The sequence below is a fragment of the Amborella trichopoda genome, chromosome 3 (genome assembly GCF_054954075.1).
Source record: "Amborella trichopoda isolate Santa Cruz 75 chromosome 3, AtrichopodaSantaCruz75HAP2 v2.0, whole genome shotgun sequence".
Classification (NCBI taxonomy): Eukaryota; Viridiplantae; Streptophyta; class Magnoliopsida; order Amborellales; family Amborellaceae; genus Amborella; species Amborella trichopoda.
Genome location: NC_142338.1, coordinates 38,812,756 through 38,873,703, shown reverse-complemented (window position 1 = coordinate 38,873,703; position 60,948 = coordinate 38,812,756). Strand labels below are relative to the sequence as shown.

Here is a 60,948-nt window from a genome sequence, read left to right as displayed (position 1 = left end):
AGGGAGGATTGAAAGGGTAGTTTACCCGTTAACATATTAATTTTTTGAGAGGGGGTAAAAGCGAAGAAAAATAGTAATTGAGTTAAGGGTGTGATATAAAAAATATATGTGTGTTAGATGTCTACAAAATACATTTGACGAGGTATCCATAAATTTCCCTATAAACTTTATCTATATTTAATAGAAGGAAAGAATTTATATAAGGTTGCAACGTTAAAATGTAGAATTAAAGATGCACCTAAAAAATTTATTGAGAAAGGTTGTTTTAATATTGAAAAATCTTCTAATTGATCATCTCAACATTGAGATGTATATATATATAATATAGTGTAATGACACTATGAGACCCTCCCACACCCATGTGAGTAGGACACCAAAAGATCATCATTAAATTTTGATTAATATCTCTAAAAAGGTTATCACTTGGGCGTGGGACTTGGGTGAATGGGTTGATTGATAACTTTTCTAGAGTTCTGTGTCAAAATTTAATGGTGAACCTTTGGGGTCCTACCCACATGGGTGTTGGGAGGGTCTTATAATATTATTACTCATATATATATATATATATATATATATATATATATATATATATAAACACTACGCAATGCCTATAGGTGAAAATGAATAGTGATTTCACCTACCTCCATCATCATCAAAAGTTTATTGCACGGTTACAATTGTCCAGTAGTGTTTCATTTTTTTTTTTACAAATCAATATAATCTAAAATTTGGAGAGTGTATCCATCAAAAATAGAAGAATCTTAAAAAAATATAAAAAAAATATTTTACATGAAAAAATTGACCAAAATACCCTCGAAAAGTTTTGGGGGTATTTTGGTCAATTTTGTTTTTCACGGATAATTGTTTTTATATTTTTATTAGATGTGCCTCAGTAGGATGTACATACCCTCTAAATTTCAAGTCATTTATATTTGTAGAAAAAAAAAATGAAAAATAAAACACTACTAGACAATCGTGACCACGCGATGAAATTTAGATGGTGATGAGAGTAGGCGAAATCACTATTAATTTTCTCCTATAGGCGTTGGGAAGACTTTTCCATATATATATATATATATATATATATATATATATATATATATATATATATATATAGGGAAAATATGAGATTAGCCCATTAGCTCATATGAACATATGAGCCAAATGTCCCAGATTGAATTTGGACCGATCTGACGATCACAAATATCCAGTAGTGTTTGAATTTTAGTTTTTTTTCTAGAAATCCAAATCACTTGAAATTTTAGGCCCTAAAAATATTGCATCTTAGGACACATTATCTCGACCGTCCATTTTCAATATTTTCATGTGTTTATAGATCTACTTAATTTAAAATTTTATAATTAAATATGAAAATAGATTTTGAGATAATTCTAAGAATTTTTTACACCAAAATTACATGTTATGATAAAATTTGTATGTGGCCTTAATTAGATTGGTTAAGGTTGCAAGTAGAAGGAGAGCCATTTGTATAGAGCCGAGGCTCTAAACAATCAAATTAGACCTCATTCAAATGGTATCGAGAAATATCGTTTCAATATTGAAAATATCCAAGATAGCTTTAAAATATATTTTCATCTTTAATTATAAAATTTAAATATTCAAAAGTAGTGTACATCTATATACACTTGGAAATCTTGAAAATTGATGGTCCAAAAATAGGTTATAAGATGCACTAGTTTTAAATTTTGAAGTACATTTTTTTCTATGTCTATGCACCTTAATGTCGAGATAATCAATTTGATGATATGTGAGCATCAAAACAACATCCTCTAGAAAACTTTTTGATGTGGGATCTAATTTGATTGTTTAAAGCCTCGGCTCTAAATAAACTTTTCCCTTAATTGAAATAGGAACGCAAACGAGAGAGAATAGGTGTATTCTAACCATTCTTCCTCTGGATGATAATGCCATATGGTGGTCTAGTTTAGTGGGAGAAAGCGCGCGCTCCTTCCATGGAGATCACTCTGCACTCATGTCCCTCTACCAGAGAAGTGCTTCCCTTGTCGACACCATTCACTCTTAGCAAAAACCCATTTCACACTTTTACTCCTCATTCTCGTTTCCATTTCGAAAGGCTTCAATTTAACAGGAAGCTCTTCACCTTGGAAACCAGAGATAAACATTATGCAAGACACAAAGCCATGGAAACTTCATCTGAGGATTCTTCGTTATTATCATTGAATAATAAACCTAACAGAAACCTGGCTTTGCTGGATGAATATGAGCTTGAAGAATTTGAAACCGAAGTGAATGCGACACACCAAAGTGGTGCGTATTTTCTACCGAGGTTCTTGTATTTGATTTATGGCTATATATGAGAGATGGGTTTTAATCTAATTGAATTACGGGATAACTGGAAGAGACCCATGGAAATGAGCCATGAAATTTGGATATGACTTCATTACTTATAAATGTTGGATGAGTTATGGGTTTGAGTTTTAGCGTGTAAATCTCACTTACAGTAATTAAGAAATTTTAGTTTTCAGATGGATTATTGGTATTAATTGACCAGAATTTTGACTGATTGATTTGTTGAAATATATCCGAGAAACTAACTTCATCTATATTGTGGTGCTTCTATAAAATATGGTTTTATTGTATGAAGTGGAATTTGGTAGATTTTTCTTTCCTTAAAGTGAGTCATGGTTTTGTTTTGGATTCATAGGTTGTAGACTACAAGAAATTAGGCTGCGTGGTTATTTAAAAATAGCAAGGAAACTATCTGGTTCTTATCTGAAATATCACTAGCACATTGTTTATTAATTAATTAATTAGTTAGTTAATTAACCAATTTGTTTCTATCGATGATAGTTTCTTGTAGATTAGCATTTTCCTTGAAATTTGTGTATAGTTTATGAATTTCTACATTAAAATATATGAATATAGCCTTTAATATGCACGAACGGATACTTGAAAATTTTAATTTAAAATGATCATTCTCAGGTAATTTCTATTAGCTAACACATGACGTGTTTTTCTCTTTCTGATCTGAATTTATCCTTATGTCTTCAATATGATTATTTTCCTTTTCAATTGGGGCTTAATCAACCAGTGTTCAGTTCAATTGAAGGTTGTTTTTGTTCCCTTATTTGTTGGACTTCTCTTATGCAATTCTTATATCCACTTGTTGAACTCATACAAAAGCTCTAGCAAATCTTGTTGTAGCATTTTCTAGCAATCCCGGGAAACCTCCATAGAAAGCCATAGATGCCTGAAGCAGTGTTCCCAGTCAATACCGACTGAAGTGAATTGTAATTAAATTGGACTGGGCTGGTGGTCATGTGAGTGGTGGTAGTGTCTTTGAGACATTGCTTAATGCTTTCACAGGTTAAGTGCTTTCTTTTATTTTGATGTATAATACAACTTAAGAAGACAAAAGTTCACATTGATGATAAGGGATGCTGCCTATGGTGGCATACACTCCCTCGGCCCCATGATTGGTTTATCAAATTAGTAATAATATCAAGAAGATGCACTAGAGATGATTCTGCATTGATTGTATTCCTGAGAAAATCCATAGGGAAGTTTATGGTGGAAGAACCCCCTTAAGTATCAATTGGCAATATTCTTTTTTATGATAAAGATTTTGGAATGCATTTGGTGATGTAGCAAGTTGTTCGAACTGGTCAAGAGGCAAATGAATCGCCGCCACAAAGAACGGGGTAAAAAAAAGAAAAAAGAAAAGAAAAGTTTGGAACATCTCATGAGTTCTTCTTATAGAAAATTTAGACATCTAACCAGGGGGGCTAAGTGTGGAGAAAATAAAGTAAAACAACCATTTCCAAATGGTTTTATGATTCTTAATAATTTAGAATGTGGCTGTTGAAACTTATCACATGCCTTTGGAGCGCAAACTTACAAATATTGTGACTAGAGCGAAAGCTCCATCAGCTTATGTTGGTGGCCTCTTTTCTGATAGAGGAAACTAATATGCTCCAATAATTGATTAGCTTAATACAAAAACATTGGAGGAGAGTGGCCTATGATGTTGAATGGATGGAAAGACACCATTAGTAGAATTCTATTACATATTTATTGACATAACTGAGATTAATTTGTCCAGGCAATCTTGTGAGCATAGCAATAATCCAGAAAGCAATAATGATCTAAAGCTCATTTGCAATCTTAATTTGACATAAATGTTGGAAAGTTAAAAGAGTTTCCGGGCTTTGAAGTACCTCGAGGCTAGAGGATAGAAAAGAATACAAATTTGTTAGTCCAAATTTGCAAATATGCCAGTACAAAATTGCAAATATGCGATGCTTCTCGGGAGTGGTGTTTTGGCTTCAAAACTTTGTGCATCCTGAAGAGATGCTGGCCTGTCAACTGCCATTGATATTGATTGTAATACTTCCAAGTTCAAGCATGGCCTTGAAAGTATGTTCTACATCTGATATTGATGGATTGTCTGTGCAGTACCAGTTGTGGACAGATATTGCAAATTTGGAATTCCCATCTATAGACTGTGTATCTGGACTTCTTGAGGTGCATCAAGTTAATTAGAGAATGTCATTTCTGTTTTTAAGACAGTAATATATTAGACTATTGTAATGGTGAGATAGATGTGCCATCCCTTTGACGGATAGTTGACTACAGTTTGCTATATTTTGCATTAAAAATACAGAAAAAGAACTGAGCATCAGTTCTCCCCCATGGCCAACTGGTTTGGACCTCTCATTCGCATGGCTTAGGTTGAGGGTTTAAATCAGATTAGAACAGAAATTATCGAATTAGCATATCTTCTATCAACTAACTGTGCTAGTTCCCTTAGGGCTTAGTTAAAACAGAATTTAATGGCTTTCCTCATACAGACTGCCACACCCAACTGCAAGACATTGCATGACTCCCAAACAACAACAAAAAAAAAAAACCCACACAAATGGAACCCACAACAACAAAAAAGACAAACCCACACAAATGGAACCCACAACAACAACAAAGACAAGCCCACACAAATGGAACCCACCCCTCCAAACAGTAGCAAAATTTATTTTCCGATGGGGATTCTCGTGGAAGCCTGGTCTTGCAAGGTTGGTGGGGTTGTACGCAACTATAGAGGCCCTATTCTGCCCACTTTTCCAGGTCCTATAGGATGTGTGATACCAATGAGGCCAAAGCTCTTGCGCTCCTCATATGAATCAAATTATATGAACCTGCCCTGTATTTTTCTAAATTTAACCCCATTAACCCTGCTCCAAGTCCCTTGGCAGTTGCACAAGAATTTTATGGAGTGTATTAAGAATCACCTCCAAGTCGAGCATCTCCTTCTATCACCAATGGACAGAGTCAAATGGATTGGCATACTTCCTGGCTAGAGGAGCACCAAGGTCAAATCTAGTTATCTCCCCCACTTGATTTTTTATTTTTTGTGCTTAGCATCCTTGACTACTTCGGTGCTGAGACATGTAGCTTTTGAGTATTCTGAAATACAAGCATAGAAGATATGAGGAAACATAGAGAGGAGCGACTCTCTGTTTTTTTTTTAATAAGTTAACCACAAGCAACTCTTTGTTGACATGCTTATTGCATTAATTATGTATATTTTTTTGGTACTTGACATTATTTGGTGACAATGGCATATGAATGATGTTGATTATACATGAAAGTTCTAATGATCTAGAGGCTTATGTCTATAACAATAATGAATGTAGGAGTGGAGGCTATTTGGCGAGTCTGTTTAATATAGTTATTCATTTGGTGCATGTAGACATCTGTAGTATCCAACTTGTTCCAAATTTCCAATGGCTATAAAATAGTAGTAGTGATTATTACTCCGATATTGTAGGGGTACTGAAGTTGTGAGAGCCCCTTCTTCCATGCTTTCCAAGGCCCTTAAAGGTGGCAATGAGTAAAGAAATGCACCACAGTTGCTCAGTTCATGGGAACATGTCCACATTGGAGTGGACCAGGAGTTTCCAACTTCGAGTGCTTTTCGTGAGGTAATCAACAAGTACGTGGTGGCCTATCAGTTTGAATATCATCTGTGACCCCTTTGGATTCTTAGGTATCCATTTTCAAGGTTTGCATATTCAGGATGTGATTAAGAAGATCACATTTGGCGCTCTTTTGATCCCTTGTATCATGGATATCCTAATCCACAGAAGGACTCATATCCAACATATGCCAATCGAAAGAACAAAAGCTGTCCATGGAAATCATCGATTGGCGTGCTGAGGGGACCATCAACCACTTCTCTCTCCTCTTTTATTACTCTCCCCATGCTCTCTCTCCTCCATTTAGAGAGAGATAAAGGGCAAGATTAGAGAGAAATGATTTAGAGAGAGTACATAGAGAGAGAAAGAGCATGATTAGAGTGGAGGGGATTTAGAGAGACAAAAGGTCATGGTTGAACAGAGTGGCGGTAGAGAGAAAGGAATTAGCAAGGGAAAAGGGCACTATTAGAGAAGAGATAAAGAAAGGGCATGGTTAGAAAGAGAAAGTGCATGGTTAGAGCGAGAGATAGGGCATAGTTGAGAGAGGGTTAGATAGAAAATGGGCACATTTAGATAGAGTGGAGTTAAGTGAGCAAAAGGGCACAATTACGTTGAGAAAGAAGTTAAAGAGAAAATACATGGTTATAGAGATAGTTGGAGAGAATAGGGCATGGTTAGAAAGAGGAGGTAGGGAGAGAAAGGAGTTAGAGAGAGAAAGGGTGCATTTAGACATGGTGGAATTAGAGCACTTAGGGAGAGAAATGGCATGGTTAGAGAGAAATGGATGTAGAGAGAGAAAGGAGTTGCTAGATAGGGGAGTTAGAGAAAGAAAGGGCACAGTTGGAGAGAGAAGAGTTTGAGGGATAGAGGACACATTTGGAGAGAGGAGTTAGAGAGAGAAAGGGCACCCTTATAGAGAGAAATGAGTTAGAAAAAGAGAATGGGCATAGTTGTAGCGAGGAGTTAGAACAAGAGAAAGCGTATGGTTAGAGAGTGGAGTTAGAGGAGAAAGTAGCAGTTAGAGAGAGGGGTTAGAGGGATGGGGCGTGATTAGAGAGATTAGTTATAGAGATAAAGTTCAGGTTAGAAAGAATCACAGAGAGCGCATGGTTAAAGAGGAGAAATAGAGAGAGAAAGGGTACACTTAGAGAGAGAAATTAAAGAATGAAAGAGCATAGCTAGAGAGAAAAGACTTGGAGAAAGACAAAAGTCATTGTAAGAGAGGGGTTAGAGATAGAAATGGCACAATTATAGAGAGAAAGGGCATGGTTAGAGAGAAACATGTCACAAATAGAGAAAGAGAGGAGTTAGGGTGAAAAGAAAAAGTAATAAACTTTTATAACTTGAAGATAGTATGAGATTGGCAAATTCAGGATTAAAAAAACATGAGTCAACATTGGATTTGCAAAACTTGGATTCCATCCAGATGCTCTTCAAACAACGTTTACCAAAATCTTCCAATGCCCATTTGATATGCTCTTGATGCATCCTAGATGAAATAAATGGAGGCAACCATTATTAAAGCCGTACATGCATGCATGAAAAACGATATGAACAACTGACGAAATTTCTAATTGCTCAGTTTATGCTGCAACGTGGCTTCCAGGATTCATATTTAACGACTGATATGGGTATCCGTATAGCTGGCTACATAACTTTTGGAATCCATGTAACTGGGTCATCACTACCTCCTCATGTTATGCCTTTGGTACAACTCTAACACATATTTCAGAATATATCCTTTTTATTTCTATGTGTTTATCATAACAAGGTGGTTGTTAAGCTTGTCCTTGACAAGGCCCATACCAATTTCCTCTGAAGCTCTTTTTGGGACATTTATGCTACTTCCAACATCACATAATTATTCCCACTTCATGTCATGATCTTGAAGATATTTTTCCTCACCAACACATGAAGCAACTATCTTTAATGGGCAGCTCTAACTCTGTCATTTTGGTTGCATCCAATGAGTTATTTTTTTAGTAAGCAATATTTGAAGTGGTCGGTCATCACGTACTTGCTGAGAGCTTCACAAAAAACATTCAAAATTGGTAAATCTTGGCTGACTCTAATGAGTAAATGCTCCCATGAGGCAAACAACCATGACATATTTCATTGCGCACTGCTTCCTTCTAGGGCATTGGAAGATGAGGAAGAAGGTCAGAGCAACAATCAGTAACATTACTTGTATAGCCATTGGAACTTCTACAGGTGTGTATATAGTTGTGGACAGATGTGACCCACATTTGTCCTTTATGTACGCATTTGTACTATTCTCATGTTATATTTATATACAGCTGATATAAGGACATTAGTGTATCATGCAAAACATCTTAAGGCAATTTTTGTAAATGCTATGAATATAAAATACATGGAATGGTGTTGGAATGGTAGTTGTTCCATTCCTTTTCTTTTTATGTCTTGTTTCTCTTCTTGAACAATTATCTCATTCATTCACCACTGCTGTCTTCTTGTTATAATTCCGCTTGATATCATTTTTATTTTTAATTCTTGAAAGTATTGCTTTGAATTGCCATTATGGATGTGCTTTTCTAACTTGGATTTATAATCCTTTATTTGTTGCTCGCCTGACGTGCAAATACAGGTTATGTAGCTGTTTTGGGCAAGCCAAATGTTGGAAAGAGTACACTTGCAAACCAGATGATTGGTCAGAAGCTTTCAATTGTTACAGATAAACCTCAGACTACAAGGCATCGTATTCTGGGCATCTGTTCTGGCCCTGAATATCAGGTGTATTTGCCTACTTCTTTCATTGCTGTTGTATTGGTGTTCTCTAAGTACTACTAGCAAATAATGACATGATATAAATCAACTAAAATTATTTAGAACAATAGAGATTTTCCTTTTCTTTGATTTTAGACAATGGCATGGTATTTTGATTTCATGAGTTTTTGAGGAGATTGTATTTGTTGGGTTGCAAACTATTTACCCCAAACAAAATCTGATTCATGATTCAGTTCATGTTCCCTCCATTTAGAAAATGTTTTCACTGTCAATCCTTCATAGAATCAACAACTGACTCTTGACTCTTCTATTTATTCATCAAAGTGGATGGGAGTTTTGCAGATGATATTGTATGATACACCTGGTGTTATCGAAAAGAAAATGCACAAGCTGGACACAATGATGATGAAAAATGTTCGCAGTGCTGCCATTAATGCAGATTGTGTTCTCGTCGTTGTAGATGCATGTAAAACACCTTCAAAGGTAATGGTTCTTCTTTTCGAATGTCCATCCTAATCAAGTTAATGTTCCAGGAATGCAGAAAAACCTGATTTTATAAATAGGAGGTTCATATCCCAGATTGACGAAGTTATGGAAGAAGGTGTAGGAAACATCAAGGGGAAGGTGCCCACTTTGCTGGTGTTGAATAAGAAGGATTTGATTAAACCTGGGGAAATAGCAAAGAGACTAGAGGTACATTTTCGTCTAAAATGGCATCTCCTCTTTGGGTTTGCAGCGTATTATATGATCAAGAATTAAAGTACAAATCTTCTGATTATGTGATTATGATGACTTACTCCTTTTGGGGTTCTATCCCATACTAGCTGTTTGAGTCTCTCTCTCTCTCTCTCTCTCTCTCTCTCGCACACATTCCCACTTACACACACACACACACAGAGTTGTGGATGTGATTCTAGAAATTCAAATCGAAAAGGAAAAGAGTTCTTTTGTTTGAAGTGTTTGACATTTCCTTGCAGTGGTACGAGAAGTGTGTCGATGTTGATGATGTTATACCTGTGAGTGCTAAATATGGTCATGGCATCAATGACGTGAAGGATTGGATCTTGTCAAAACTTCCTGTTGGGCCTGCTTACTATCCCAAGGTATGATGAAAGATTTTACCTTATAGACACTCACTCACACACCCACCTACACACACACGTGTGTACGTGTGTGTGTGTATTTTGTGTTATACCTTACAATTTTGGTTTATGTTCATGGTTATTCCATACTGCCTTGATTCCTCTAAAGAAAAAGGGCCGTACCCGGTGCTGGTCCTGCCTACACAGGGTCCCTGGAGGGGTGAGATGGAAACGGTCCTAACCTTTGGCTTTTTATGCACAAAGTGGCCGCTCTCAGGACTCCAACCCGCCCTCTTGCGCTGGCTACCCTAACCTTTTACCGTCACACCAAGTGACGGCCCCTGATTCCTCTAATTTTTGTTATTTGATACCATCTATATTGTAGGTAATATCACAATAAAGCTTCTATGGGTAATCTCTTTTTTCTTGACAGTTTATATTATTGTTAGTATTAATTACAGATTTCCCACAAGGGCTGAGGATGGCATCCCACAAGTCGGGTTCTCTAAAAAATCAGCCACAAGGTAAAAAAGGTCAAAAGATGTTGAAGGCCTCCCACAAAGAAGTGGGTCACAACATCAAAAGATTGTCACAGGTATAGAACTGGAGATATAGATTCAAAAGGATATGCCTGCAAAAAACCGAGAAGATAAAAGAAGTTTCAAGACATGTGGATGCGGAATAGAAAGAATGGGAGTAGAGATAAAGGAACAAGGAGGATGAAGAGCGAGGAAGGGGAGGAAGTGAGAGATAATGAGAAGAGCGGAGATTTACTGGACGGATGACAAGAGAGTTATAGAGAAAGAGTGAAGAAACGAAGAGTTGAGTAAAATTCAAGTATAATCGGATAAAGGAGAGAGAGAGAGAGAGAGAGAGAGAGAGAGAGAGAGAGAGAGAGCATAGGTCTAGAGGGATGGGGGGAATGAGAGAGAGAAGGTTTAAAAAGGAAAGCAAAAAAACAAGGGGCTCCTTCAAGCGGCATTAGATGCAACACCCTCAGCAGCCTCTATTCTGGCCAGAGCATTTGCCGCCCTATTGGCATCCCTCCAAGTATAACTGAAGGCAACTTGAACATGCTGGCATAAATGAAAAACATGGTCAAAACTATAACCACGTCTCCAAGGATATTGAGATTTCCAATGATGTTCTTAGAATCACCGTCCACTATGATGAGGTTTTGGCCCCAGTTTTGATCAAACCTCTCTAGGCCTTCTTTCTAGCACAGTTTTTTCTGGGGTACAGGTTCTGGACAGCTTTAGCTGTTTTATAATGAGTCCCAAGTTTCCTACACACTAAGCTCAAATTACCCATAGTATTGCATGTGTTCCATGAGCATACCTTTATATAGAAATTTATACAGTCCTTTCTGAAGAAATGCAAAGAGGTTGTGAGGATGACCGTAGATGAGGAAAGATCCAATGTGGAGATTATTGATGCACAATGTGTTTTGAAGTGGGAGAGTGCAATTAAAGATATTAGTTGTGTATAGCAAGTTTTGCCTTTGGAAAGTCCCTCTTTTTTTATTGGTGTTTTGTCATTTGGTTTTAACTAATTTACAATATCTACACTTGTGTTGTATGGGATTCTTTACAAAACTTCATCCAAACAGGTGTCAGTTAAACATGTTGGATGAATGAGTAAGTTTTTCTCTACATTCTGCAAATAGCTTTGGTTATGATCCTGGCAATCCTGTTTTAACTTTCAAAGATACCTTGTTCCCCGTTCCTTTTTTTTGGGAGTACTTTTGCATGAGTCCTTGCTTTATATATCCCTTACATCAGATTGAATACTATTGAACTATTGTGCTTTAGTTCATTGACCCTTGGTAGAAATATGAAGCCTATTGTTTCCGCATGTGGTTTCAGGACATAGCAAGTGAGCACCCAGAGAGATTTTTTATAGCAGAAATTATTCGGGAGAAAATTTTCATTCAATACCGTTATGAAGTTCCTTATGCATGTCAGGTAAGTAGTTATAATTTTGGAATGAAGTTCTTTCATCTTTTCCTTAATTTGGATTTTTCTTTTTGCCCTTTTTTCTTGTGGTTGTCGTTTTTATGGAGCAGAATTTTCTTGCAAAAAACAATTCACCTATAGTTACATTTTCTACTTGCAGGTCAATGTGGTGAATTACATCACTAGACCGACCTCAAAAGATTATATTGAGGCTGAGATTGTGGTTGAGAAAAATTCTCAAAAGATGATTCTCATTGGGAAAGTATATTTCTGGTTTCCCTACTTATTATTTGAAATAGAGTTTGGTCTGTTGCTTTCGAAGGCATCATTTTGTGGCACAGAGACTTGTATTGTCTCAGCCACTATGAAAATACTGTTTATTTTTCTTTACTAGTTATTGATATTACACACCAGCTTACTGCCATTACAAAATAGAAGGAAGTTTAGCAATTGGCTGTCTGAGGGGAATTTTTATCCAGTAGAGGAAGTAATTGCTGCGAACTTATCATATTGCTTATTCACATGATTTGTACAGGATGGGAAGTCTCTTAAGGTACTAGCAACGGCATCACGACTTGATATTGAAGATTTCTTGCAAAAGCAAGTCTTTCTTGAGGTACCAAGAATCCTCTTTCTTTGGTTTTGTTTGGTGTCTTCATATACATAGATCTTTAAATTTGGGATTCATTTCTTTTATTTTCTTTTGAAAATGTTTATTACTAAACATCTGAAGTTGCCTGGCAAATGTTCTAGAAATCATTGCAACATGTGTGTAACTTCCAAAATACAACTCTTAGTTGCAATTCGAAAAAAAAAGAAATAAATAATTCACTTTGGAAAGGAAAACTACTGATTTTTCTTCCTTTGATAGTCAAGAATGCTACTGATCTTGTCAGAAAAACCATTACATTACATGAGACTAGGGAAGAGAATTGAGTAGGGACATGCTAAATCAACTGGGAAAGCATCTTGCTCTTTTGAGTTGAAAACTTCGAACATCCATTAAACAAATCAACATGTGAATGACGTTTTGAAGGAAGACAGTGGTTATTGAATGCAATTAGTGTGTAAAGCAAGCACCTCTTTTTCCTCTCTCTCTCTCTCTCCTCCATTCTTTATTTGCTTTCCAGCTCAACCTTTCTTTATTTTCATACAATTATTAATTGCTTTCTTCATTTTCATTCCATTTTCTCATAAAACATTATATTTCATTCATTAGTTGCTTGCACTAGACACATGCTGCTATCATTCATGGAGCATAAATTTTTACACCTGTGCTTGATTTTGGGGCTTCGAGTTAGATTTCGAAGCTTTCAAGTATCCACAAAGGCTCTTTCTACGGCTTTTCCTTTTAGGCTTCTAAACTTAGTTTAAACTATAGGCGCGTTGTAGAGACAAATGTTAGGTCCAATTACGGTTTTTTGTTATTTATTAACTTAAATGCGTATAAATAGATGATTATGTGCCCGTCATAGAGGAGATGGAAATTTTATGGAAATGTAATGAAACTTTTGAGTTCTAGAGTTATGGAGCTTGATAAATTGTTGTTGCTTTGTCCGTCTTTTTAGATTTTTTTGCCGCCTTCAATTCTCAGTGAATCTAATGGATTCAGAGCAGACTCAATTGTGTCGGATCAAAGATCCGATAACTACAGGAGTTCCTCGAGTCCCAAGTGCACATTTGATAGCAGGCTTGACTCAAAGGTTGGATCAACTTATGGATCTGGTGACCCATCAAGCTATAAACCTTGGAGGCATATTCGGTAAGTATGAGCTGCATGAGAATCGTGCCAACTACCTTAAATTTCAAGGATATTTTCCTTTAACTTCCCAAGAGAATCCATTGGCGGTTGTCTTTTTGGTTGTAATGTTGAACCACACTTATTGACTTGATGGGTGAAACTATATCATATATATGATGAGAATCCAATTGAAGTGGGTGATGAAGAAGGGTTGCTAAAAGAAGTATATGACGGGAATCTATTTTTTTATTATGTGAGGGAATTTAAAGACTTTAAACATTGAAAGATAATTGGAGATGATTTTGAAGTTCAACAAGCAATCAGACCCTTTTCTAGAAGAATTTTTGAATCGATTGCAACTATTGCCGATGAATGATCTTGTTCAACCACATAAATATACAAGACATTATTATATAGAGATCCAGTGAAGTAGATCCAAAGCCAATTGTAGGTTTGCAACACCGACTACCAAATGTTAAGTCAAAATTGCAAAGATGAACAAAACAACTAGAATATCAATCTTCTTAAGGAGGAATCTTAGAAGGAACCCAAGGTTGAGTCCTTTTTGAGAAGGGGTGAATAATGTGGCTATCATTCGAGGAGCGTAACATTTTCCTCCTATGTCCAATTTTGGTGCTTCAAGTTGCGTTTTAATTATCTTTCAGTTATCTATGAAGGCTATTTCTAGGGTTTTTCATAATTTCGTTGTATTAGGCTTAAAAACTTAGTTTTATGGACATGAGTATAATGATGAATTTTGGGCCTATTTACGGTCTTTTGTTATTTATTAATGGTTAGGGGTATTGTAGGATTTAAATTTTGAGACTTCTCTGTTCCAGAACTACAGAACTCGATTAGTTGTAGTTGCACTCCCCCTTTTTGAGATTTTGTTTGCTCCATTCATTTTGCGCGGCATCATAGAGCCGAGTGGACTTGGGCAAAGCCCGAGGCTGACGTGTGACAATATTAACACTAATCAGCATATTTCTGTTAAAAATTTGTCGATGAAATGGGGCACAAAATAAAGACTTCACAAATACTTTGAAGGAGTAACAAATGGCTAACAATATTCTAGTTCCCCGGCACGAAAACTTCGATATTGTGATAGGTTCCCCTTATTGATCAAAACCAGGGTGCATCTAAGTTCTATAGGCAAATTTGTTTTCAAAATACAAGTTGAAGATTGAACATTGTCTTGCTTGTACAATTGCATAAGTACAACAAGATTTGGAGTAAGCGGAGTTGCTTTCTAGAGTGAGAAAGTTCACACAAGAAGATAGTCTGAAAATGAGATATAACTTTGTGCAAAACTGTATATCAAAAGAAAAGTTCGAGTCCCATATATAGAGAGAGAAAGTGCCCCTTCACCTCACCCAATGTTAAGAGTTCATTGTACTTGAAAGATGAAGAGTGGTGACTCTTTGTTTCTCGACTTTAATAGTCATAATACTTCCCATCAATTACATCATACATGCAATTGGATACCCAACAGTCACACTAGTTTACGGTGGCTTTTCAGGTTCCTACAGGTGGTGAACCATTGCATCCAAAATCACAGCCAAATTGTTCATCTCTTTGGGAGAAGTTTTTATTTGCGATTTGACACTTATTCATGACACCAAACAGCACATAGTGTTTTGGTGGGAGATCCAACCATTAGAATTCACAAACTGCCTTACTTTGGATCAGGCCATTGCCCTTCTCCTGTCCATGTGCCTTGTGGTGCAAAAATATTGAGCCGTGAGCCTGACCAGCAGACATGTATGGGCTAAGGGCTCTTACGCGCCGATGCAAGTATCCGAAGTGCAAAGTGTGCCTTAAGTACCCTTGCGCCCGCGCTCGTGCACATTGCATGCTTTACGTTCTCCTCATAGGCTTTCTCTCCCCTTGATTTTAGAGCACAATAGGAGAGGTATTATCATATCTATGCTTGATTTTCTCTTCTCCCATCTTCGATGTGGGACAAGAAACCCACTATTTCTCTATCTGCAATAAGACAAACTAAGCTTCTCCAAACACTACCACTTTGAAGTAATACCTAGTATTCTTCCAATGCAAAAATAAAGCAATGTCCTCCACTTATTTCAAAATAATATGAACAAATGAAGGCAATTATAAATTATGTGCATGCTATAAAGGTATCTTTTGATTTGAATCTTCACTTAGTGTATGTACTACAAAGTCCCTCAAGTAGCTTTGAACTAAGGTCAGCATTATTATCAAACCCTTTTACCAACTATTTGGAGTTGGCTACACGAATCCTAGTCCGCTATTATGCTATATCAAGGGCTATACCCTCAGTGACGCTATAAGTTCCCATATCTTTTCTCACTACTTCCTACTATGTCCTTTTGGACGTACCCCTTACCTTTTTTGAGCCTCCCACTTGAACCAACTTGTACCTCTTATTAGATGTCATATTGGGTTTGTGCTGCACATGGCCTGTCCACCCAAGTCTACTTTCTCTCATCTTATCTCCTATTGGAGCTACAACTAAGTTCTCCCGAATATATTCATTTTGAACTAAGGATCTTATCCCAAAAACTACTAGCACGACACATAAATGACGTACATCTCTTGTATCTTTTTATTGTCAGCACGTTGCTAGTGTTGAGCTTATTAGATTTGCTTGTCTTGTGCTTATTTCTAATAAGTGCCCTGGAGACGAGTGCAATCTCATAAGAAATAGCCACACTTCCACACTTGTACAGGTGAATCTTGTAGGGTTCTCATGAACCTCTAGCTTGCGGAACCGGGAATCCCAAAGACTGGGATCCCGCCCAAGATCGTGTACATGATTGGCTAAATGCGAAGTAGATGAATACAAATATAAATCGAGTGTAAAAAAAAAAGCAAACATAAAAGGCACACCACCACAACACATGATTTACGTGGTTTACCCCATAGGCCTACATCCACGGTCTCAACATATAGAATCCACTGTCACAATGAAGATTACAGTTTTGGGTTACAAGAGATATATCTCTCTCTAGACATCGGTAAAAAGCACTCTCCGATCTTCCCTTCTAAACCGCTCTCCCGATCGAGCAACACCGTCGATCAATATCTTCTTTCCCACCGCGATATCGCTATCGGAAAGATAACTTTGAGAGCAATTGAGAGATTTTCTCTCTAGAAGTGAAACTTTAACCAACCCAAAACTCATGGGAATATCGCCTCACTTGGAGGCCATGTCTCTCTCTCTCTTGGAGACCCATCTCCATATTGGATATCCATTCCCATAACTCCCAAAGGGGAGACCCTCAAAATGATGGGTATTATGTCTTCTTTCACTCTCTTATAAAGATCACTGTTTTACTTCTCAAGAAAGTCCATTTTCTATTTACCATAATACTCTTAACATTTAGAAGAAAATATGTATGGTGATTTGGCTATCACCAAACTCAACAATCTCCACCGTGATAACAAAATCACCAAATTCATCTTGCCGACCTTCATTGAATAGATTTCTTGATTTCTTCTCACTTGTCTCCATTGTGAAATTTCACAAACATTTTGCCTCCATATTTCTCTCCCTCAAACTATGTACCAATCTAGCTTCACTATTCATCTTTTTCTTCATGTAATTCTTAGCCCCGTACACACCTTATGCTCTGATACCAATTGTAAGGTTCTCATGAACCCCTAGCTTGCAGAACCGAGAATCTCAAATACCGAGATTCCACCCAAGATCGTGTACATTATTGACTAAATGCGAAGTAGATGAATACAATTATAAATCGAGTGCAAGAAATAAAGCAAACATAAAAGGCACACCACAACAACACATGATTTACGTCGTTCACCCCATAGGGCTACATCCACGGTCTCGACATGTAAAAATCCACTATCATAATGAAGATATAGTTTTAGGTTACAAGAGATATACCTCTCTCTAAACATCGGTAAACCCCTCACCGATCTTCCCTTCTAAACCGCTCTCCCGATTGAGCAACACCGTTGATCAATATCTTCTTTCCACTGCGATACCGCTACCGGAAAGATAACTTTGAGAGCAACTGAGAGACTTTTCTATCTAGAAGTGAAACTTCAACCAACCCAAAAGTCATGGGAATACCGCCTCTCTCTTGGAGGCCATGTTTCTCTCTCTCTTGGAGAGCCATTCCCATATCCATATTGGAGATCCATTCCCATAATCTCCAAAGGGGTGACCCTCAAAACGATGGGTATTATGTCTTCCTTCACTTTCTTATAAAGATATCACTCTCTTGCTTCCCAAGAAAGTCCATTTTCTATTTATCATAATACCCTTAACATTTAGAAGAAAATATGGGTATGGTGATTTGGCTAATACTGCTGTATATGAAACACCCCCTACTGGTTTTAGTTATAAATATCATTAAGACTATAACTCAAATTCTTCCCATATAGGTTATCACTAAACTTATCATCTGTGTGGATTGTTTTGCATCTAGCGACCAACTAACCACACCAATGGCTTGTTATTACCATATTGAATATAAAACTTTTGATGTAACAAAGGCCTAGATGGGGTTCTTGTTCTTGATGGTTAAGTAATGGACTCTAACCCCATTCTCCTTTACATCTTATCAATATCTTCCCTTGAAAAGTACTTTTTGAAAGGATCGACGAAGTTTTCTCTTGACTCTACATATTCTTGACATATTACTCCATCTTTAATTAACATTTGTATGGACTCGTGGTTGTGCACATTATGTTCAGATCTATCATTGTATATTACATGCTCAAGCAACTGTAGAACGATTATCACAATTAATTGTGATTGCCGGTATAGGTTGTGCCAAATTGCAATGTCATGAAGAAAGTTTCTTTTCCACTCTGCTTCTTCATAAGTAGAATCCAGTGCTATAAACTCCTATTGCAGGGTTGAGTGGGAAATGCACATTGGCTGTTTTGAAGCCCATGATACTGCTCCACTTGCTAAGGTGAAAACCCATCCGATCTTTAGTAGTGAATCTTGAGGTTCTATGCTTCAACTCATATCACTTACCCTTCTAACACTGAGTTTACCAATAAAGTGTAGGACAGTTTATGGTACCTTTGAGATATCTCAATATTCGTGAGATTGCTTCTCAATGCTCTTTATTTGGGCAACTTGTATATTTACAAAGTGTTTCTCCAAAATGTGCGCAGATGAATATAGCAGATTATGACTCCAATACAAGAGAAATAACTAGAGGAAACACATATCTCAGAGAACAAATTCGCCTACTATATTTCTCATAATGGAAGTGCAACGGGTTTTTACATGATATTGGGTTCGTGAGGAACCCCGGAGACTTTCAATCTCCGTTACAGTTTACTCCAAATCTTTACACGGAGTCAAACACCTTTGATTCGAGCCTCAAGGCATATATAAACTCAAGAAAAGAAAAATATACAGAAAAAATAAGAAAATATCGACACCAAGGGGCACATATACCCGTATACCTGACTATACGTAGGGATGCCGCCTCTCTCTCTCTGCTCTTTTCTGAATCTGGGCCTTGAGTGAGTCTGGTAGTCGAGTATTTAGTCTCTCTTTTGTCCTACACATTGCAGAGAAAATCACACTATTAGGGGTGCCGCCTCTCTAGGTGTGCTGCAAAAAATTTTTAAGTTTGGGACATCACTCTCTCTACTGTTTTTTTTATTTCTGCGGGTGAGGTTACAGGAACCCGTTCGCCCCTTTTCTAATGCATAAGAAAGTATTTTTATAGAGAAAAAGTTGGTGGTTCCCGGAGGATAACTTCGAAACCATTCATGCTTATCCAAAAATCCTAGATTCAAACCCCTTCTCGCACATAATGGTTAGAAGAGAGAAGGCTCAATCATTTAAATTCAATGTCTCCCTCAAAGTGCTCGATGTGGATATGCTTTGACCCTATTCGTAACTGTTTTTGAATTTGAAATGAAAACAAACTCGTTTCGAATAACTGTAGCTGTGAGAAACTCCAGAAAAACGGTTATGTTGTGCCTCTTTTGGTTAACCTTGTGACCCAGCCTCGACATGTATCACTCCGACAAATGCTTCGTTCACCTGAGAAACTGCTTGACCATGAAATTTGGTATGCTGATAGAGGGCTTAGAGATGAATCTAATGGTCCAGGTCTCTCCTTATTTGGGTTAATATTGAGAGAGATATGACTTGTTGAAGTCGGGTTTTTCTGCTGCAAATCCGAGCAGCAAATCCGTACACTGCGAGTCTAAAACAAATATTTAGCCATAAAATTTTGATGTGTTGTAGGCTTCATCGTAGAGATCATCTTCACCAAATTTAGTGGACAAATTCCAAGTAGTTTAGGAGATACACAGGATTCGTCAGTTAAAAATTGACGCAGTAAATGTCCTCTATTGCGGCTCCAATCGCTTTCACATATAGTTTATGAATCGCGTAACAAGGTCTCGATTCTACGGTTCTCAGGATGAAACACGAATTTGGAAGATAAAGATCATGTTTCCCAGTTTCATGGAATGCGTTCTAGATTATTATTTGAATCTCGAAAAAAAAATCTTGGTTCTTAGAGGGTTGGAATCTAGATTCCATACCACAGAATCTGCGACTCATAGTTGCACAACAATGCGATTCAACATGTGTGAGACGTTGATTCCAATTTTTTTAGGAATCGCGATTCCATGTTGTTTGGTAGCGAGTACCACATCATCAAAAGGCATAGTTCTTAGATGCACTATACAATGTTTCACTCAACATCAAATACGTTTAAAAACTGTATGTTGCGGAAGGAGCTTCAGGACCCGATTCTATGTTACCGGAGGAGTTCTAGGAACCCTTTCCTATCATGTAATAATTTTGTACAAGGTTAAATACCCTTGATTTGGGTTTCAAGACTGTGATGCTGTGAGAGCCAAAATGCTTTAATAAACTTTTGACATGAATCCATGAACAATAATCTCAGTCAAGTTACCCAACAGATTTATCAATCTATAAATGATAAAGCAGGTGACAATCCCATGTCAAGGTAAGACTTTTGGTTCGCAGCCCCACGTCAAGGTAAGACTTTTGGGTGGCAGCCCCACGTCAAGGTAAGATGTTTGTATATGATGCTTGCAATAACCATATGCTTGTTATTGATCATTCGGTACAAGTAAAGGATTATGTGGGCATATTTGGTTGGTGATCAATAATATGCTTATTAGTGATAATCTACGGTACTAAGTAAAATGCTTATCATTCGTTGTCTCATTGTATATTTGGTGGGGCTTGAACTTAAACCCCTAAAATAGGAGGGGCGGGGGGGAAGGAAATGACTCAAATGGTGATCGAAATTCATGGCCACTTGCTGCCTTTGGATTTCGAGGAAAATGCAACATCTTGGTCTTTTAAGCAAGCTGTGGTGTCATCTATGGTATCTTGGTGAAGCTATGGTATCAACTATGTCTACCCTCAATCATCTATGAAAACTTTAAGTCTTTTCTCGCAAATTACTTCTATCCTATGCTCGAGGGGATGGGTGAACGATTCCTGAATTCTGGGAATCTCGATTCCCAATCGATGGGGACAATGATTCCAGTGATGTAGGAATTACGATTCGATTCCTATTTCATCAGATCACGATTCTGGAAGTCATTGAATTGTGTGGGGTCATGTGCGATTCCTGAAAGGTAAGAGACATGATTCTAACATGGTGGGATACTGGTTCCTACAAATAAGAATCACAATTCCTATTTTATTGGATTGCAATTCTGATTATTGGGAATCAATCCTCTGATTGTTTTCATTGTACGAACGGCGAGTTCGAGATTAGGAACCATCTGACACATGCGATTCCACGATTCCGATGCCTGAAGAATCATATGCGTTTCCAACAAATATACTTTCACATGGTTTTGGCTTTCGCATGGCTGATAGGGCTTCGAGTCAGTTTTCTAATGGCTTTGGTCCCATGAGAAAACTACTCCTAGATTGGGGGGCATCTTGATTTTACTGATCGGAGGTCATTCTGGTCGCTGTGTGGTGTTTTAACTGATGATACCCATAGGTCTTTACTATAAGAGGGAATAATATAGGGACTGAACCTCCTTCTATAAGACTAAAACCTTGGGAGGAGGGTTATTGTGCGTCAAATATGATCTTCCCGATGGTTTCAAGTCATTTCTCCGATACTCGGGTTGGTTGTCGGTTGAACATAACTTTACCGGTGGTAGGTAAGGTTATCCTATCAATTTTGATGATTTTTGGACTAGAGGCATATAATGGCCAATTATAGGTATCTGTAAAATTTCACCTTGATTTGATAGGATATGATGAGGTTTTCAATGGTCCAGCCAATAAAGTCCTTGTAACAGACAAAGTCTCCAAAGACTTGAAAATTTGTATCCAAACGTCTCCATATTATGTGGAGATGCATATTATTGCCATGGGAATATTAGTCCATAGTTTGGTCTCATATTAAGATGTCTTGACAATCTCTGAGTGGATTCGGCCGTTATGGAATTTAGTGACTGATCATAGAACTTTCAAGGCATATCAGGCCATGGATGGCAAGTTCTGATTATATTAGACCTCTGATATGATAGTTGAGGTATTTATGCAGATATAAATTGAAATTAAATTTGTTGACCTCTCATAGGGTCCCTTCATCTGTTAAACTTGTATGCACTTGACAACCACCCGATTCATATCTTGAGATTATCCCAAATCATTTGTTTCATATGCTTTATCTTGATTTTGAGTGTCCAAAAAATCACCCCCAACACTATGTTTCCTGCATATGCAATATCAGGCCTAGCACAACTCATTCCATACATCAAGCTACCAATTACCTTTGCATACTCAATTTGAGAAATGAATCTCCATATATTTTTTAACTTTATGTGAGGATCTATTGGTGTTAGGGCTAGCTTACAAACATTATGCACAAACTTATTGAGCATCTTTTCAATGTACTGAGATTGTGTTAAAACCAACACATCTTTTCCCACAATTTTGACGCCAAGTATCACATCAGTCTCACCTAGATCCTTCATTTCAAAGTTAGATATGAGAAACCTTTTTGTTTCCTCAATTATTTCCTAGTCATAGTAAAAAATCAGAATATCATAAACATATAAACCAATTATGACACATTGAGTATATCTCTTTACTATACAAATTTGTCTGCCTCATTTATATTGAAACCGTTTGAGAATATTACATTACTGAATTTCTTATGCCACTGTTTTGGATCCTGTTTCAGTCCATAAAAAGATTTGACCAATTTTCACACTTTCTTTTCTTGGCCTATCATAATGAACCCTTTAAATTGTTCCATGTATTTTATTCATCTAATTTACCATTTAGGAATGGGATTTTCAATTCATTTGGTGAATAATTTGATGCACACTGGAGGTAACAACAAGTAATACTCATATAATACATGTCTTGCTATAGGAGCATATGTGTCAAAATAGCCGATACTTTCTTTTTGTCTAAATCCTCTGCCAACTAATCTTGCTATATAGTTGATAATGGAACACTATCACTAGACAATATTTGCCGCTTGCTAATTAAAAGTAGTGTGCATCTAAGTTCTCAGGCAAATTTGTTCTTGAGAAGTAAGGAGGATTGAACACTATCTTGCTCGTAGGAATGCACAAGTAGAACCAGATTAAAAGTTTGCCTTTATTCTAAGGAGAGTTTACACAAGAAGATAGAGAGTAACGAGATATGCTTGCAAAACTTTGTATCAAACGAGAAGCTGAAGTCTCATATGTAAACAGAGAAAATGCCCGTTCACCTTCATCCAAACTGTTTGATGCACTTGAAAGATGAAGAGTTAATGACCGTTCATTTCTCGACTTTGATAGTCATAAAATAGCCCATCATTTACATCTTACATACAACTGGATACCCAACAGTCACAATGGTTTATGGTGGCTTTTTGGGATCCAAAAGGTGAATGGTTGCACCCAAAATTGCTTCCAAATTGTTCATCCTTGTGGGAGCAGTTCTTATTGGTGATTTGGCAGTTATCAGCACAATCAGACAGCACATAGTGCTTGTTTGGGAGTTTCCACTGCGGTGAATTCCCAAACTACCCTTCTCCAGAATGAGCAACTGCTCTTCTCTTCTCTTGGTGCCTTGCAGTGCAAAAATGTTGTGTGTCATGAGTCCGATCTATACATGCGGATGCGATAAGGTGCCTTTGCAAATGGCGAAGTGCAAAATGCGCCTCAAGGGCCCTGGCCCCATGCGCGTGTGTTGCATGCTTTGCACTTCGTGTAGGCCTTCTTTCTTTCTGTTCTTAGAACACAATGGAAGACGGTACTCTCATATTTAAGCAATTTTCTCTTCTCCATTTCAATGAACAACATAAGCTTTCCAAAACTATGGATTAAAAGAATATTATTTCATAATAACACCCAGTATTTTTCAATACAAAAGTATTATTCTCTACTTTTTTTCTCCATAACTTTCCATATTTTCATGAAATTATTGTATTTGCACTTTTGCTCAAGGATGTTATGTAGTCTTGGTTGCAGAATCTGTGAGAATGATATTTTGGCTTCATTTATGAATTCCACTATCTTTAAGCTTCAGAACTTAGATATCTTCCTCAACCTGCATGCATTTGGGAAGGATGTTTCTGTCTTAACTTAAGATCGCATCATGACCACCTTATGCTTTTCATTTCTTTTCTTTCTATTCTTTTTGGGAAATCTATTTGATTTTTATTATGGCTTATGGGAGTATGCCAAAATAAACTCTGGTGTTGATATTTTCTTTTTGAATAAAGAAAATTCTACTTTGATAATAAATAATTTCAAACCATGGTGTTGTTGGGTAGGTGGAAGTCAAGGTGAAAGTGAACTGGCGGCAAGACGAAGGTCTACTCAAACACTACGGCTATGGAGGCCAAATCCGGGTCATATGACACTGTCTTTCTATTGTATTAAGAAGGAGAAGCACGTAACTCACCCAAAAAAGAAGCACAAGCATGTATGTAGCATAACCCTTAGCCACTAGCGCGTGGTGCTTTATTTTCTCATTAGTTTTTCTAAGCTCATATTGGTCTTGTATCATTTTAACATCGTCTTTCATGTCAATCATTGATTCTCTTATCTCTAAAGCTTCTAGTGATTTTTTTTTTTTGTAGAAAATTCACTAGGCACTATGCCATTACACCAATATAAAACTGTACAGCACTATTTGGTTACTGACAAACCAACAACAAAAGAACCAAACCAAAATCTTTAACAAGCAAAAAAGAAACCACACCCAATTCCTATTTACTATTAAATTTTGCAGTTAAATGCCTTGCTTCACCATCGCCAAACAATCTACTTCTTGGTTAGCCTCTCTATAAATATGGACATAAGGAAGCCTCTAGAAAACTTCCTTACATTGTTATACAGAAAGCCCAATGTCCTGGCACAAGGAAAATGATTAAGTTTTTAAGTTTCTTTGAACTCACCTACACATTGGAGCTACAATTCTGAATGGATGAGGTAATAACATTCTGCACTTTTCGCATAGCCCTCTTTTGTTACTAAAATAAATAAATAATTAAATTCATTAAAAATAGCGCACTTTTTGTTTCTTTTTCAGTTTTTCACTTCTTTCTTGAGATTTGATCCTTGAAGCAATTGGATTTTGGGACTTTGGTCAAATGCTCCTGTTGTGTGTTTTTTCTTGTTTCAGTTGTTTATCCTCACAAGCAATTTCAATCCACTTTCTGATGAGTTTGATGTTGGAATTTGTTGTACAGCAGATCGGTCAAAATTTGGTATTCCTCCCCCTTTAGTCACAACATGCAGATATACGCAAACATACATGTTCTGATATATATATATATATATATATATATGTCCGGTAGTGTTTGAATTTTAGTTTTTTTTCTACAAATCCAAATCACTTGAAATTTTAGACATGTGTTCATAAAAAATAGGCGAATCAAAAAATATAAAAAAAATATTTTACATGAAATAAATTGATCAAAATGCTCTCGAAAAGTTTCGGGGGTTATTTTGGTCATTTTTTTTTTCACGAATAATTTTTTTATATTGTTGTTCGGTGCTCCTTGATGAGAAGAACACACATTTAAAATTTCAAGTTATTTGGATCTGTAGAAAAAAAAAATTAAAATTCAAGCACTACCGGACATCCGTGACCGTCAAATCGATCCAGATTCAATCTGGGTCGTTGGGCTCATATGTTCATATGAGCAAGTGGGTTAATCCCATCTTTTCCCTATATATATATATATATATATATATATATATATATATATATATATATATATATATAATTTTTTTTTTTTTTTTTTTTTTTTTTTTTTATGGTTATTTATTTATTTTGATTGTTCTGAAACCATTATTATAAAAAAATTCTGTACACATTGTATACGGATTTAGCGAGTGCACCAAAAAGTTTTACAGTATCCATGAAAACTAAACTATAACTAAAAAACTGTAAACAATCAAAATTGGTGTCTCCACCTCCTTTAGATAATGTATTTGCTTCCACATGAGTGTCTTCATATATTGGTGGTATTGGACCTCCCTTATGCTCAGATGATAAAAACAAATTCATAGATGATTTGTAATAAATTCCAGGGAATCCCCTCTGCTCTTTTTTTAGACCATATGATAACACCTAATTAGTCTCCCCAATAATCACTTTTCCAAACATTTTCAGGTACCAACTTCATTCCTTGAAGTAGAGATCTTGCCTCTGCGTCATCCTCTGTATATACATCACACGGTCCCGCGTATGTAATAATCAAATGGTCACAAGCCCACCCACACCCACACCCACACCCACCCGCCATCCTGGCTTACCATAGTAACTCCCATCAAAATTAAGTTTTAACACAACCCAACCCGTAGGTGGGAATTTCCAAAAACCAACCATTGTGCCTTTTTTCGTTCTATGGCAAAGCACCTCCCCGAAGTTTGATTATAATTGCTTCTCAAATCAGTCCTGCATTCATTTGTTGTGCTCGCCCCCAATCTGCCACTGAGACAAGAATCTTTGACTTCACACTTTCAACTCCTAGGTGAACTCCTTCAAATGTTCTTTATTTCTCTCTCTCTCTGCAATTACCAAATACTAGCAGCTACCAACAATGTCCACAATGACCTGTCTTTCCCAATGGTACTGCAAACCACAATTTCAACTAGGTGCCCAATGTTTCTTTGCCAAACCCATTGTATATCTCCACCATTTGTGGAGCCCAACACCATGAATTTCTTGCAAACTGTATGAAGAGATGATCAATGTTTTTCTCCTTTTTTACAAGAGGAACACATTTATTAAAATCATGCCTCTCTTTCTCAGCCTGTCCACGGTTGGTAATTTCCCTGAGCTCAATACTCAACCAAAAAAAAAAAAAAAGCATTATCTTGTGGGTTGAGGGGAGGTCCCAGATTTTCGAAATCGACTTATTAATCTTGTTCTATCTTGAATTATTGGAGTGTGTGCTATTCAACCGAAACTTGACCATCTTGAATAACCTCCCAGATGAATTCATCCTTCTCGTGGGGGGAATAGTAGAATCTTTGGGGGAATATTGGAATTGATGTAGCCCTTCCATTTGTCTAAGAAAGGTGATAACCTTAAACTTTCCCTTAACTCGTTTCATGCCTGGGTATAGGGGCTAGGTTGTGTTAGGTAGGCAGCCAATGTAAAATTTTGCTAAAAGTTGACTGGTTGAAGAAGCTGATCAACAATGTGTTGAGAATAAAGAAAATGCTATATGAATGGAGGAAAAATATTGTGGTACCTATTTACAAGAACAAGTGAGATAGACAGAATTGTGCGAACTATCGAGGGATCAAGCTTATAAGTCATGCTATAAAGTTCTAGGATAGAGTAATTGAGCATCGACTAAGGCATGAAACAAATGTATCTGAAAACCAAATTGGTTTTATGCTAGGAAGGTCAACAACTGAGGCTATTTTCCTACTTAGGCAACTGATTGAGAAGTTTAGGGCGAAGGGAGAAGATCTCCACATGGTCTTACTGATCTAGAGCAAGCTTACGATAGAGTTACTCGATATTTGATTTAATGGGTGTTGGAAAATAAAAGAGTCTCCTGACACTACATCGACTTGGTGAGAGATATGTACGATGGAGTGCAAACTAGTGTACGAAGAACTTGTGGAGAGACAAATGAGTTTTCAGTGACAATAAATTTACATCAAGGGTCAGTATTGAGCTTGTACCTCTTTGTCTTAATTATGGATGACTTAACTAGGCACCTATAGGATGAGGTACCCGGGTGCATGTCGTTCGATATAGTTTTGATCGGTGAGATCCGAAACGACGTTAACACAAAGTTGGAACTTTGGAGGGATGCCTTAGAATCCAAATGTTTTAAAATTAGCCAGATTAAGACATAGTATATAGATGCAAGTTTAGTAATAATATGAGTATAGATGAGGAAGTAGTTAAGATTGATGGCCAGGAAATGCAAGAAAGACCTTACTTTCGATAGCTTGGGTCGATAATCCAGGAAAATAGAGAGATTGAGGGAGATGTCGCATACAAAATTAGAGTTGGGTGGGCAAAGTGGAGATGTGTAACTGGAATTTTATGTGATTGCCGTATACCAATGAAGTTGAAGGGCAAGTTCTATGGGACAGTTGTGAGGCTAACTTTGCTTTATGGGGCGGAATGTTGGGTGGACAAAAAACAATATATCCATAGAATGATTGTAGCGGAGATGATGATATTGAGATGGATGAGTAGCAAGATAAGAACGGATGGAATTTGAAATGAATCCATTCGGGAGAATTTAGGTGTGGCACCAATAGGCGATGAGATGAGAGGTAGTAGACTTAGATGGGTTGGCCCTGTGTGGCGCTGATCAAGTACAATACCTGTTAAGAGGTGCGAGTTAGTTCAAGTGAAAGGACTGAAAAAGGCAGAGGTAGGCCCAAAAAGATATGGTTGGAAGTAGTCTGACAAGTTATAGGAACCTATGGTCTCACTAAGAGTATGATCTTTAATAAAACAAAATGATGGTCCAGGATTAGTGTAGCCAACACGAATTAATTGGAAAAAGAATAATGATAATGAAAACCATAATAATGATGATAATGATGTAACATTTCCATCAAAGCAGCGCACTAACCACTAAACATGCCTGACATCCTTTGGTATCTGCATTCAATCAACTAGGTAGTATTTTGTCCTTCCCCACTGACAACTTTCTCGACTTTGGCAAATTGGTGCACCACTTTGCAATAAATCTCAGGGAAGTCCAACTTCAAAGGCCTTTCACCTATCCATTGATGGTGCCACAAAAGAGCGTCATTACCCCTACCCACCAGCGTCCCAACCTATCTTTGTAAGAAAGGTCTACGGTAGCGGTTCCAATCCATAAACATCCGGGGCTACATTTTCCTTGTCTGCCCGTTAACAGGGGGTCATAATTCTTTTTTTTTTTTGGACCAATGTTAATATTTTTTAATACTAAAAAAACATGATTACAATATTGGAGATAACAAGAAAAGATAAAAAACACACCTTTAGCTAACTCATCAGCCATAGAGTTTGCATTACGATAGACATGAGAGCAGATTACCGTAATGAAAGAAGGTAAATCCATGATCCATAGCCATAAAGAAGTTCTCAAGGGACACGTTGCTCCTTATTATACTATTTAACGGCATTAAGAGAATCACCTTCTACCCAGCATGTATGGCCACAATTTATTTCTACAAAAATCTTCAAACCATGATAGAGCGCACTCAATTCAGCAAAGTTGGTTGTAACACACCCTATCGGCCCTGCATATGAGAAGATAATATTATCATCACAGTCACGTAAAACTCCTGCAATACCTGCTAACCCCAGGTTACCAAGAGAGCTACCCTCAAAGTTGAGTTTCAAAATACCCATAGGTGGCGGCATCCAGATACTTTTTGGTTTGCACCGAGTGACTCCCATAAGAAAAAGATTGCTAAGGTTTGCTATTACATCAATCTTAGAAACTCCCAAGCTACTTTTGACATAAATAGCCATTCCTAGATAGAGAGTTTAATAGATTGAATTAAGCTGTCCAAAGACATAAACACCTCTTCAAAAGTCCTTATGTTTCTCTTTTTTTAGATTTCCCAAAGAATAACTCCTTTAGCTATCCTCCACAAGGCTTGACCTATTGCAGGTAAATGAGGTAAGGATAACTGAGTAACAATACTATCCACAGTATGAGGAAGGGCCAAATTGATGTTCACAACCCCAAACAGCCAATACCAAATTTGGACCAAAAAAGGGACAATGTATAAACAGATGTGCTCCAGATTCACTATCAGCTTTGCACATTAAACAAACATTTGGTAGAATTTTGCCCCTTTTAATCAGGTTGTCAATAGTTAGGACCTTATTCACAACAACCAGCCAAATAAAGACTTGCACTTTGTGGGGAATAGGTCATTTCCAAACTTGGGCAATCTGAGGGTAAGGCCATTTCTACCGATCATGAAAAAGAAGATTATAGCAAGATTTATCAGTGAAGATACCAGCGCACTCAATCTCCCATATCATTTCGTCATTTGCATTTGGCGTAATATAAATTTTATCTAGCAAATTCATCATCGCACACCATTGAGCAAGAAGTGTATCATTAAGCCTATTATATGCTTAGGAAATATTCCAGGAGGAAGAGTCACTCCACCTTTCAACCACATCACAAACTTTAGCTTTGGTACTCTGAACGATCCCAAATAGCTTGGGGAAAAGAGACTTTAGAGGATACTCCCTCACCCATTTATGATGCCAAAAGGAAACTTATTCCCTCGGCCTACAAACCATCTGAAATAACCAGCAATCATGGGCTTACAATTTGCAATAGTTCTCCACAATTGAGAGGTAACCCTATCCCTACCTCCTCCAAGCCATAGTTCAGATCTATCCATGCCATATTTTGCGAAAAGGACTGGATACCATAGTTGATCTTTTAAATGAATGCTCCTTGACCACCATTTAAATAACAGAGCTTGATTCATCAGTCTAATGTTTCTAATTCCCAAACCGCCTTCCTTCTTAGGTGTACAAACCCTCTCCCATCTGACGAGGTGATATTTACGAAGGTCACCGTTAGATCCCCATAGAAAATCCCGCATCATTTTTTTAATCTTTTTGGCAATCGATGCTGGCATATGAATAAGCGACATTTGATACACCGGAAAATTAGCCAAGTAAGATCTTAAGAGAGTCACCCTATCGCCCAAAGATAGATACTTATGTTTCCATAAGTCAAGTTTAGTTTGGACTCTCTATCACCCTGTCCCACACAACTATGGATAATCTTGAATCCGAAATTGGTAGCCCAAGATAAATAAGATGAATGAACCCACTTTACAGCCCATCACACATGCCAAGGTAGCAGTCAAAGCCTCACTACAATTGATACCAACCAAAGTTGATTTGTGAAAGTTCACTTTAAAACCAATTGTAACCTCACATATTTCCAAGAAAGTAGCGATATTCTTGACTTGCAAGTGGTCCGCATCGCAAAAAATGAGGGTATCATCGACATATTGCATATGAGAAATCACCATACCAAAGTTCGTAATGGAAAACCCTGAGAAATGTCCCATACTTTCCATACTATTCAACATTAAACTGAAGCATTCTGCATAAATAGTAAATAAGAAAAGAGAGAGGGGGTCCCCTTGACGAAGGCCTCTAGACGCTTTGAAAAAACCAATTGGGTTACCCTTGAATAATACCGAGAAATGAGCCGAAGAAAGACACCCATAAATCCAACTCCTCTATCTTTCGCCAAAACCCATTGCTTTCAAAATCTCTAGCAAAACCCCCCATTCCACTCGGTCGTAAGCTTTCTCAATGTCTAGCCATACTTCGCTTCTACTACTTGTTTCCATTGCTGATTGCCCTGACAAGCTAATCTTCACGACTATTTGATAAAAGCGCCCAATTCATATATGTTAATTTCTAAATTAGCACGCCCCCCATCCTTTTTGATAGACAAACTTTCCCGCAAGTAACTAGCAACTTTTATTTTTCATCATCACAACCCTAAAGGAAATTCCTCATTAGCCGTTTTTGCCTCTTTTGAATCAAGTTCGGCATTTTGATCAAGGACGCATAGTATACAAGGAGGTTTCATAATGTTGATTAGATCGGAGTGATTCTGTCTGATAATGTTGATTAGATCGGAGTGATTCTTCCTTCCAAAGAATCGCACTTGTTTTCCACATATCCAACTTAGTTTAATACCTCTCAATAACTAGCCCCATGCACATCTAAATAGGTGACAATCTGACAAGGGAAGACCAAGTTATTTACAAGGGAGTCCAAAAATCCAACAATCCTTAAATGCAGGCGAACACGCGAGTCACATTTCCTGACACGCAAGGCCTATTAACTTCTTTCTTTCCACATTAAATTCAAGCCCAAGTACAATTAAGAAGAGCCACTAATTGTGTATTTCATTTTCAATTCCATCACACATCACTACGGTACTGCAGATAAGTGATAGTTGGGCCTGTTTTGATAACCTTAAAGCCCGATATAAGAACTCATGTCTTTGAGCTTAACATTTGCATATAGGGCACTGCTATAATAGTGAATAAGAAGGGCAATTAAGGGTCCCCTGCCTGAATCTTATTGAGACTTTAAAATAACCCTTTGATTTGCCATTAACTAGCAGTGGAAACTTAACAGAGGAAAAAAGTTTGTTAATCTACCCCTTCCAATTCTCACCAAAAATCATGTTTAATTAGTGTTTAAAAAAGTGCTAGGCAGTCATGGTGGTCCAGGCCACCCAGCGCTTAGGCGGGTATCCAGAATCTGGGGGGCCCAGTTGAAAGAAAAAAGATAGAAGAGATTGAGGAGAAGTTGAGAAGATAATTTTGATAATCCATAAGACCATAATCCTTATTTTCATACAATGCTAAAACAGTAAAACCATACAAGCATACACTGATAGTCTGATGCACATAAAATTTAGATAGTAGAAATTATAAAGTAGAAATTTAAAATAAGAAAAAGAAAATATACAGAAATTCAAAAAATATACAGTCGAAGACACAATAGTCAACAGTCAACGTCAAGAGCTAAGCATTCAAGTGTATTCAACTCTTCATTATTCAGTCATCATCATTATCTTCAGAAGAAGGATTATGGTAAGCCTCATCATATGCATCAGATTCGATGCCATCATCATCAGAGTCATCTCCATCTTCAACATAACGCTTGTCCTCCTTTGTTTCTTCAGAATCTACCCATTCTTCTCTTCTTCTACCTCCGTCTTACTATGTGCAGATGAGACCTTAGGAGTCTTGGCTGCTCTACTCTTTTCTATCTTTTTGTGCTTCACTGAATTCAATTATTGTATAATCTCCTCCCTAGTAGCCTTAGGAACATTTTTACACGGAGCAACATCCCCTTTAATACCGGCAAGGTGTTTGTTGAACCGGTAAATACCCTCATTAGTATCTTTTCCACAATAATTACATTTAATACAATTGTTGTCATTCGGATTCGGGATATGACCATAATTCCAACCCGGATCACTACTTCTAGAAGAACCTGGATAAGATATTTCCATAAAAAAAAACTCATTTTCATCATTTTCTAGTTCTTCTAAATTCAAAAAATGTTTAATGTCATCTCGAATAGCTTCAAGAACCTTTTTACAAGAAGCAACATTCCTTTTAATACCGGCAAGGTGTTTCTTGAATCAGTTAATAACTTATTTGGTATCTTTTTCATAAAAATTACACCTTATACAAAGTTTATCATTTGCTTTCGGGTTATGACCATACTTCCCACCCGGATCACTTCTAATAGAACAAGAAATACACCTGTTCAAATGACAAGAATTTTGTTCCTGTTTTTGTTTTGCATCACTCATATATTGTTTAATCTCCTATCTAATAGCTTCAGGAATATTTTTATAGGGGACAACATCCCCTTTAATACCGGCAAGATGTTTTTTAAACCGATTTATGCCCCCTTTTGTATCTTTTTCACAATAATTGCATCTTATGTAATTTTTGTCATTTGGATTCAGGTTATAACCATATTTCCAACCCGAATATCCACTTCGACTAAATCTCGAAGAAGACATCTTAAAATAAAATAAGCAATCTAAAAAATAAAGTTTTGCACTTACTTTGATTGCTCGAACTCCAAACTTCCACCTCTGAGATGTTTCTGGTGCTAAAATATTAAAAAAAACCCTCTAATAGGATTAAAAAAATTCAAAACTAAATCTAATATACCTGGATGATGTTTGGATCCATTTTTCGTAACTTTGAAAAATACTTCGGTCCAATAAAAATCGGTTTTTCTCTCTTTAAAATGGGTTATTGTGGGTTTAGGTTTCAAATGAACCTAAACCCTCCCTTAAAAGCTTTTATTTTTCAAAAAAACTTAATCGAAAAAAAAAAAAAGTTATTTCCGCCCTTGAGCGGGTGCTGGGCGCCCGCCTAAGCGGGTGCCGTACTGCCTAGGCGGCCGCCCAAGCTTGGGCTGGCCTGGGCATTGTGCCCAAGCATTCTGGACCGCTTAGGCGCGAAGCGGTCCACGTTTTGAAACAATGTCTAGTCAAACCTGCCATAAGCTTTCTTTAAATCCATTTTGCACATGATACCCGACTTATTTTCACAGTTTCGCTTGAATGCATCTTGGGCAATTAAAATACGATCGTTTATTTGCCAGGCCCTCAAGAATGTGGACTCTGGAGTATAAAGAACTGCCTCAAGTCTAGTTGCCAAGACTTGGTTATAATCTTGTAGAAGATTCCATGCAGGCTTATGGGCCTCTGGTGTCATCTGGTGAGAGCCAATTAAAGGAGACACTAAAAGTCTTCTCCAGCCAATTGTTATTTTGGTGAGAAAGATTTTGGAAGTATTGAAATAGTATCTTAACTGGCCTCCATGTTTCCTTCCTTTCTTTTCTCTACACCCTGAATTCTAATACCTTGAATACATTGGTAAATGGTGATAGGGATGACCGAGTGGTGTATCGAAGTCAATGGAAACCCGCTTTGATATCACTTGTTGGGTTTTCAAGCATTCTCGCACAAATGGGGATGTGCGTAATGGAACCCAGACACAAAATATAACAAAACCGATGTGTGTGCGTGTGTGTATGAGTGAAAATCATACAATAAAAGAAATAAAATAAAAATTTACTAGCACGAGATTTACGTGGTTCATCTTTTCAGGTTAGTGGTTCACATTTTCAGGCTACATCTATGGGAAAAAGAGACAGATCTACTATTAAACTAATGGTTATAATGTTATTTCCAGAAATAAGTTTTATTGGGCTATCTGATTACTTCTAAAGGGTTTTCCCCTCTAAGTTTTCTCTCTAAGGTGATCGGTCAAAAGCTATCTGAAGGCTTTCTCTTTAAAAAAAATGTTCTCTTTCTCTCTATAATATGCTTCTCTCTCTTTTTCTTATCTACAAAAGAAAGATCATTGTATTTTATTATTTCTACAATAGAGAGGTTCTAATCAATAAGAAGATGTTTTGATTAAACCCGCCAAGATAAATAATAATAGAATCTTTAACCATTTTATTCAATCTTATCTTACCCTCATGTGCGGATTATACATTGAGGATATCTCTCACATGAGATTATCTGTTTTAACCAACTATCTCGTATGAATAGTTCAAAAAGTCAACACGTCTATGCTAAATGAATGTCCCCACAGAGCAAGTTCCAAGGAGATCTTCCCACATGTGACGGTTTCTCCTCTCGTACATAACTTTTTACCACACAATCCATTCCATATGAAAGCAGCTCTTCGCCCCAATTGCGATATGCAGCTTTCCATGAAACCAATTCCCAACAAACCCAATTTTAATCATTAAAATCTCCCAAATCTTTAATGGGTCTGCCCCCTAACGCAAATACTGCTTCTCTTTCAAAACCCTTGCCCAGCACTTTCCCAGCCCAACCTGGCATGGTTGGCCTAGCCCTAAAAAACTAAGGCATAGGCTACAAAATGTGGCTTGATGCCTAGTCAGGGCCAGCCAACATGGTTGTGCTGAGCTTGGGCCAAGGCCACGATAGAACCACCCTGGTTAAATTTGGTCAGGCCCTTTTTTTTTTTTTTTTCGCCCTTGATTGTCTTTTGCCCTGCCTAGCCCAACTGGGCCCTGATAATCACGGCATCTTCAGCCTACTCTGGGCCTATGGGGACCAGGGCAAGGGCTGGCGCAACTCGGCCCTGCTCGTTGTCATTAGCCTACATGCTCCCAGACATTTCTCTTCTCTTCTCTCCTATACAAAAACATACGAAATTTATTACACAAGGTTATCCAGTCCTGTTTATTTACATTGGAGAAAATTGAATTTGAGAAACTCTGTCCTGTGATGTGAATAATTTGCATATGTAAATAGTTTCACATGAGGCTGGGTAGATTTCGAGTTTCTCAAATTGGCTACTAGCCGAGACACAATCGCCAATTTCCCTTTTCATCAACATATTCAAAGGATAGCGCCCCATCATACCTTTTACATCCAACTATTAGGAATACATATTTCACTATCTTGATGGGTACATTTGCATATACCCAATTTATGGAGAACTCATATTTAGTAACGGAGATGGTCAACAGGTCCGGATTAAAATGGCCCATACCAAAAATGAGGACCTAATCGGCAATGGAATGGCCATCCCCAAAAATAAGGGCGAGGGAATTTATTGGGGGCAGGGACTTGGTTTTGGGTTCGGCCGAAGTCTTCAGATTTTAATTTTAGAGCAAAGTGAAGCGAAGTCTGGTTTTACCGCATCAATCAGATTCAAGTCTATTTCGGGGCATGTTTGGCCAAAGCTTCGGTCTCTTCAGCATAAACAAATAAATATCTAAATAAAAGTAATTTTTTAATTTTTTTGAAATTATTTATTCTTAGTTTTTCATTATTTTTACATATTCATATATAAAAAGATCTATAATTTATTTATATTGAATTTTATAAAAAATTATAGATACCCTTAAAATCAACTTTCTACACATCCTACCCCCAATACTTTTTGTATTATACCGTAAACCCCGACACTATTTTTCTTTATATTTACCCTCTCACTCAAAAGGTTAATGGGTTTTGGGACAAAATTACATTTTTTCTCTTTTTTCCTCTTTTATCTCTTTTTTTTTCTCTCTACCTCTCTCCTTCTTTCTCTCCACTTGTTTCTCTCTCTATCTCTCTCTACCCTCTCACTCTTTCTCCCTACCCTCCCTCACCATTAATCTCTCTAGACCGCAAAAAAATTTCGGTCCGGCAAGGAGTGTGCTGGATCGCACAAATTACAGTAACTTCTCCTTTGGCCATAATGTGGTATGGCACATGCAGGACCAAAATTTTTTTGCGGTCCGACACATTTTTTGTACTGGACTGTAAAAAAAATTTCGGTATGCCAAGGAGTGCCGAACTGCATAAAAAAAATGGAGAAAGATAGATAGAAAGAGTGAGGGAGGGTAGAGAGGAAGAGAAAAAAAAAAAAGACAAAAGGGGGAGAAAGAGAAAAAAGGTAATTTTATCCCAAATGATTGAGGGTAAATACAAAGAAAAATAGTATTGTTGTTTAGAGTATAATACAAAAAGCATTATGGGCAGGATGTGTAGAAAGTTGACATTGGAGGGTTATTTATAATTTTCCTTTAAATTTTTTTTAAAAATTCGAAGTCTTTCCCTAAATCGGTCGAAACAAACACCAGTGAAGTGACAACATCAATTTTCCCTTAAAAGTTTTTTAAAAAATCCAAAGTCTTCCCCAGAGTTGGTCGAAACAAACACCCGCGAACTGACAACATCGGTTGTAGGAGTAGACTTTGACCAGTACTCTCTTTACACATGGACTGCTGTTCAACTGTAGTGAAACCCTAACTAGTAACACCTCAGGATATCAAGAGTTGAATCTATCAAGGATTGCTTTATTGGTTAAATCAATGAAGGATGGATTGGTTTAGTAGGGATGGCACAAAAAACCAGGGAGGGTAGCCCTAGACAAAGATAATGCCTGTTCGACCCTTTTGTCCTATGGTAGGTTACCACTGATGGGAAAGATAAGACTTGCTCAACCCTTTTTCTTTCTTTTCTTTTTTTTTTCTTTTCTTTCTTTTCTTTTGAGAGTGGGCTTTCAAGCCCTTATTATCAAAAGCTGGTTAATAAGCCCTTACTTTTTGCCTGAATGTGAACAGTCCATTCGGAAGATATTTAGAGGACCTGTATTGTGGGAAATCTAGAAGGAGATCAATATGCGAACTTTTTAGGGCGTGCTTTTGAATCAAGTAAAAAGTAAAAAGATAGGATTTTAAACAATTTGTGGACTTGATTCTCCATTACCGAGGAGGGGGGGGGGGGGGGGGGGGGGGTGTGTGTTAGCGTTTTGAAGTTGCATATTTTGCTGAATTTATAGGGGATTGTCAAAAATCATATAATTTGCATGAAACCAAAAGGGATGTGGAGGCCTGACTTAAGCGGAGAGGGGTCTTGGTACATGTTGTGTAGTGGACGGCAACTCGCAAAATGTTATCCATTAATGTAATAGGGATATAGAGGTTTCCTTTCAGCATGTATGAAAGGTGTCAATGATGTTGTTTCTTGAATCAATTCTAATCTTATGTGATTAATAAAATTTGAATTTGGTTTGAAGTGGTCGCGTGCCGATCTAGACTGCTGCATCCTAGGTCATGTAGATCCAAATAGTACAAGTGCAAGTGAAAATACCAAGCCATCCTTCCATCTAGTGGTCACATCTCATTGAAATGCATTGAGGTGAAATCATCCATTAAGAAGAAATTCGGTTGAACTGCTCAACCTTCAACACCTACTCTCGAGGATCCTATTGTTAGAATATTGGGAACTCGACCACAATAGTTTGCGCTTGAATGCTCTTTTTCTAACTCTGCCCTCAAATCCAGAACCACTTTTTGTCTCGATTATCTTTTCTGTTGCCGGTTGGCTCACGTCTAACCCGGCCATAGAAACCTAAATACGGGCCAGGGCCAGGGCTAGGCCATGGAGGCCCGAGGACTGGGCCTGGGCCAGGGCCAAGTCTACTAAGGACGGCCCGTTTTAGCTCAATCTTCTTATTTCTTTCTTTTATTACTTTTATTGTATTTGGCCCCTCAACGCTGCTTTGACCTGAGGACAAGGTCAGGCCAGGGATGGGCCTAGGGCCATGCCTGACTCTGGTTGGACCAAATACAATGAAAAAAAATAAAATAAAAAAACGGAAAAAAAGAAAAGAAAAAAAAAGAAAAGAAAGAAGAAGGGTTGAACAAGTCTTATCTTTCCCATAAGTGGTAGCCTACTATAGGACAAAAGGGTCGAACATGCGTTATCTTTGTCCAGCCTAGGGGCTACCCTCCCTGAATTTTTTTGCCACCCCTACTAAACCAATCCATCCTTCATTGATTTAACCAATAAAGCAATCCTTGATAGATTCAACTCTCGATATCCTGAGGTGTTACTGGTTAGGGTTTCACTATAGTTGAACAGCAGTCCAAGTGTAAAGAGAGTATGGGTCAAAGTTTACTCCCACAACCGATGTTGTCAGTTTGCGGGTGTTTGTTTTGACCAACTCTGGGGAAGACTTTGGATTTTTTTAAAAATTTTGAAGGGAAAATTGATGTTGTCACTTCACTGGTGTTTGTTTCGACCGATTTAGGGAAATACTTCGAATTTTTTAAAAAAATTTAAAGGAAAATTATAAATACCCCTCTAATTGTCAACTTTCTACACATCCTACCCATAATGCTTTTTGTATTATACCCTAAACCACAATACTATTTTTCTTTTTATTTATCCCCAATCATTTGGGATAAAATTACCTTTTTTTCTCTTTCTTCCCCTTTTATCTTTTTTTTTTTCTCTTCCTCTTTCTACATGTCCTCTCTCTTTTTCTCTCTACTCACCCTCACTCTTTCTCTCTATCTCTCTTTCTCTCTCCATTTTTTTATGGAGTAGCACTCCTTTGAAGACCGAAATTTTTTTTACAGTCCAGTACAAAAGATGTGTCGGACCGCGAAAAAATTTCGGTCCAGAATAATCAAGTCCACAAATTATTTAAAATCCTATCTTTTACCCATAAGCTTGAAAGCCCACTCCCAAATAACTAACATAAAAGCACAATGTAGGAATAGATGAATCCTATTTCCGTCATCCTCCTTATATAACAAATATATATTTACCAAAATTTTACCTCGCTTCATGCACCGTTAACCTTTTTTTTTTTTGTAAAAGAATCCAAATGATTACTTGAATCTTAGGAAGGACAAGCACTTCCCACATAAGTTTCAACCTAGGTTGAGACCACCTCAATCAATAATGATGGTGCAGTCTATAAACAAACTTCACATAAAACATACCATCTGTTTCTCTTTTCCAAACTATCTCATATTTGAAATTTGGTGAAATATGCACGTAATCCAAAATTGCTAATAGAGAAGTAAGCAGGTCTATAACCAAATCGGGAACCCTATTATAAGCCCAATCAATCCTTCAAAAGCAATTTGAGCCATTGTTGACAAAAATGTCCGCCACCTTGGCAGAAAGGTTGGCAACTCTATCAAACAATTGGGGATATTGAACTTTTAAAGAATGAGTTCCCCTACCATTTATGATGCCAAAAGCTAATGTTATCTCCCTTCCCCTTAACCCACCTGACGTTTCTAGCCACTATGTCTCTTACACCCCAAACAACTTCCCAAAAATGAGAGGCATCTACTGTCCTTCTTCCGCTTCTAGTCCTAGCCACCCAAACTTCACCACAACCACCTACTTTTACAGTTGGTCATCGCAACATAGGAACCTCCACCACTATTTAGATAATAAGGGCTTATTAACCAGCTTCAAGCATCTAATCCCCAGTCCCCCTTCTATTTTCAGGGTACATACCCTACTCCAATTCATAAGGTAATATTTATTCTTATAATGAACATTCCCCCAAAGAAGGTCCCTATTAACTTCTCAATCTCTTTACATACCATACTCACATACTTAACAAGGACATCTAGACGACATAAACTATGTCGTCTAAATCATTTGATGTTTCGTCTTTTGTTGATGATCAACTTTAAACTTTGACGACAGTTTGTGCCGTCGGATGTCATTTGACCTAGACGACACATGGTGCATCTTCTGTACATTTGACCATCAAATTTTTGAATTTTGAGTTTAACCAACATGATAAGCACTCCTAACCTCTTCCCAACCACTCAGAGGTCTATAAAAAGACCTAAATCCAACCTTTTAAGGGTTGGTCACAAAAGAATCACTTAAGACTCCATTTAGTTTAGGCATTAAATCAGTAAAGTGAGGCACTTAGGACTTTATGAGTGAAAAGAATGATAAACTCCATTAGAAAGACTCATATTTCAGTATCTAAATGTTAGATATAGGAAAATCCTGACTAGGAAACTTAGTAATCATATTTCACCTAAAGCTACTGTTTGGTCATTTCTGAAGAGAAAGAGGAGGATAAACAATGAAAAGTAAAGCCGTGTTCCTAATACGTGTGAAACTTCAAGCTTTGGGCGTCCCGAGCCAACTGGCCTAGTCAGGTAAGTTTCTCTCTACCCCTTTCTTGGTTATTGTAGTTAGATCTTAGATTAATTGCATTTCCTTAAGTATTTTAGTGTGGAGATCATAGCGGCCTTGCTGATGGTCTAAGAGGATTTGTTCATGCTGATAGATCAATTCAAAGGTCATAATTCAACTAATCACCACGACTTTGTTGGGTTGGGTTTCCCTCCATGTGGAGAATGGCCCAAAGTTCATCCTTTTTTAGGTGAAGCCCATATGGATTAAAAGCTTATATGGAGTAAGGGCATTTCAGTCATTTTACCCATTACCCATTACATGAGGGTTTTCCTCATTCGGTCTCTATAAGCGAGATTAAAAAAAGAGAGAAGAGTGTGTGTTGTCCACAGAAATAGAGAGGAGAGGAGAAAATTCTGGGTTTTGAGGCATTGTGCAGTCATCATCAAGAGCTCGATCGGATAGTCATTCCTGGTCCGATTGAGTTGAAATTTTGATAGCAGGTTCGCAACACATGTTTCTTCATTTTGAAGGGTGCCATTGATAGTTGGAGTCCTCTAACTCAGTTATGTAGAGCCGTCTTTGCTGCCTCTGTTTTGGTGAGATCTCTTTAATTTTCTCTTGTTTGGAGTTCATCTTGTTTATGATATTTGCCACGAATATATTGTTCTTGATAATTGGTATTGTTGTATGCCTCTAGTTTTAACTACAAAAGACTCTTGTGTATTTCCATTATTTGGTAATAGTGGAAGCTTTGGGTGGACTACGGTCCAATGGTTTTTACTCCTCACTTTGGGGACGTTTTCCACGTAAAAGTTGGTGGTGTCTATGTGTGTGTTTGTGGTGCATTTGGTTATTGATTTGGGAGCTTGATAATTGCCTTTATTGTGTTTAATATATTGCACTCTACTTGATTTCTTCCTATTAGGTTCACTCAAGAGGGGAAGAATTGTTTTGTTCCATTGTGCTTGTTGATCGGGTATTGCCCGGTTTGTCTTTCTCCCCAACAAAGTGGATTCAGAGCCAGGTTGCTGAATTTAAGCTTTGTGATTGCTGAATTATTTATCTTGAGTTGAACAATGGAAACTAATACAAATAGAATAGTTACTTTAAATGGTTCAAATTATCATATTTGAAAAGGAAAAATGGAGGACCTTCTTTATGTGAAAGATTATTATCTATCGGTTTTTGCTAGTGAGAAAACCGCTAATAAGATCGATGGAGAATGAAATATATTTCATCAGTAAGTGTGTGGGTACATTAGATAGTGGGTGGATAATAATGTATTGAACCATATTAGTGGAGAGACACACGCACACACTTTATGGTCCAAGCTCGAGCAATTGTGTGCTCAAAAGACTGGGAATAATAAACTAATTTTTATCAAACAGATGATGCCTTTGAGATACCAAGATGGAACTCCATTGGTAGATCACTTGAATACATTTCAAGGAATCATTAATTAGTTGACCACAATGGGTATCAAGTTTGATGAAGAGATACATGGATTATAGCTTTTTGGAACTTTACCAGACTCGTGGGAGACACTTAGGACGTCATTATCTAACTCAGTTCCAGATGATATAATTTCGATGGATTTGGCTAAGAGTAGTGTTTTGAATGAAGAGATGAGAAGAAAGTCATATGGTTCCTCTTCACGATCAGATGATTTTATCACCAAGAAAAGGGGGAGGAGTAAGAGCAGAGGTCCAAAGAATAGAGACAAGAGCAGAAGTAAGTCTAACATGTTTGCAAATGTTGAGTGTTATCATTGTGGTCTAAAGGGCCATACCAAGAAGTATTGTCAGAAGTTGAAGAGAGAGAATAAAAAGGAAAAAAAGTAAAGAAAAAAAGGAAAGATGATGACAATCGAGTTGCCACCACTTTTGGGGATTTTCTCATTGTATATGATACTAATGTTGTTAACCATGCAAGCCATGAGACAAGTTGGGTGATTGACAATGGTGCTTCTATTCATGCTACATCTCGGAAGGACTTCTTCACATCTTATACACCAGGTGACTTTGGGGTTGTAAAGATAGGCAATGATAGTTTGGCTAAAGTTGTTGGCATAGGAGATGTTTGTTTGGAAACCAATATTGGCACAAGGTTACTTCTCAAAGATGTGAAACACGTTCCTGACATCCGTTTGAATTTAATTTCTGTAGGTAGACTTGATGATGAGGGGTTCTATAATACCTTCAATGATGGCGTGCTATGATTGTGGCAAGATGCAAAAAGTATTCGACATTGTACTTATTTTAGGCAAAGCTCTCCAAAGGCATTATAAATGCGTGGAGAATGATGGTACAATTGAGTTGTGGCACAAGAGACTCGGTCATTTGAGTGAGAAGGGAATGATGGTGTTGTCCAAGAAGAAGCTCCTATCTGGAATAAACGGTACACATTTGAAAAAATGTGCTCATTGCTTGGCAGGGAAGCAGATCAGAGGTTCTTTCAAGGGTTCCCCTCCTTCAAGGAAGTCAAATGTACTTGATTTGGTACATTCTGATGTGTGCAGTCCTATGAGGACGAGAATTCTTGGCGGCTCTCGCTATTTTGTAACCTTCATTGATGATCGTTCAAGGAAGTTATAGGTTTATACCTTGAAGACAAAGGATCAGGTGCTAGATGTATTCAAGCATTTTCAAGCTTCAGTTGAGAGATAGACTAGAAAAAAAGTTGAAATGCATCGGCACAAATAATGAGGGAGAGTATTCAAGACCGTTTGATGATTATTGCAGAGAACAGGGTATTCGACATCAAAAGACACCTCCAAAAACTCCTCAATTGAATGGTTTAGCTGAGAGAATGAATAAGACATTAGTGGAGAGAGTCAGATGTTTGCTTTCACAAGCAAGGTTGCCTAGATCCTTTTGGGGTGAGGCTTTGAGTACAGTTGTACACGTGTTGAATCTGACACCATGTATTCCATTACAGTTTGTTGTGCCAACCAGAGTTTGGACAGGCATGGATGTTTCTTATGATCATTTGTGTGTCTTTGGATGCAAGACATGTGCATATTCCCAAAGACAAGAGGTCTAAATTTGATGTCAAGACACGACAATGTGTATTTGTGAGTTATGGTCATGATGAATTTGGCTGCAGGTTATATGATCCGATTGAGAAGAAAATTATTAAAAGTAGGGATGTTGTATTTATGGAAGATCAAACCATACAGAATATGGATAAGACATAGCAAATAGAGCCTCAACATAGTGATGATTTCATTGATTTTGATCCAGTTCCTCCAATACCGGTGCCAGAACAAGTTGGAGATGAAGTTCGGAATGACCAGCAGGGTACAGGTGATGCAAATGCTCCCATACAGGTTGAGACAGATGATGGTTCTCATAAGCAGTTGCCAGTACCAGACGTTCCACCACTTGTTCCACTCAGGAAGTCTACTAGAGATCTACGACCTTCCACACGGTATTGTGCTGATGAGCATGTATTATTAACTGACAGGGGAGAACCTGAGTGTTTTGACGAAGCCATGTAAGATGAACACAAGAATGAGTGGGTTGAATCCATGCAAGATGAGATGAAGTCATTGCATAAGAATCACACTTTTGAGTTGTTGAAGTTGCCTAAGGGCAAAAGAGCTTTGAAGAATAGATGGGTATATAGGGTGAAGCAAGAAGAACACACCTTACATCCACGGTACAAAGCTAGATTACTTGTCAAGGGATTCAATCAAAGAAAAGGCATTCATTTTGATGAGATCTTCTCTCCAATTGTAAAGATGTCATTCATTCATGTGGTTCTTAGTTTAGCAGCTAGTATTGACTTAGGTGTTGAGTAGATAGATGTGAAGACTGTTTTCCTTCATGGTGATTTGGAGGAAGAGATTTACATGGAGCAGCCAAAGAGTTTCAAGGTGAAAGGAAAAAAGGATTATATGTGCAGATTGAAGAAAGGTCTTTATGGCTTGAAACAGGCACCGAGACAGTGGTATAAGAAGTTTGAGTCAATTATGAGGGAGCAAGGCTATAAGAAAACTACTTTTGACAATTGTGTTTTTGTTCATAAATTCTCTGATGATAACTTTATTATTCTTTTGCTCTATGTAGATGACATGTTGATTGTTGGCAAGAATGCTTCAAGGATTGACAGGTTGAAGAAGCAATTCAACAAGTCTTTTGCCATGAAAGACTTGGGGCCAGCAAAACAGATTTTTGGCATAAGAATTATTCGAGACAGGTATGCTAAGAAGTTGTGGTTATCACAAGAGAAGTACATAGAAAAAGTGCTTCAAAGATTCAATATGAACAAAGCTAAAGTGGTAGCTCTCCTTATGCTACCCACTTTAGACTGAACATCAAGCAGAGCCTTGCTACTAATGAAGAGAAGAAAAACATGGAAAGAGTTCCATTTGCCTCAGCAGTGGGAAGTTTGATGTATGTCATAGTTTGCACAAGGCTAGACATAACTCATGCAATTGGCATAGTTAGCCGTTTTCTCTTAAATCCAGGAAGAGAGCATTGAAATGTAGCCAAGTGGATTATGAGGTATCCTCGAGGCACTTCCAATTTAATACTTTGTTTTGGAAGTAAAAAACCTTTGTTGGTTAGCTACACAAATGCAGATATGGCCAGGGATGTTGTTTCCCGTAAGTCTACTTCGAGTTACTTGATCACTTTCTCAAGTGGAGCCGTAGCTTGGCAATCAAGATTACAAAAATGTGTTGTACTTTCTACCACTGAGACATAGTTCATTGCAGCAATGGAAGCTTGTAAAGAGTTGTTATGGATGAAGAGGTTTATGCAGGAGCTTGGCTTCAAACAAGAGCGGTATGTGTTGTTTTTTGATAGTCAAAGCGCTATACACCTTGGTAAGAATTCTACTTTTCATGTTAGATCAAAGCATATTGATGTGAGGTATCATTGGATAAGAGATGTTTTAAATTCCAAGTCACTAGAAATTGAAAAAATCCATACTGCTCATAATGGCCCTGATATTTTACGAAGGCTTTTACCGAATGAGAAGTTTGAGGTTTGTCATTTGATCGTCGGGATGGCGAATCCCTCAACATAGTCGGGAGGGTGAGATTTGTTGGGTTGGGTTTCCCTCCATGTGAAGGATGGCCCAAAGTTTATCCTTTTTTGGGTGAAGCCCATATGGAGTAAGGGTACTGTAGTCATTTTGCCCATTATATGTTAAATGAGGGTTTTCCTCATTCGGTCTCTATAAGCAAGATTAAAAAAAGAGAGAAGAGTGTGTGTTGTTCGCAGAAACCGAGAGGAGAGGAGAAAACTCTGGGTTTTGAGGAATTGTGCAGTCATCATCAAGAGCTCGATTGGATAGTCATTCGTAGTCCGATTGAGTTGAAATTTTGATAGCAGGTTTGCAACACATGGTTCTTCATTATGAACGGTGTGATTGACATTTGGATTCATCTAACTCAGTTCTGTAGAGCCGTCTTTGTTGTCTCTGTTTTGGTGAGATTTCTTCAATTTTCTCTTTTTTGGAGTTCATCTTGTTTATGATATTTGTAAAGAATATATTGTTCTTGATAATTGGTATTGTTGTATTCCTCTAGTTTTAACTAGAGCAGACTCTTGTGTATTCCCATTATTTGGTAATAGTGGAAACTTTGGGTAGACTGCGGTCCTGTGATTTTTATTCCTTACTTTGGGGAGGTTTTCCATGAAAAAATTGGTGGTCTATGTGTGTGTTTGTGGTGCATTTGGTTGCTGATTTGGGAGCTTGATAATTTCCTTTATTGTGTTTGATATATTGCTCTCTATTTGATTACTTTCTATTAGGTCCACTCAAGAAGGGAATAATTATTTTGTTTCGTTGTGCTTGTTAATCGACTATTGGCCGATTTGTCTTTCTCCCCAACAGACTCTTCTACAATTTCAATTAACTAGTTTGTAGTGATAGATTGGGGGGATTTTCGCATGAAGGTCTCTCAAATTTGCATTTTAAACAAGATTATTATTAGTTGAAACGTTATTTTCAATGAAAATATCATGCAGATAAAGAAAGAGTTATATGCTAAAACTGTTGAGGTGGAATGCACCCATGAGCAAAAACTGTTGAGGTAGAATGCACCTATGAGTACCAACGAGATGGTGGTCAGGACCAAGAGCATGAGATTATCTAAGAGCTTAAAAAATATTTAGGTGGTGTTGAATAAAGAAGATCTAAAAGACCTAAACAAGTTCCCACGAGGTTTTGGGCCTTCAAGAAGAAGAAAAGTCATGATAATGCTACAAAAATGTACATACCATGATTGATTATGAAAGGCTATGCTCAGAAGTTAGGTATTGATTTTGCTAAAAAATTTTCTCCTATTTTGCGCATGTCCACTATTACAGTTGTTTTAGCTATAATTGTTTTTTTCTATTTAGAGGTGCAACAATTAGATGTGAAAACTATTTTTTGTGCATGGTGACTTGAAAGATAAGTTTTTATGACCTAACTTAATAGTTTTATTGCGAAAGAAACATAGATTTTGATTTATAAGATCAAGAAATTGTTAAATGGGTTGAAACATGCATGAGGTATTGGTAAAATTGATATTATGCTTTCATGTTGGGCTTGAATTTTTATAGTTGTAAAGTTGACCACTGTGCCTATTTTCCTGGTTCTGGTGATGGAAACTTTATTATCATATTATTGTATGTTGATGACATGATTATTGTCAGATGAAATATGAAGAATATTACAACACTGAAAGCTCAATTGGCTAGAGAATTTGAGATTAAATATTTAGAAGTCATTACTCGAATTTTTGGGATGAGTCTACTTAGGAATAACCAAAAAAACTGGTTAACTTATAAGAGTTATATGGAAAAGGTTTTGTGGTACTTCAATATACAAAATGCCAAACCAATTAGTACCCCATTTCTATACATATGAAGTTGTTTTTGAAATTGTCTTAGCACCAAAGCATAAAATACACATGTCTTGAATACCGTGTCCATCAGCAATAAGGAGCTTCATGTTTACTATGGTTAGCACTAGACCCTAGCTAGCACAAGCAGTGGGAGTTGGGAAAAGGCCTATGGAAAATTTTCGATATGATCATTGAACCGCTGTGAAGTGGATTCTTTGTTATTTGAAGGGGAATTATAATACTACTATTTGTTTCAGTGGGATGTATTCGAAAGTAATCGATTATGTTGATGCAGATTTTGCAATGACTTGGATAAAAAAGGTCTACTACCGGATACGTTTTTTTCTTTAGGAAGTGGTGCAGTTAGTCGGTTATCGAGGTTATAATATGTGATGGAGTTGCCTTTTAAAGAGGTTGAATATATGTAAGTTACGCATCTAAAGAAGAATTTGGTTAAATAGATTACTTGGTGAGTTCTGAGTTGTGCAAGAAAGGACACTGCTTCATTGTGATAACCATGATGCTTTGTTTTAACAAGGAATCCAACTTTTTATGATATGATTAAGCATATTGATGTTTAGTATCACTTTCTTCATGACGTGATAGATGATAGAAAAATTTTATTGCAAAAAAATTATACTAATGACAATCCAACAAATATGTTAAAGCCCATTAGGAACGGAAAATTTACTTAGTGCAGAACTTCCTTAAGGCTTGTGGTTGCTTGATGATTAGTAACTGGTGCGTAGCAATTTCTTGGAGTGGATTAGTCGGAATGGAAACCTGTCTTCAAGTAGAAAAATGTTAAGTGCGTGAAACCATGTTCCCATTAATTTAAGAAGGTTTCCTATTTTTATGCGCAGGAAATCGCTATGTTTTATGAAAACTCCTCGAGGTAAATAGGAGTTCCTATTTTATGGAAGAATTAAATCTTTTAGTTTAGGAAATCTTGCAATTTTCTTGTATAGGATTAGGAAGGATCACATGGGTCTCTTTTAAGTTTTATTTTTTATAAAATATGCTTTGGAGAGAGAGAAAATATATGAAAAGAAAAAGTGCAAGAGAGAGGGTGAGTTCTTATAATCCTTTGGGTGGGTGTTCTAGAGTGGAACCAAAAACCTTGTTTTAGGGCTTATCATGATAGTATGTAAATCGTTATATTCTCAATGCTTGCATAATATTTTTCTAATTATTGGAAGATAGCTTTGCTGCCCTGTGGACGTAGTCAATTTGGTGAGCCACATAAATCTTGTAATCTTGATCTTTTAATGTCTTGTACTATTTTTGTTTGCCTTTTTATTTTTTCCAAACCTTGTTTTTATCCTCTACATATGTTATATACAATTTTCCTTTTTAAATCAAATTTTTCAATGATCCATCGTTTAGATATTTGTTCGTCTTCTTTAATCTTCCAATGATATCTACTACCTCTTGTAATTTTCTGATGTTTACGTATTTTTTAAAATTTTACCTTTTAACCTTTTTTGGGTGTACATAACTTCAACTCACTCACTCGAGTTATTGACTTCAGCAAAGGGCCGAGTACCTTGACTAAGGCAATCTTTAAAACATTCATCATAAAGATTTGGATTTTTACAAATATAACAAAAAAGTAAATTTAATCTTTGAATAGGAATATATTATATAGTTTTCACTATGGTAAAATGAATGATCGCAAGTACAATAAAACAAGGTCCAAATATTTAGACAGGTTACCAAACAAGAAATCTATTACTTTCATGTCCCTATAACTTCGAGATTCTGAAAATCCAAAATATTTAGATCCATCTCAAGGTTTTAAAAAATGTCAACCTAACTCGGAATCACTCCAATGATCACCTGAACTCCAGCAAGTCGACTTGGAAACCATTTTTTTCAATTAAAAAATAAAACAAATGATGCAAAGTTTTTTTTCTTTTGGATAAATAATCAACCTTCTACTGTTTAACCTTAATTTGGACAGATTTTAATAGTAATCGATCTCCTTTGGCCCCATTTGAGAGTGAAGATTAGTTTTTTTTTTTGTCAAGATATTTTCAACAAAATATCTTCACTTTTCGAGCTTAAAGCTCTAATCCACCATTCTTGAATTCTCACTCTTGATTCTCAATGAGATGATTCGAAACTTGTTTCAAATAGTTCTTAGAGCCATCTAACAAATTCCGAGCTTAAAACCCTAATCCACCATTCTTGAATTCTCACTCTTGATTCTCGATAAGATGATTCGAAACTTGTTTCAAATAGTTCATATTAGAGTCCTCTAACAAATTCCTATAGTGATCTGTTGGATCAAAACGCAAATACAAGAAATTGAGAGTTCTAATTTGAAGAATGTTATGTGTTGGGAAAGTGATGCAAATAACCCCATTTATATTTTCTCTTTTGTTAAAGGGTATTTTCATCATAGAAAATTGGCTTTTTATGGAGGTCCATAATAGACATTTTTAGAAAGAGAAAACATAAGGAAAGGAAAAAGAAAATTGTAGAGGAGTTTTGAGACGTATAGATTGAGGGTTTCTTGTACAAACCCTAGCACCATTGTGGCGTTTGAATTGGGCTAGATTTGATCGAGATTTCTTCACGGTGGCGGCCTAGGTCGACAGAGACGAATAGGAGTTCCGATTGACGGTGGTATTGTTGTAAGACATTTTTATTTGAGTTTTTTTTGCTATTGTATGAGGTAAATCTCTACAAAATCCCAAACTTATAAATTTCTTCATTGGATAATGAATGCATCATTGCCGTCTTGCCAGTGAACGTATCCCATCTTAGGTGAACCACATACATATATGTGTTATTTTTACTATTATTTATGCTGTGGTTTAGTGATTTCTCATTTTACTAGTTTTTTTGTTTCTATATTTTTTTTCAAATATATTGCTCACACATTATTGTTCTTGGATACTTTATTTCAGTGTTGGATTTATTGGTGTGGGGTGCTCACCACACCAAGTAGGGATTTGGGTTATTCTAATTTGCCAACAAGGGGTATTCAAGATAGCCTCGATTGCCAACATTAGGAAGCTGAAATCAAATTTTTTATTTCTCTTTTATTGATTTACCAAATCCTTGAAATTTACTCCAACATTTTGCCATGATATTGATCTACGAAAGGCGTAACGTACTTTTTTCTTCATCAAAACAAAAAAATTCTAAGATTGATTTTTTTTTTCACCACTTTCTTCTTGGAGTATTTTTTATTTAAGTTTTTTATTTTGATTCTGAATTATGCTTCTTGTTATATGAAATCTTTTTTGGTTTTTGATTGTTTATTTTACATTTCCTTTTTTTTTTTTTTTTTTTCTCTATTTTCTATTATTTTTAAGGGTGCGGTTTGTATAGAGCTTAGGATCTAAACAATCAAATTAGAGCCTACCTTCAAATAGTGTCTAGAAATGTGGTTTCAATACTAGATATCTTTGTGATAGTTTTAAAATATATTTTCATTTTTATTTATAAAGGGGAAAATTTCGTATAGAACCCTATTTCCTCATATTATTTCATGGTAAATCCTCATTCTGTTTTTCTTTCGAGCTGCACAAGGAAACCCTTAAAGATTTTACCATATCCCCTCATCTCTTATCTCCCTCTTTTATTGACTTTTAATCATAAAAATTAGCCTCAACAAATCTTTTTATACAATTTCAACCCAAAAATATTTTTAATGGATGGAAAGGGAAAAGATGGTTAAAAAAGCTTTTGAGTTGAAATGATATAAAAAGATTTGTTGGGGCTAATTTTTATGGTCAAAAGTCAATAAAAGAAGGAGATAAGAGATGAGGGGGTACAGTGAAATCTTTAGGGGTTTTTTTTAATGCCGCTTGAAAGAAAAACAGAAGAAGGGTACGGTGAAATATTTAAGGGTTTCCTTATGACGCTTAAAAGAAAAACGGAAGGAGAATCTATCATGACATAATATGAGGAATTACGATTCTATACGAAATTTTCCCTTTATAAAATTTAAATCTTCACAAATAGTGTAGATCGAGCAGATATGTGAAAACTTGAAAATCTTGAAAATTGACGGTTCAAAATGCATTATAAAATACACTATTTCTAAAACTTGAAATCCATTTTTAATTGTTTATTTTACGTTTCTTTTTTATTTTTTACTTTTTTTCTCTATCTTCTATTTTTTTTAATGTTGGGTTGAGTGCAATTCGCCTATTCGACTTGGGAGTTGGGAGGATGTCCGACTGGTTCGACCCCTTGTTATGAGTTGTTAAACACTAATCCTTGTGATTAAATGTACCCGAGGCATCATAAATCTGTCTCTCTCCAAATACAACTTCTGGCTAATAAGACATGGAAACTCTCTCCAAGTACAACTACTGGCTACTAAGGCATGAAAAAATATTTAATTTAATTAAAGGGTGCGGTTTGTATGGAGCTTAGGCTCTAAACAATCAAATTAGAGCTTACCTTTAAATTGTGTCAAAAATATGGTTTCTAAACTGAAAATCTTTGTGATAGCCTTAAAATATATTTTCATCTTTATTTATAAAGTTTAAAGCTTCAAAAATAGTGTAGATAAAAAACTTGAAATTCTTGAAAATTAACGGTCAAAAAATGCATTACAAAATACATTATTTCCAAAAATTTGAAATCAATTTTTTTCTCATGTCCATGCATCTTGATGTCGAGATGATCAATTTGAGGATTTTTTAGCATCAAAACAATCTCGTCTAGTGAAATTTTTGAGGTTGGCTCGAATATGATTGTTTAGAGCCTCGGCTCTACAACGGTTGCATGAAATCATTGCCCGGCTCGAGCAATGACCTAATGCAACGGTTGTATCATAATATAATGCAATGACACTCCTAAAAAACCACATTTGTGGTATTTGTATGATCCCAAATTTTTCACACACACTCTTTTCATCTCAATAATCAATCTCAAAAAAAAAAAAAAAAAATTTCAAACCTAGATATGGTCAAAATGAGTCCCCTCCAAAAACAAATCTAGACCATTCATTTTGTGAATTTTAAGATCTTAGCCTTTATGAACACAAAATTATTTTTTTCTTTTTTAACATTGTTAATCTAATGGTAATAAAGCCATCCAAAAAAATAAAAAATGAAAAGATCATTCTAAAGCCTAGATCTAAGCATCTCACTAAAAAGGGTGAAGTAGTAGTCCTTGGGTGATCCATAGTCTAAGAAGGGTGAAGTTCTTAAACTTTCTTTGAATGTATTTCAGACCTGGGCAAAGGTGTTAGGTTGTCTTAAGTAGGTAGCCAACATAAAACTTTGTCAAAACTTTATACGAAGAGTCATTGAGTACTCCATTTATTCATGTCCGACTAGGATTTCATATAGAACTTTCACCAGAAAAAAGGTATTTGAGCAATTCGGATCAAAGTACTCCATTTTGTCAGGCCTACTCTCTCTTGGGAGGAGAGTATAGCACCTGGTCTGTGCTGTATTTTTTTAAGGGTGTGATTGTATAAGGCCACGGCTCCAAACAACCAAAGTAGGTTATACCTTCAAATATTGTCGAAAGATATTGTTTCAATGCTAAAAAATTTTATGATGGCCTAAAAATTTATTTTCATCTCTAATTATAAAATTCAAAACTTCAAAAGTAGTGCAAATCGATCAGATCTATGACCACTTAAAAATCTTGAAAATTGATGCTTAAAAAATACATTACAAAATGCACTATTTCTAAACAACTTGTTTTAGTGAATTTGTGAGGAGTGCCCTAAATTAATTGTTTAGAGCTTCTGCCTTATATAAACTTTTTCCTTTTCTTAATGCTTCTGTTTAAGTCTCTTCAAGTGTGAACTTTAAGCTTTGCGAAGTGGAGCTTAGGATAACAATGTTAGGTGAGTGTGGTCATTAAAGACCTTATGAGTGCTTATAATAAATATTTTGATATAATGGAACATGAACTCACTGGGAGTGTAGTCCTGTGTGGACTATTCTAAGCAAATGATGTTTGCTGATACTAGACCGAGCTTGATTAGCTAGGCTTGTTGGTTGAAAAATACCTATGTTACCTGGGCATAGAAAACTATCAGATAAGGGTTCTAATAAGTCATCCTTTGATGAGGTCGGAGTCTGCTTGGATGAGTGAGCCGAGAGATTGTGTAACCCTTATGTGTGATAGTAGCTTTCAGAGACGGGGGCCAAAGCCTCATCCGTAAGCCATCACACAACATGTATATATGATAGTCATTTCAAGAAAGTGAACCACCTTTCAGGGTGAAGTATATGCATGTGCGAGAGATACCTCTATGTGTCACAAGAGCTATGGTCTAGCTAACCTTGGTATGACTTTAGGAGATAACTTGGAATTCACAAACTGGGATTACGACCCATTGACTCGTCATTTAGACTTTGGTAACCCACTAAAGAGCCCTTACATGGATTGTGGGTCATGGGAAATAGTTGGTCGGTTTGATAAAGCAAGTATGGACTGTAGTCCACAGTTGAAGGTGGAGTGCCTTGAAGTTTATTTATTTAATTCTTAGACCATATAGATTTTCCCATCTAATAAATTTAATTAAGTGAGTTTTAGTGATATATGATTTTTAGAATTTTTATTTGATTTTTTCTAAATCTCTGAATATTTTATTTATCAAATTTGGGTTTATAAAAACAATTATATTGATTTTAGATAGATTTAAATATTCAAATTTGATTTTATGGATTTCTAAATGTCATATTATTAATATCAATAATTTTAATATCACATGGGAGACCCAATATGTTAAAGGGCCCACAAGTACTACCTAGTGTGGCCTATGAAGTACTACCTAGTGTGGCATGCCCCACCCTAATGAAACTTTTTTTGTGTTAGTTCAAGCTTTAGCTTGAAGAGAAAGCTCTGAAGTGTTTTTCAAAAAAATTTCCTTGAGGAAGCTTTCAAATTATTTTTGAAAAGCATGACAAGGCTTGTGCATAATTTTGATAAGCATTATATTATGAATAAAATTATTTAATTTAATTTCTATCAATGGGAAGATGGTTTAGGAATTGGGGATGAAGGTTTTATCACCTTCCATGATGTTGATCGCCCATTTATGGAATGGAGAGCTCAAATCTATTTTACAAGAAGAGACAAGCCAAAGAAAACCCTAATCTTGTTCAAGCACTATAAAAGAGATTTATCTTTACCTTAATCTCTTTTCTTTCTCTAAATATCTCTCTCTCTAGTTGGTAAGTTAAGGGGGACACACCCCAACTTAGGAGTTTTCTCTCTCTCTAAAGCCTAAGGGGGTACGCCCCAACCTAGAAGCTCTATCTCTCTTCCAAAGGTTTGTAAGAGGGGGTACGCCCCACCTAGATCTATCTATCTCTTGGCTTATGTTGTAGTGATGTTGATCATAAGGGTTGGATAATAGTCAGTAGATGCTATCTCTCTTGAACTAGGTTTTGTGGATTTGAACTTAAGTTTAAGATTTATAATCTAAGAGGAGTTCATAGTTCCATTGGAGGGTTTGGCTTAAACTTGCTTTCCCGATTAATATTGAATGTTGATTGTTGATCATGTGCCATCAGTTAGTGGTGACTTGGTGTGGAGTATAATAAGCTCGGTTGAAGTAATTTCGGGCACTATCTTTTTGTTTCTTATCATATTTAATTATATAGTCTCTATATTCTCAAGCATAAAAATTGTGGTTATTTTCTTTGATTAAAGAAAATTGGTTTAGTAACATCAAGGTTTTTAAGATCTTGGATTTATTAGTTTTATTTTCTTTGAAGCAAGAGTTATTGTAATAAGACTACTTGTAAGTGGTCTTTGCCAAAAGAAAAAAAAAAGAAAAGAAAATGAGTGAAAACGAATAAAAATAAAAAATACTTGATGTCATTAGTTGTCTTTTCCCTTTATTGAGTCTAAATCAACCTTGGGAATGAGATATAAGAAAGCTAATGACCTTTGTGGTCAAATAATATACCCTCGGTAAAAAATTATTGGAATATTTAAAAACCAAAAAAGACACTCTGCAGACTGAATATTTTATATTGTTTTTTAATAGTTATATGAATAAGATAATGAGTTATTTTTCCGTTGCATACTTTAGCGATATTATATGTGTTTTAGAGTATGATCTACCTGCAAAATTTCAGTAGGAGACCTTAAGGGAATTGAGAGTTATAAACTCATCATTAAAGGGTGTTAATTTTAACCATGCAAAATCTAGGTCTATTGAGTATTGTGATTTTTCCCACCAACTATATGATTTTATTTCTAGTTAAAATTTGATTATAATTCATCAAATTGAGTTTAACTTCAAAAAAAAATAAAAAATAGTTTCATCAAGAAATTCCATGTGGTTTAAAAGATATGGTTAATTTACTGAAAGGTGCGCAAGTGTTGCTTTCTTCAACAAAAACTATTTCAATAACTTGGAAGTCATGATTTTATTTTCATTATTAATAGAATGTTTTATGACCCACAATAAGTTTTTAGACTTTCATCTTGATTTTAGTTTCTAATAAAATTTATTTAAGAAAGAAATATCTATGGTAAGAGAGGAATAAAACTTTTGGACTGAAAAGAGACCATCTTAAATTTTTTGCAATTTGGTGAGTTCTTTATTAAGAAATGAATAGCTATATCTATCAAGGCTTACTTAATAGAGTGATATGAGGGTTGTGGAAACATATTTATTAGCATTTTGTGTTTACTTTCAAATAAAATTGGTTTGAAAGAGAAACTCCATTAGGGTAGAGAGAGAATACAATTTTACTAGATGATGTTCATCATTGGATTTTGCAGTATGACTTATGTTGTGACATGAATGTCACTTATTTATTTCTCTGAAGAAAAATATTATTTGGGATTCACACTTTACTGTTATGATTTAGTTTGAGTCTAGTTTTCAACATAAAAGGTTTAAGGAGGAAAATCTTTGAGGATTGAGAGAAGCAAATTTTTTTATTTAGAAGTGCTACACCTAATTTTCTGTTGAGAAAATTGCATTCTGACGTAAATGCCACTAAAATGTAGACTCACTAAACAGTTTGATTTGGGATGAATTGAGTAGTATTTTATATTTTTTAGTCTATTTTAATACTCAAAAGGATTGGGAGATAAACTCTTTATGAGTTGAGAGATATCATATTTTTATCATGGGATGCTCATGTTCTATTATGCAGTTAATTAAAAGATGTGGCATGTTAACCCACATCTTTAGATTTCTAATTATGGGGACTTTTTTAGGGCTCAATTAAAAAGGTTTTATAGTATGCAATGAGTATGACTTATTATAGTAAACCTTTAGAGACAGGTAATACAAAGTTAGCGAAATATGATACTCTATAAGAAGAGTGTTCGATCTGAGAATAACAGAAAGAAAAAGAAATACAAAACTTATAAAAGCATTTTGATTTCTTCGAAATAAAGTCATACATAGAGAGACTTGGTGATAACAAAGAAACACTAAAGATCAGTAGGAGAATCAAATTTGTGATATTTGAAAATATAACCAAAGCATATTAAACATAAAATAAAAAGTTACTGAATCCTCTTTCCCTACACTATTTTACCATGTTATATGTGATAGATTTAATACCTCAAAACTATATAGTGTGGTACCTGGGCTTTCTTGATTCATTGCGTTTACTTCTTTGATAAGCTTTTATGATCTTGGAAGAGCATGCAACTGATGGAGAATATATTGGTCATCGGTTTCACATGTGATAAAGTGTCCATCTCTTCGGTACTTGGATTCTCCTTTTATCACACCGTGAAGAAATACTCTTCTTCATTGTTTTATGAATATGTATATATTGTATGGACATTAAGTGATAGGTACTAACAAAATTAAAAGAGTTGGTTTATGAGTACTCTGTGTTTTAATGTCTCTTTGTGCTAGAGTATGAACTATTTAAGGAAGCGATACACATGGAGATGTGATTGATCAAGGGCTTTGAGCCTTAAGTATGAAACACGAGAGATGGGTGTGATTCATGTAAATAGATAAGCATAAATGGAGTGTTATGATGGAACTCGATCTTAGTACTATCCTCCCAATAATGTCCAGTAATATGATGTGTTGCATATGATGATGATCTCTTGATAAAGTTTACATATTTACTAAAAATAAGTATTTTGTTAAAATTTTGATAACCATTCTTTAGTCATGCTCTATTTTGGATAAAATTATGAGATGGCTTTTATGATTTGTTTTGGTGGCCATGAACTTGACTTGGTAGGAAATTAATGGTGAATGCGGTAAAATGATTTATGAAGCCTTAGCATGTATTTTAAAATTAAATTGGATGATTTTAGAAAAATGAAAGTCTATGGATATGGTTTTGGGAAAACCCCATAGTCTTGCAAGATCCACTAAGTCTTTATGGAAAATCATTATAAACTGTCATACTATTATCTAACTATTGTTTGTGAATGTATATATACTCGATCAATTTTATTTTTTTATTAAAGAGAAAAATATTATGTCTTGAAGGTATTTATAATATTCGGAGAAAAACTGTCATGTACTGGTTTGTAAATACTCATGTGTTTTGACTCATGTTTCTAGTTATTTAGAATCTCAATTACCTGAGACCTTGAACCTTAAGGAATGTTGTAAGAATGTCATCTTGCTCGACTTCTACGAGACATGTTATGTTGATTAGATAACTTGATTTTTATGGATTTATTACCAAGATGACTAGTGTGGTTGAAACTTTGTGGTTTAGGAGGGTTTTGCATATTATGAAACCACTGGGCATTGAATTACTTATTACTTAAGACTTGCTATACAACTTCATGATATAAGAATAAGAATGGTGAGAATGTATATGTTGTATGTGCAATAATTGAGTGAGAGTTTCTATAGTCCCACGATTTTTTTTTAGCACATTAGATATTCAGATATACAAATGCAAGTTATCTCACGGATCCCGATAATGTGAAGTCTACATCTGAATACGTGTTTATGCTTGGAGGGGGTACAATTTCTTAAAAATCAAAGAAATAGGATATGGTAGCATTGTCCACCATGGAGGCAGAGTACGTGGCGTGCTATTTGGCGGCCTAGGAGGCCGTATGGATTAAAACATTTATTAAGCGACGTGACTTTCACCTTGTGCGTTGTAAGGTAGTAAAGATTTTATGTGACAACACTACGACGATTTGCATGTCAAAAGAGCTATAATTCCATAAGGACTCCAAGCATATAAAATCATGTTTCTATCACCTGAGAAATGGGGTAAGACTGAGAAAGAACGAGATTAGCTATGTATCCACATATATGATGATTACGGATCCTCTGACAAATAGGGTTGCCTTTAATGTTTTTGTAAGACATGTAAGAGAGATGAAGATGAGATAAAGTGAAGAATAGATAATGTAAGATTTTCAAAAGCCAAGTAGGAAATGTTGGGTAAGTGTGATCATTAAAAGCCTTATGAGTGCTTGTAATAAATATTTTGATATAATGGAACATGAATTCAATGGGAGTGTAGTCATGTGTGGACCATTCTAAGCAAACGATATTTGCTGATACCGGATTAAGCTTGACGAGCTAGGGCAGTCGGTTGGAAAAAACTTATGTTACCCAAGCATAAAAAAATATTTGATAAGGGTTTTAATAGGTCATCCCTCGATGACGTCGGAGTATGCCCAAATGAGTGAGCCGAGGAACTGTATAACCCTTGTGTGCGATGATTGCCTTCAGAGACGGGGGCCAAAGCCTCATCCGCTAGCCATCACACGACATGTATATATCCTAGTCGTCTCGAAAAAGCAAACCACCATTCAGGGTGAAGCTTATGCATTGCAAGATATACCCCTATGAGTCATAGGAGCTGTGGTCACATCAGGTCTAGGTGACATTGGTACGTCTTTGAAGGAGAACCTGAAATCCATAAACTGGAATTAAGACCCTTTGGCTCATCGGCCTGATTTTGGTGACCCACTAATAAGTGAGCCCTGCATAGACTGTGGGTCATAAGAAATATTGGATCAGTTTGATAAAGCAAGTATGGACTGTAGTCTACAATTGAAGGTGGCGTGCCCTAGTGTTTATTTATTTAATTCCTAAACCAGATGGATCTTTTTCCCATCTAATGAATTTAATTATGTGAGTTAAAATGTTATATGATTTTTGGAATTGTTATTTGAATTTTTTTAAATCTCTGGATATTTTATTTATCAAATTTGGATTTATAAAAACTAGAGATATTAATTTTAGATTGATTTAAATATTCAAGTTTGATTTTATAGATTTCTAAAAATCATATTATTAATTTTAACAATTTTAATATTACATGGGAGGCTAGGCTCAATATATTAATGGGCTCACCATTGCATATGGGTGGGGCCCATGAAGTAATACCTAAGGTGGCACGCCCCACCTTAATGAAACTTTCCTTGTGTTAGTTCAAGCTTTGGATTGAAGAGAAAGCTTTGAAGTGTTTTGGAAAGATTTTGCCTTAAGGAAGCTTTCAAAAGATTTTTGGAAAGCATGAAAAGACTTGTGCATACTTTTGATAAGCACTATATTATGAATGTAAGTATTTTATTTAATTTTTATTGATGGAAAAATGATTTAGGACTGGGGGATAAAAGTCCTAGCGCCACCTTCCATGATGTTGATGACCCATCCATGGAATGAAAGACTAAAATCTGTTACTCCACAAGTCATCCAAGAATAATAGTTCATATTCAATCTCACGAAACATAAGAGTTCTCTCTCTCTCTAAAGCCTAAGGGGGTACGCCCCAACCTAGAAGCTCTCTCTCTCTCTTCCGAAGTTTTGCACACCCCACCTAGATGTATCTCTCTCTTGAGCTATGTTGTGGTGGTGTTGATCCTAAAGGTTGGGTAGTAATAAGTATATGATATCTCTCTCGAACTAGGTTTTGTGGGTTGGAACCTAAGTTTAAGATTTGTGATATAAAAAGGACTTTATAGTTCCATTGGAGGGTTTGGCCTAAACTTGCTTTCTCAATTGAGATTGAAGGTTGATTTTTGATCCCGTGTTATCAGAGGTTGAGATTGAAGGTTGATCGTTGATTTCGCACCATCAGATAGTGGTGACTTGGTGTGAGGTGTAAAAAGCATGGTTGAGATAATCTCCGACACTCTATTTTTGTTTCTTAACATATTTAATTATATAGCATTTATATTCTCAAGCGTAAGAATTAAGAATTGTGATTATTTTATTTGATTAAAGAAAATTGGCTTAGTGGCATCAATGTTTTTAA

General features: G+C 36.3%; 1 protein-coding gene across 6 annotated transcripts; it reads left to right on the top strand.

Annotated features, from left to right (window-relative positions):
* Positions 1-1,713: 1,713 nt before the first annotated feature.
* Positions 1,714-24,528, top strand: LOC18422608 (GTP-binding protein Era-like protein). Of its 6 annotated transcripts, none has more exons than XM_088862528.1 (10): positions 1,714-2,289; positions 8,560-8,705; positions 9,042-9,182; positions 9,279-9,392; positions 9,677-9,802; positions 11,647-11,745; positions 11,897-11,998; positions 12,272-12,352; positions 13,305-13,498; positions 24,247-24,528. In XM_088862528.1, the coding sequence occupies exons 1-10, from the start codon at positions 1,974-1,976 to the stop codon at positions 24,260-24,262; spliced, it is 1,335 nt and encodes a 444-aa protein (XP_088718654.1). In that variant the 5' UTR covers positions 1,714-1,973; the 3' UTR covers positions 24,263-24,528. The 6 variants fall into 6 exon arrangements, with proteins under 6 accessions (XP_088718654.1, XP_006878502.1, XP_088718655.1 ...); XM_088862529.1 differs by having other exon boundaries at positions 1,808-2,289; positions 9,263-9,392; XM_088862527.1 differs by having other exon boundaries at positions 1,808-2,289; positions 9,024-9,182.
* The last annotated feature ends 36,420 nt before the right edge of the window (positions 24,529-60,948 follow it).

What these genes read in the sequence shown, in the direction of transcription:
- LOC18422608 (XM_088862527.1), top strand. Translation starts at nt 1,974, where the DNA reads ATGGAGATCACTCTGCACTCATGTCCCTCTACCAGAGAAGTGCTTCCC. An exon ending in AAATAGCAAAGAGACTAGAG is followed by an intron (nt 9,393 to 9,676) that starts GTACATTTTCGT and finishes ATTTCCTTGCAG; the next exon opens with TGGTACGAGAAGTGTGTCGA. An exon ending in AGATGATTCTCATTGGGAAA is followed by an intron (nt 11,999 to 12,271) that starts GTATATTTCTGG and finishes TGATTTGTACAG; the next exon opens with GATGGGAAGTCTCTTAAGGT.